Source organism: Mus musculus, chromosome 4, assembly GCF_000001635.26.
Source record: "Mus musculus strain C57BL/6J chromosome 4, GRCm38.p6 C57BL/6J".
Taxonomy (NCBI): domain Eukaryota; kingdom Metazoa; phylum Chordata; class Mammalia; order Rodentia; family Muridae; genus Mus; species Mus musculus.
The window spans coordinates 54,590,195-54,662,283 of record NC_000070.6 but is presented as its reverse complement, the minus strand read 5'-3'; the positions used below and the strand labels follow the sequence as shown (position 1 = coordinate 54,662,283).

Here is a 72,089-nt window from a genome sequence, read left to right as displayed (position 1 = left end):
TTGTCAAACCAGAATTCCAAAGGCAGCTTGCTCATCAACTCCTCAGCTTGGTTATTCTGGTGGGAGTCAGGGAGGTAGTGAAGATTTTATCTCTCCCTCTGAGTCCTCAGTACTATTCACAATGGATAGTTGTGGGTTCTTTCAGGTTTCTTATTAAAAATAGGACCGTATTTGCTGTTAACCAATCCAGAAATTGAATGCCAGAAACTACTTTTTTTTTTCTTTCCATTTTTTATTAGGTATTTACCTCATTTACATTTCCAATGCTATACCAAAAGTCCCCCATACCCACCCACCCCCACTCCCCTACCCGCCCACTCCCCCTTTTTGGCCCTGGCGTTCCCCTGTTCTGGGGCATATATAGTTTGTGTGTCCAATGGGCCTCTCTTTCCAGTGATGGCCGACTAGGCCATCTTTTGATACATATGCAGCTAGAGTCAAGAGCTCCGGGGTACTGGTTAGTTCATAATGTTGATCCACCTATAGGGTTGCAGATCCCTTTAGCTCCTTGGGTACTTTCTCTAGCTCCTCCATTGGGAGCCCTGTGATCCATCCATTAGCTGACTGTGGGTATCCACTTCTGTGTTTGCTAGGCCCCGGCATAGTCTCACAAGAGACAGCTACATCTGGGTCCTTTCGATAAAATCTTGCTAGTGTATGCAATGGTGTCAGCGTTTGGATGCTGATTATGGGGTGGATCCCTGGATATGGCAGTCTCTACATGGTCCATCCTTTCATCTCAGCTCCAAACTTTGTCTCTGTAACTCCTTCCAAGGGTGTTTTGTTCCCACTTCTAAGGAGGGGCATAGTGTCCACACTTCAGTCTTCATTTTTCTTGAGTTTCATGTGTTTAGGAAATTGTATCTTATATCTTGGGTATCCTAGGATTTGGGCTAATATCCACTTATCAGTGAGTACATATTGTGTGAGTTCCTTTGTGAATGTGTTACCTCACTCAGGATGATGCCCTCCAGGTCCATCCATTTGGCTAGGAATTTCATAAATTCATTCTTTTTAATAGCTGAGTAGTACTCCATTGTGTAGATGTACCACATTTTCTGTATCCATTCCTCTGTTGAGGGGCATCTGGGTTCTTTCCAGCTTCTGGCTATTATAAATAAGGCTGCTATGAACATAGTGGAGCATGTGTCCTTCTTACCAGTTGGGGCATCTTCTGGATATATGCCCAGGAGAGGTATTGCTGGATCCTCCGGTAGTACTATGTCCAATTTTCTGAGGAACCGCCAGACGGATTTCCAGAGTGGTTGTACAAGCCTGCAATCCCACCAACAATGGAGGAGTGTTCCTCTTTCTCCACATCCTCGCCAGCATCTGCTGTCACCTGAATTTTTGATCTTAGCCATTCTGACTGGTGTGAGGTGGAATCTCAGGGTTGTTTTGATTTGCATTTCCCTGATGATTAAGGATGTTGAACATTTTTTCAAGTGCTTCTCTGCCATTCGGTATTCCTCAGGTGAGAATTCTTTGTTCAGTTCTGAGCCCCATTTTTTAATGGGGTTGTTTGATTTTCTGAAGTCCACCTTCTTGAGTTCTTTATATATGTTGGATATTAGTCCCCTCTCTGATTTAGGATAGGTAAAGATCCTTTCCCAATCTGTTGGTGGTCTCTTTGTCTTATTGACGGTGTCTTTTGCCTTGCAGAAACTTTGGAGTTTCATTAGGTCCCATTTGTCAATTCTCGATCTTACAGCACAAGCCATTGCTGATCTGTTCAGGAAATTTTCCCCTGTGCCCATATCTTCAAGGCTTTTCCCCACTTTCTCCTCTATAAGTTTCAGTGTCTCTGGTTTTATGTGAAGTTCTTTGATACATTTAGATTTGACCTTAGTACAAGGAGATAAGTATGGATCGATTCGCATTCTTCTACACGATAACAACCAGTTGTGCCAGCACCATTTGTTGAAAATTCTGTCTTTCTTCCACTGGATGGTTTTAGCTCCCTTGTCGAAGATCAAGTGACCATAGGTGTGTGGGTTCATTTCTGGGTCTTCAATTCTATTCCATTGGTCTACTTGTCTGTCTCTATACCAGTACCATGCAGTTTTTACCACAGTTGCTCTGTAGTAAAGCTTTAGGTCAGGCATGGTGATTCCACCAGAGGTTCTTTTATCCTTGAGAAGAGTTTTTGCTATCCTAGGTTTTTTGTTATTCCAGATGAATTTGCAAATTGCTCCTTCTAATTCGTTGAAGAATTGAGTTGGAATTTTGATGGGGATTGCATTGAATCTGTAGATTGCTTTTGGCAAGATAGCCATTTTTACAATATTGATCCTGCCAATCCATGAGCATGGGAGATCTTTCCATCTTCTGAGATCTTCTTTAATTTCTTTCTTCAGAGACTTGAAGTTCTTATCATACAGATCTTTCACTTCCTTAGTTAGAGTCACGCCGAGATATTTTATATTATTTGTGACTATTGAGAAGGGTGTTGTTTCCCTAATTTCTTTCTCAGCCTGTTTATTCTTTGTGTAGAGAAAGGCCATTGACTTGTTTGAGTTAATTTTATATCCAGCTACTTCACCGAAGCTGTTTATCATGTTTAGGAGTTCTCTGGTGGAATTTTTAGGGTCACTTATATATACTATCATATCATCTGCAAAAAGTGATATTTTGACTTCCTCCTTTCCAATTTGTATCCCCTTGATCTCCTTTTGTTGTCGAATTGCTCTGGCTAATACTTCAAGTACTATGTTGAAGAGGTAGGGAGAAAGTGGGCAGCCTTGTCTAGTCCCTGATTTTAGTGGGATTGCTTCCAGCTTCTCTCCATTTACTTTGATGTTGGCTACTGGTTTGCTGTAGATTGCTTTTATCATGTTTGGGTATGGGCCTTGAATTCCTGATCTTTCCAGAACTTTTATCATGAATGGGTGTTGGATCTTGTCAAATGCTTTTTCTGCATCCAACGAGATGATCATGTGGTTTTTGTCTTTGAGTTTGTTTATATAGTGGATTACATTGATGGATTTTCGTATATTAAACCATCCCTGCATCCCTGGAATAAAACCTACTTGGTCAGGATGGATGATTGCTTTAATGTGTTCTTGGATTCGGTTAGCGAGAATTTTATTGAGGATTTTTGCATCGATATTCATAAGAGAAATTGGTCTGAAGTTCTCTATCTTTGTTGGATCTTTCTGTGGTTTAGGTATCAGAGTAATAGTGGCTTCATAAAATGAGTTGGGTAGAGTACCTTCTACTTCTATCTTGTGAAAAAGTTTGTGCAGAACTGGAATTAGATCTTCTTTGAAGGTCTGATAGAACTCTGCACTAAACCCGTCTGGTCCTGGGCTTTTTTTTGGCTGGGAGACTATTTATAACTGCTTCTATTTCTTTAGGGGATATGGGACTGTTTAGAAGGTCAACTTGATCCTGATTCAACTTTGGTACCTGGTATCTGTCCAGAAATTTGTCCATTTCGTCCAGGTTTTCCAGTTTTGTTGAGTATAGCCTTTTGTAGAAGGATCTGATGGTGTTTTGGATTTCTTCAGGATCTGTTGTTATGTCTCCCTTTTCAGTTCTGATTTTGTTAATTAGGATTTTGTCTCTGTGCCCTCTAGTGAGTCTAGCTAAGGGTTTATCTATCTTGTTGATTTTCTCAAAGAACCAACTCCTCGTTTGGTTAATTCTTTGAATAGTTCTTCTTGTTTCCACTTGGTTGATTTCACCCCTGAGTTTGATTATTTCCTGCCGTCTACTCCTCTTGGGTGAATTTGCTTCCTTTTTTTCTAGGGCTTTTAGATGTGTTGTCAAGCTGCTAGTATGTGCTCTCTCCCGTTTCTTCATGGAGGCACTCAGAGCTATGAGTTTCCCTCTTAGAAATGCTTTCATTGTGTCCCAAAGGTTTGGGTACGTTGTGGCTTCATTTTCATTAAACTCTAAAAAGTCTTTAATTTCTTTCTTTATTCCTTCCTTGACCAAGGTATCATTGAGAAGAGTGTTGTTCAGTTTCCACGTGAGTGTTGGCTTTCTGTTATTTTTTTTGTTATTGAAGATCAGCCTTAGTGCATGGTGATCTGATAGGATACATGGGACAATTTCAATATTTTTGAATCTGTTGAGGCCTGTTTTGTGACCTATTATGTGGTCAATTTTGGAGAAGGTACCATGAGGTGCTGAGAAGAAGGTATATCCTTTTGTTTTAGGATAAAATGTTGTGTAGATATCTGTCAGATCCATTTGTTTCATCACTTCTGTTAGTTTCAGTGTGTCCCTGTTTAGTTTCTGTTTCCATGATCTGTCCATTGGTGAAAGTGGTGTGTTGAAGTCTCCCACTATTATTGTGTGAGGTGCAATGTGTGCTTTGAGCTTTACTAAAGTTTCTTTAATGAATGTGGCTGCCCTTGTATTTGGCGCATAGATATTCAGAATTGAGAGTTCCTCTTGGAGGATTTTACCTTTGATGAGAACAAAGTGCCCCTCCTTGTCTTTTTTGATGACTTTGGGTTGGAAGTCAATCTTATCAGATATTAGGATGGCTACTCCAGCTTGTTTCTTCATACCATTTGCTTGGAAAATTGTTTTCCAGCCTTTTATTCTGAGGTAGTGTCTATCTTTTTCTCTGAGATGTGTCTCCTGTAAACAGCAAAATGTTGGGTCTTGTTTGTGTAGCCAGTTTGTTAGTCTATGTCTTTTTATTGGGGAGTTGAAACCATTGATGTTAAGAGATATTAAGGAAAAGTAATTGTTGCTTCCTGTTATTTTTGTTGTTAAAGTTGGCATTCTGTTCTTGTGGCTGTCTTCTTTTAGGTTTGTTGAGGGATTACCTTCTTGTTTTTTCTAGGGCATTGTTCCCGTTCTTGTATTGGTTTTTTTCTGTTATTAACCTTTGAAGGGCTGGATTTGTGGTGAGATAATGTGTGAATTTGGTTTTGTCGTGGAATACTTTGGTTTCTCCATCTATGGTAATTGAGAGTTTGGCTGGGTATAGTAGCCTGGGCTGGAATTTGTGTTCTCTTAGTGTCTGTATAACATCTGTCCAGGCTCTTCTGGCTTTCATAGTCTCTGGTGAAAAATCTGGTGTAATTCTGATAGGCTTGCCTTTGTATGTTACTTGACCTTTTTCCCTTACCGCTTTTAGTATTCTATCTTTATTTAGTGCATTTGTTGTTCTGATTATTATGTGTCGGGAGGAATTTCTTTTCTGGTCCAGTCTATTTGGAGTTCTGTAGGCTTCTTGTATGTTCATAGGTATCTCTTTCTTTATATTTGGGAAGTTTTCTTCAATAATTTTGTTGAAGATGTTTGCTGGTCCTTTGAGTTGAAAATCTTCATTCTCATCCACTCCTATTATCCGTAGGTTTGGTCTTCTCATTGTGTCCTGGATTTCCTGGATATTTTGAGTTAGGATCTTTTTGCATTTTCCATTTTCTTTGATTGTTGTGCCGATGTTCTCTATGGAATCTTCTGCACCTGAGATTCTCTCTTCCATCTCTTGTATTCTGTTGCTGATGCTCAAATCTATGGTTCCAGATTTCTTTCCTAGGGTTTCTATCTCCAGTGTTGCCTCACTTTGAGTTTTCTTTATTGTTTCTACTTCCCTTTTTAGGTCTAGTATGGTTTTGTTCATTTCCATCACCTGTTTGTATGTTTTTTCCTCTTTTTCTGTAAGGAGTTCTACCTGTTTGATTGTGTTTTCCTGTTTTTCTTTAAGGACTTGTAACTCTTTAGCAGTGTTCTCCTGTATTTCTTTAAGTGATTTATTAAAGTCCTTCTTGATGTCCTCTACCATCATCATGAGATATGCTTTTAAATCTAGGTCTAGGTTTTCGGGTGTGTTGGGGTGCCCTGGACTGGGCGAAGTGGGAGTGCTGGGTTCTGATGATGGTGAGTGGTCTTGGTTCCTGTTAGTAGGATTCCTACGTTTACCTTTCGCCATCTGGTAATCTCTGGAGTTAGTAGTTATAGTTGACTCTGTTTAGAGATTGTTCTTCTGGTGATTCTGTTACCTTCTCTCAGCAGACCTGGGAGACAGATTCTCTCCTCTGAGTTTCAGTGCTCAGAGCACTCTCTGCTGGCAAGCTCTCTTACAGGGAAGGTGCGCAGATATCTTGTTTTTGGACCTCCTCCTGGTCGAAGAAGAAGGCCCAAAACAGGGCCTCTCTCAGAAGCTGTGTTGCTTTGGCAGTTCCCAGAAGCTGTCAGCTTCTGTGGTGCAGACTCTCACCTGTGCAGACTAAAATCCTAAGTTCCAGGGAGTCCTGGAACCAAGATGGTGACCGCTGCTCCTGAGGCTGAGGCCGTCTCCCGAGCCAGGCGGACACCTGTCCTCTGGTCCGGACGGTGGCCGGCTGTCTGCGGCCCGCCCAGGCTGCTGCCTCAGCGGCTCTGTGCTTCCGCCTGTCCCAGAAGCTGACCGGTTCTCTGGCGCACCCTCTAACCTGTTCAGACTAATTTCCTAAGTTCTGCTGAGTCCAGGAACCAAGATGGCGACCGCTGCTGCTGAGGCTGAGGCCGCCTCCCAAGCCAGGCGGACACCTGTCCTCTGGTCCGGATGGTGGCCGGTTGTCTGCGGCCCGCCCAGGCTGCTGCCTCAGCGGCTCTGTGCTTCCGCCTGTCCCAGAAGCTGTCCGGTTCTCTGGTGCACCCTCTAACCTGTTCAGACTAATTTCCTAGGTCCCGCGGAGTCCCGGGACCCAGATGGCGACTGCTGCTGCTGAGGCTGAGGCTGCCTCCCAAGCCAGGCGGACACCTGTCCTCTGGTCCGGATGGTGGCCGGTTGTCTGTGGCCCGCCCAGGCTGCTGCCTCAGCGGCTCTGTGCTTCCGCCCGTCCCAGAAGCTGTCCGGTTCTCTGGCGCACCCTCTAACCTGTTCAGACTAATTTCCTAAGTTCTGCTGAGTCCCGGAACCAAGAGAAACTACTTTTTTCTTTGACTTTTATCTTCTCTAGTTGTTGAAATGCAAGAACAGGTATGGCTGCTTTTAAATCTGGAAGATAACAAATGAACGGGAGTCTTTCATACTCGAACATAAACACACAAATAAAAGAAAGGATGAATTGCAAAAAAAAAATCTATATTTTAGAGTGCTTGTTCTCTGAGTCAGACTGTCATGTAACCTTGAATTTGCTATGTAGACAAGGATGCCTTCCTGATCCCTCTTACTCTACCTCCTGAGTCTGAGAATACAGTCGTGAACTACCACACTCAGTTTACAGGTGCTGAGGATAGAACCCAGAGTCTCATGTATACAATCACTCTACCAAATGTGCCACACCTCCACTCCAAAACCCAGTTTTTAATTCACTGCTCCAGGTGCTAGAGCAGGAGATTCCACTCTTGTAGAGTCTCTTCGTTTAGAGACTATCTTGTCCATCAGACAAGCACACAGGTTGTGAGCAACCCGCCCCAGACAGAGAAGCAACCGTTTGTCTCATGCTAACCCACTGAAGCCATCTGACACAGAAGCTCCCCAAACCCCGCCCATCAATATCACTGAGATGTCAGTACTTCTCAATCGACAGTGCTTCCAGAGTTAACACTATTCCTTGCATTTAGTGTCTACTTGATCACAGGCCCTCAATTCTCTGAGCTGCTCTTTAAAAGCTGCAGGTTTGGGGCAGGCTGAAGAGTCATTTAGAGATTTTTTGTTTGTTTGTTTTGGCTTGTCCTCATGATATTGGAGCTGATGTCACTACCTTTACATGGTGTTTGACTAAGACATGGTCTTCATATTCAATCATGAGACAATTTTACCAGTGTCTGTAACTAGCCAAGGCACAGTAGGGATTCAAACTGCCGCGATTGAATGGCTAAACTGCTTCTCAGACTTGACACTGGAAAATTATCTCTTTGAGTAGACTGAAAGCTTCCTCAGTTTTCTCCCACAGTGGTGGGAGGGCTGTTCTAATATCGCCACTCGTACCAACAGCAACTTGGAGAAGGAGGTTAGACTCCATCTAAGTCAGCAGCCCATGGGATAATTGTTCAAATCTCTTCAGCTTGTAGTGGGCACTGTCTTTCCTCTGAGGCACATTTCACAGGATGCTGGCTGCAGTCATGACCCAGGTTAAACATAGACTGTGGCCTCATAGCTTGCTATTGCTCAATTCGTTCATTATATACTCATCAAAAAATTGACCGAACTCCTACAGGGTGACAAGTAGTGTTCTAGAAACTGGGAAGATAGGTGTGAACAATGCAGGCATTGCTGTCATCTCTATGAGGTGTCCACTTGGGAAGGAAACTGGCATTCGAAAACAAACCTGTAGACAGACAAAGAATATTGCCTTTAAACCTCAGAATGGCCACTCAGCGAGGGAGGTCCCCAGCATCTCGTGTAAGAAGGCAACAGGCACCAAAAGGCCAGTGGGTGCATGGCATGTTTTGAATTCAGGAAGAGAGGTGAGGCAGGGCTTTTCCAGCCCCACCACTTCAGGGAAATTTTACTGGGGCCCAGCATGCAACATCAAGACCCAGTTTCTCTCTCCCTGTTAGGGTTAAGAGGACCAAGCAAGTCCATAGAAGAAAAGTGTTTATAACAGTACCCTACACATTGGCTTCATTAGAAAACACCCTCCTAGCTGCAGTGCAGAAGTTCATAGAAAACAAGTGATTGTGAAACTGAGTAATAAAATAACAGGCTAAGTGTTTTAGTAGCTTCTGAATCTCAAGGACTAGCTTTCTTCTGCAGAAGGACTCTAGATGGGTTTGGAACACAGGAGTTTGCTGTGGAGGTGAAGACATGGGGGGGGTGAGGAAATAGCTTGTACCACGCCTGAAAGAGCAGAGCGCATGCAGGGGCTTGGGGGCGGAGTGGGGACCATAATTGCTTCTTCTGGTTAGAATATTAGTGCCCTAGAGGAGGGGTGAGAGATGAGCTGGCTTAGCTCACAGAATAATCCCCTTTTCTATGGCTGTCAGGAGCTCTGGGAGGCGATGAGCCAGAGAGAAGCTCTGAGGGACACAGGCCCAGACGTGGTGGGCCACTTGGACCTCCATCATCGAGAGGTGAAACCCCAATGTGTGCCAAATTGCCTCTTCAGGCTCCAGCCTTTCCTTACCATGGACCGTTTGCCTGTCTGGAATGAGATAATCTGTCAGACACCAGCTGCTGAGAATTCTTCCCTCATGGGCACATTTATTATTATGTTACAATGCGCATGGGGAATCTTAACCATCACTAGAGTGAAAATGATTAAAATGTGAGGTTTTTGTGTGCGCGTGTGTGTTTTGTTTTGTGCGTGCAAAATTCTGCATCCTTTCCTTCTGCCACAGACAGCATCACTGGTCATGCACTGTGTTGGGGGGTAAGCTAGGGGGGTAGTCCTTGTCATAATTAACAAAACAACCAGCCAGAGAATCCCAGGGTCTCCAGGCGGGGAAGGGAGAGACTGTATGGAGCCTTTGTGATCAGCCCAGGAGTTCAGCAGCCAGGGATGCTGGGCTGTGTCTCTGCAAAGTGCACGGGATGGGCTGGCTGACTGTGAGAGCCGCACCATGTCTAATTATGTACCAGGAGGCAAGAAAAGGTGTAGGTCTGTCTTTCCAGTTCAGAGGGAGAAAAAAAATATGTGGTGTCTCGCGTCTAAGAAACGAACAGGCTGACCTTTTCAGAGCGTCTGAAAGAAAAAACCAGATGTATTTCTCAAGAGTCAGTGTGACTGAAGGCTTGCATTGTGCTCTCACATAAAGGGAGAGCTAACCAGAAGCCAGCAGCTGATGATCTGAAGCCAGGCTGTGCTATTGTCCGGCACACAAATGTTCTACAAGGACCCAGACCACCATGCAGTTCTCTGTGCAGAGACTATGGAGTTTGGGGGAGAAGGCGGGGGTAGGGGGAGGCATACAGGCTTTTCTTTTCCTCTTTTGCTTTCTTCCCTTCTTAAAACCTTTTCCTTCCAATCCCTCCACAGTTGCTCACATTCAACTGCTAGCAATTATTCCCCTTGACCCTCCTTGCTCTCCAAACAGGGGTGTGGGCCTCTGAAGGTTTCCCCCTCTTTGTACCTGACAATCCCATGTTACAGGCAGGCTCTCCAGGAGGAGATGAGGTCCCAGCTCCCTGGGGACCTTCACCAGGGATTGGAGTGGCTGTGATTTATTCTCTACAGAGCAAAGTCAAAGCTAGGCAACCGTATGCCGGGAGGCAGGCAAGGAAGATCCCCTCCTGCTCATCAAGGGCAGCTCTTCTATTGTCCTTGGGGAGGCCCAGGGCAAAGGCTTGTAGTGTGGAGGGGGAAGGGAAAGCAAGAGAAAGATGAAAGAGAAGAGGCAGCCTGCAAGACCCTTCCCTTTTTCTGCTCACTTGCTTTAGGTTCTCTCCTGAAGCTTTCACACATCTTGTCTCCCCCACTTTCTGTAGTGATTAGAGGTAGACACTTGACTTACCTGTCTCTTGGCTTCCCATTGTCTCAGTGTTATCTTTGCACCAAGTGGGTTCCTAGTGAACAGCTGCTGGCAAGAATTAAGCCTTTCAGATTATTGGCTGGATTCCTACTTGTCAACAAAGAGGAGCTCCTCCTAATAGCCACCTCTTTGGCTAATGTAAAGTGGCCCCTGCCTCAGGGACTTGATCACTTACTTAATTTGGGAGGAATTTCCTTATTTGGGGGAATTTTCTATAGACAATCAATAAGCTCCTTTCACTAGCCAGTAGGCAAAAGCAAGCAAGCAAGCAAGCAAGCAAGCAAGCAAGCAAGCAAGCAAGCAAGCAAGCAAGCAAGCAAGCAAGCAAGCAAGCAACCAAGCAACCAAGCAAACAAACAACAATCCAAATCGCCTAACAAGATGAAATCGTAGCTCTCCATCCTTTTAAGAGGTCTGACTACCTTTTTTTTTTAAAAGTCCACTTGGAACTCACTCAACCATATTCTAGAGTCTATATCTTATCACTTCTACAATCACCATCAGAAATCCTAGTACCCAATGGCCAGACATAGGGCCACTTCAGTCTCTAACCTTAGGGACTGCCCCTGGACCTCTGTAACCTGTAGTATAAGACAGAGCCCTCACTTTTGTAACTTTTTCTACTGGAGATGATTCTGATTTTATATATATCTGGAATCTTGTCTCTCTCTACTAAATGACTATAGAGTTCATGTGATATCCACAATAACTGTAACCACTACTCATACTTATGTAAGTTTTTGGTATTGTTTTTAAAAGATTTGCATTATAATCTTAATCGATTTTTTTTCCTACTGTGAAATGCACTGTTAGTACCTTTCAATTCAATAAACACTTTTTTGAATGAAGCGAAGAAATGAATGCTGTATTTGTTCTAAGAGTACATCCAACAAATTAAAGCAAAATATTAGAAAAAGAAGTTCCTAGAAAACAATCATGTCAAAAACTTTGTCTTTTCAAAAAATATGAGTGAATCTGGCTTTAGGCAATAATTTTCAAAGACTGTGAATCTTTTCGGACATATTTTTATTTAACATGTATCAGAGGGACTAGAGAGATGGCTCTCTGGTAAAGAACATTTGCTGCTCTTTCAGTGAACCTGAATTTGGTTCCCAGTTCAAGAACTCCTGTAATTCCAGTCACAGGAGATCCAATAAACTCTTCTGGCACCCATTAGTACCCATACACACATATACGCATAAATAAAAATAAATCTCAAAATGTATCATGAAATAAGCTCTTTTGGAAAGATTATTAAATTTGGTCAATTTTGGGGGGTTATTATTAGATCTCTTGTTAGAGAATCAATCTACCGAGTGATTGATTAATTGATAATTTATTGACTGAGGACTTATGAGACAGGATCTCACTGTAGCTGCCATTTAATCTAGGCTAGCCTGGAACTGATTATGTAGTGCAAGTTGCTCTTAACCTCATTGTGACCCTCCTGCCATAATGGTCTTAGTGCTGGGATTGCAAATAGGAGCTACCATACCTAGATAGAAAGTTTTGCATATTGGAAATAATCACCTCCTTCATCCAAGATAATGACCACTGTATGTAGGCCATATGTAGCACCCTTAAAGGTTTTCCCCCCACAAACAGAGTCATATAACTATACACCAACTTTATTTGTCATGAGTGATGCTACATTTAAGATTTATCTTAAGGAATCTCAGATGCTTTGAAGTCAATGTTCCTATTTAACAGCTAAGAAGACTGAGGTACAAGAAGATGATGTTGGTTGCTCATAGTGGAAAACTCATTGACATCCCCATATCTGATGTGTTCCCTCAGGCACATTATCACATTATCATTTTGAAACATAGCCTGGGGTGAAGGGGGTTGAGTCTGATATGTTAGGACATACCCTAATCACAGACGTCAATTTCATACTTATATACACTAATTTAATCTTTTTAAAAATATTTTTATTAGGTATTTTCCTCATTTACATTTCCAATGCTATTCCAAGAGTCCCCCATACCCTCCCCCCTACTCCCCTACTCACCCACTCCCACTTCTTGGCCCTGGCATTCCCCTGTATTGGGGCATATAAAGTTTGCAAGTCCAATGGGCCTCTCTTTCCAGTGATGGCCGACTAGGCCATCTTTTGATACATATGCAGCTAGAGTCAAGAGCTCCGGTGTACTGGTTAGTTCATAATGTTGTTCCACCTATAGGGTTGCAGATCCCTTTAGCTCCTTGGGTACTTTCTCTAGCTCCTCCATTGGGGGCCCTGTGATCCATCCAATAGCTGAGTGTGAGCATCCACTTCTGTGTTTGCTAGGCCCAGGCATAGTCTCACAAGAGACAGCTCTATCTGGGTCCTTTCAGCAGAATCTTGCTAGTGTGTGCATTGGTGTCAGCGTTTGGAAGCTGATTATGGGATGGATCCCCGGATATGGCAGTCTCTAGATGGTCCATCCTTTCGTCTCAGCTCCAAACTTTGTCTCTGTAACTCCTTCCATAGGTGTTTTGTTCCCAGTTCTAAGAAGGGGCAAAGTGTCTGATAGAAAGTCTTCTCTGTGCCCGGCACGGCTTGGAAATTGGGGAGGGAAGAAGGAAACAAATGGAGAAATCATGGGGTTAATGACTTTAAAATAATCTCATTGCCAAAAACTGGAGATAGTAGCTATTTATGGCTAACCAGATTTAAATTATTGAAAGTTGGAGAAACAAAATGGAAAATCCAGGTCATCGATTCCTTTTCTAATTCGAAGTCCCCAGATCCATGAGTTTCAGGTGTTTTGGTTAATGGCTGGGTGAGAGGATGAACAGGGAGAGAGACAGGGCCCTTTGTGCAGGGTGGCAAGGGTGTGTGCTCTCTGAAGGAAGAGAGAGAAATAGCTGGTTTCATGAACACTTGCAGATGAACACACCAGATGGATGAGAACACTGGACAAGGATAAGAGGTGGGGGCATGGGTCTCAGAAAAGGCAGTGGCTTCTCGGGTTGGAAGGGCAGTCACTGTAGGGGCGGGGGAGAGTGGAGGGGGTGGAGTCAGGAAGGATGCCTAGGTAGATGCAGGTGATGTTAAATGGGCAGTGAAAGGGGTGCACCTATAGGGCTGAGCACCAGGAGGGCTAAGAGTTCTCTTCTCTCTTTCCCTCCACTCTTCTGTCTTCTTGCCTGCCCTCCCCTCCCTCTCACATCTTATCGTCTGTCACTGCTCCCCTCCCCTCCCCTCCTCTTTTCTCTCCCCTTTCCTCACCTCTTCTATTTTCATGTCCCCCCTCTCTTCTCTGCCCCCTTTCCTCTTCCCTTCCCTCCTCCCTCCTCCTTTTTCTTCCTCTTCCCTTGCTTTCTTTCTCCTTTCCCCACTTTTCCTTTCTTCTCTCTTTTTCCTTCACACCCTTTGCCTTATAACCCATGTTTCTGACACTCAAGGAAGTAGCACACAGCACAGGGTTTGCAGCAGGCAGTGTCCTACTCAGTCCAGGGCTGAGATTTCAGGAATGCGGAGCCAGTAGCTTGGGTCTTTGCCAAGTCTTGGGAGAGAGACAGCTCCTCCAAGCCAGGCCTAGAGTTGACTGTCTATAGGGTAAAGGTGACGTCGAGATAGTTTTCTTTGAAGTTCATAGCATGTTTATTGAGTATGTCCTGTGCATGGGTAGTTTGATAGGAATGAGGAATTTTCAAGACTTTGAAATTTCTATCCCGAAACTAGAAAAGTCTTGGTTAAACTTGGATTACCTTGTTAGCCTAGGTAACTATATTGATAGACACCATGCCTGCCTTTAAGATGTCATAGCCTGATGGACAAGACAAAGAATATGAAATTCTAAGTGCTTTGATTGAGGGACTACAGTTGCTTTGGCATGATGACAACTTACCAGGCTGAAGCACAAAAAGCATGTTCAAGGAAGGCTTCCTGGAGGAAGGGGCCATCTGGTCTGATTCTTAATGATAATGAAGGGTATCAACAAAGTGACTCCAATTCTAATGCCCCACCCCCCAGCTTTCTGTAGAAATTCATGATGTGCATCTGTTGTGATATCCACTGTGTTGTGTATGTTATACACCAGTCATCAGAGAAATGGACAACCACCTGATGCCAGAGTCCTCACCAGTACCAACATGCTGCCTGGCCAATGCCCACCCTTCAGAAAGGAGGGGAGCGAGCACACAGCTGTACTTGGGAGTACCAATATTTGGACAAGGGGAGCTGTTGATCACTTCCGGAGTTCTTCCTGGAAGAGGAACAGGAGAGTGTGGGCAAGACTGCTTCGTCATCTGAATTCATGGGGCAGAGGAGTCTAAAAGGCTGTTTTTTCAAAGGCAGGCTATGTCTTGCTCACTGAGTGTGTCTCACAATCTCTTCTCAGAAGCAGATGTTAAAACCCGCAGCACAGTTATTTAGAATTTCAAAGGTTTCTTCTTCAGGGGGTGGGACACAAAAGACACCATGGTTATTCACATAATGCTGGGGTGGTGGGAAAGGAGTGTACCATTAACAAGGTGCTCTGCAAGCCTCTATGGGGGAAAGCCAAGAGCTATTCTGCGAGCATAAAGAAGGAGCCTCATTATGGTGGCTTTAAAAAGAGATTATTATCATTATTTCTCTTTAAAATTCATTCCTGCATTCCACCTAAGTTGGGAGAGCTTACGAAGAGGGGGGAATATTTTTTTAAAGTACTTTACCGATCACTGAGAATCACAAAACAGCCAACGTTCAGCACACACACACACACACACACACACACACACACACACACACACACACACACACACACACCTTTCTCTCTCAGTATTTAGAAAAATATGCAACACCTAAATCAAGAGAGCCTTTCTTTTCCTAAGGTAGAGACCTCTCAACCCTGCTCTGTGTGGTTTGAAATGGATCCCGAATCCTAGCCAATGGTTTGAAGGATCAAACAAGAGGAGAGTCTCATCCACTGTGCTCCTTGTCCCAACGTTATCTTACATGGCTTCGCCTGTCTTCTCTGTCCTTTGTTTTGGAATTACATGAGGCAAATGCCAGCAATCTAAGTTGGAAAACCAGGAGCCCAAGCTGCAGGAACAGCCAGCAGACAACAGTGTCTCTGAATTGCTATTGTTTCTATTTTCGGAGCCCATTGAGTGATTAGTTTGGGTAACGCTAACATTGCGCGTTACCTTGCTCAGGCTGAAAATGTCTTTCAATAAGAAGGCAACACCGAGGCCATGTGATACAATCCTGTAGACAGAGCCAAGTGGAATACATCAAAGAGAGCCTTGATGCAGATGTTTCATGCAGAAGAAAATTAGGTCAGAGACCACTTCAATTTCAGCTTCTGCCAGCCTCGTTTGAGAGCTTCCAGTGAATTCGTAATGAATAGCTTCTAGGGCACTTTTCTCTCATTCAGTCACAGGCTGCCACAGCCAGATGAGCGTTCCATGTGGAATCTTCTCTCATTATTTAAAACTGCTACTTTGTGTTCTGAAATTCCAGAACCCTTCCAATGCACTACCACTATGGGCCCCGAAACAAAAGACAAAAAAAAAATACAGAAAACCATTAGTTTCTATCACATTCCTGCACACACCAGCTTTCTCTCTCCATCCATCATCTCCATACATGTTTTTAAATACATCCCCAAAGCCCCCTTTTCATCTGCCTATGCAAGTGCATGAACTGCCGGCTGAGGGAGATTGGAGATGTCGGGCTGTTTTAATCTTACTCAACTCTGAAGAAGCTGAGTGGCCTCTACATGACCAGAACGCTTTGTTGGCTTCTCACAGGGAGATGTGCATGCGTGCGTGAGTGCGGTGTGCATGTATAAAAAAAGGCTTTTTTTTTTTCTGAAAAGAGACGAGAAGGGCAGTGCGACCTCCAGAAGAGTGGATGATGCATCTTTTCCCTCAGCCCCGTCTCACACGTTATTTATTATAGCGGAGGCTGAGAATCTAGGGCACTCTGGTCGCCTCCTCTTTCATATATTCTCACCGCCTACCCTTGTCGGGGCTCACACTGACAAATCCTCGTTGATTGGAGTGGGGCTAAGACGAGTGGATCTCTTCAATTCTTGCCAGGAGAAGAATCATTGGGTTTGAAATGAATCTAGGGGAGATGGTTCAGGAAGGCCTGCACAGGAGGTCGCATGGGCTCCTCCAAGCTGGGGATGCCCCTTTCCCATGGGAAATGGAATGAAGCGGCAGCCCCAGCCCCAGAGCCCACTGGCACCAGTTCTTTGTGCTTGCTACAGGGCAAAGCACAGGGCATTTGGGAACAGGTTTTCTCCAACAGGAGGTTTTTAAGGGAGCAGCAGGCCATCTCAGGAAAGCTCTAGAAGGTCTGCTTGTGCTTCTGTCCATCTTGGGAAGCCATCACCAAGATATTATCTCTCTTGGCTTGTTATGGAAGCCTGTATACAGCCTATAAAGATACCAGCATCCCAGCTTTTTTCCCACCCTCTCCAATCCCCCCTTCTCTGTTAGCCAGTTCCTGCAATTCTCTTTATCCTTCTTTCATTCTCTCTCTGTTTTCTCTCTGCTTCTTGTCTCTGTTTCTTTGTCTGTCTGTCTCTGTCTGTCAAACATACATATTAAATTTCGGAGAAGAGCAGATTCTGGAGAGACAGTGGCAGTGGAGTAGAGCAATGACCTGACAAAGAGGTAGCTAGATATTAAGTGTGAGCTTGGATGAACAGCTAACTCTACTCTCTAAGTTCAGTGTCCTCATCTGGAAAAAACTGAGGAGTGATTCTGAGTCCCTCACAGCTTGGACAGCAACACAATGAATAATCATCTCATGTGACAGGTAATCAATGTCACCCAGGGTCTGACTCTGGGTTGTACTAACAGAAAAACCCACTATGATACTAGCCTACACCTTGCTCATAGGATGAACATCAAGGGATATGGATACACCTCTGTATCAATAGAAGAATCTGATTCCTTCTCCAAACACTGCCCTGGGGAGATAGCTCAACATAGAAAAAAAGGTAACGTTGGCTTTCGAGTCAGATGTATTTGAATGTGACCTGGCTGTGAGATCTCAGACCTGTTACTTAACCTCTTTGGCCCCATATCTCCATAATCACATGGAGAAAATATTTATTATGAAAAGCAGATAGATGGAAGCATATGAGACCAAAGAGCTTATTGCAGTGTATATGGAAGCTACTCAACAATACAGTGTGCTCTTCTTGTTGCTACCAAAACAATAAAGGCACGCAGGCATACGTGCCAGAGACTTAAGGGAGGAAACCAATTCTCACACTATTTAAATTGACTGAGGACAATATTCTAACACACACACACACACACACTCATGTATACACACTCACACACTATTCAGTTTCTAAAGGCAGTGGCAACTGATCTTCTGATAACACACTGAAAGGCTTAGTAAAGTTGTGGGCCCATACGTGCTAAGCAAGTGCTACTTCTTGTCATGTTTCTTTACTAGGAGCTTAGTTTATTGAATAGCACACTGTCTCAATCCAGCCTCCTCTCTAAAGGGCCTGTGTTTCAGAGGCAACATGGTGGTAGAGGGAAATCTATGTAAGCGGGGGTCCACACCCACTGACTTGCTGTAATGTTCTCAATCACAAAACCATAGGACTTTAGAGCACGGAAGGGTAAACCTGCAGCAGAGAAGCCACATGACTTGATTACCTCTGTATCCCTACCTGTCACGGAGCTGAGTTCCAGCTTCAGGCCATCCACATGGAAATGCTTAACATGATCTAGGTACTCACCACCTACCACTGTCCCTTTCTCCAGCACCTGGAAATCCACCTCAGAACAGTGGTGACAAACGCCCACTGACATACAGTTCTCCTCAGAACTTTGGCAGAGGGCCACCAACATACAATAACTTCAGAGTTATCTCCCAACAAATGGATTCCTGTCAAAGCAGGGGCTTTGCTCCCTAGAATGGGACTTGGTTCCTACAGAGGCACAGATGACACAGTGGCTCTAGAAAGGAAGTCCGTGGACCCATCATGCTGAGCAGGTATGACTGAGCTTAAGTTGAGAGTCCAGTCCACACTGTCTAGAGTGAATCACTGTAGATCAAGTCCTGCCTGTGTGAACTGGACATGGCCATGGATTTACAAAAGGCAGAAAGGACAAAGGAAAGAAAGGTTTTCTTTGGTCCTCTTTTGTGCTCATTCGCTCATCCATTACTACTTACTTATTCATCCATACAATTACTTATCCTTTATCAAACACTTTTCTTTTTTGGTTTTAGAGAAAGAAGGCTTCTAATTTTTTTTCAGTAAAAGAGAGTATAGAGGTAGAGACCTAAGTCATTTACAACTCAATATGGCCAATGCTATCATAGCAACATATCATGGAAACATGGACACTCAGTTTCATGTTGTAATATCTAGGTGCAATCGAGTCTTTGTAATACTTTGGGTTAGATCAGAGAAATGATATGCCTGATAAATGTATATAAATACATACATATTTGTGCACACATAAGTATTTAGGGATTTGGCCATACATTCATGTGGAGTCGACTTGACAGTCTATAAACTGTTGTTGTCTTTGCTATGACTTGTAGGTTTTGTTTTTTTTTTAAAGAACCAAATAGTAGATAATTAAGGCTTTTGAAGGTTTATAGTGTCAACCACACAGAAGCAGCCCTAAATAATTCATAAACATATGCTACAAATGTATTTCAATAAAACTTTTTAAAAAACTAGCAAGAGGAACAGATTTCCTGGGGGAGGGTTTAGTGTGTCAATCTCTGGCCATCTTTGCCACTGATTCTGGAGTCAGTAGGACAGGCAAATGGATAAGGAAGATTTGTGTGAAATGCAGGGCAAAAAGCAGGCCAATTGGAGCTCATAGGGATGAACATGATGGGAAGTTGCTTCAGTCTTGTTTCCTTCAAGCCTTCAGCTTCAAGGTTGCTCAAGCACTGCAGATAAAATGTTATCTTTCATTGCAAAGCTAATGCCTAAGTAACCGAGGAGCTGGGAAAAATAGAAGGTGGATACCATGGAAGCTGAAGTTGCTGCGGGTCAGGATGCTCTACCTCAGGCCAAGGTGGTTGGTGAATTAGAGACAACAGACTATGACCAAAGAGCCCTTGGTGCTCATCCTTGGTTTTTTCAGCATAAAGCAAATATGGTTTATGATTGTCTCCATCTTCCATAATCTATGTCAAGGTCTCTGATCACCCTATGTAGGAAATGGCGTTCTGGGAAGCACAATTCTAGCTGAACCAGGTCTACAAGTGGGGAAGATTAAAGAAGTCAGTTCCACCGGCATTGAGTCATCAGTAAGCCTAGGTGAAGGGTTATCTGGTGGAAGATACTCAGAATCCACGGGCAGCAGGAATTGAATGAGATCACTTTTCAAATGACTCCAGCATAATGTCTAAAGGGAAAACGAAATAGCGGGCTCTTTTGCTTGCCAAATATTTGAAGAATTTATGTTCCTGTTTTCTTTCCCACTAATTGACTACTTCCTTCAGAATCCAGATGTCAGCAGAATGGTGATCCCTGTGACAGTCTTGGCTGCCAATCCTCTCTGCAGGTTTAGCACCAACACTCAGAAAGCAAACCTACCTTTGTGGCAAGATGGCTGATCTGTCTATGTAGCCACTGTCACCCAATGAGCATATTTGCATTCAGTAGTACTTCAGCAGGTAATTCCCATATAAAATTTTATTTGGACGCACAGCACTGAATTCTTCTCCCTTTCTTAGTGAATTGTTCCTTCTTTCAATTTGTCTTTATTAGCACTGCCAGGTTTTACTGGAGCCCGGGGCAGAAGAGCTTACTTCCAATTCACCCTCCTTTCAATTTCTTCATGCGCGTTGATCCAAACTCCTTAACAGGTCCATCCATCCACTGTCTCTCCACGTAGCCAGTTTTCTATCTTTTTATCTATCTGTTTGCTCATCCACCCACTCATTCCATCTCTTTCAGTGCTCTTGTGCCAACTGCTTAAGTGGCCAGAAGGCCCAGTAAGTTATTTTTCATGAAACATTTAATGAAAGGGTACGGGTGGTATTACTTTTTCCCTGTTGCTGCAACAAAATACATGGAAGAAACAACTTCAAGGAAAAAGGGCTTCTTTTAGCTTGTGGTTTAAGGGAAGGCCCACCGTGGGAAGGCAGACATGGTGGTTAGAGCTCTGGAGCTGCAGGAGCTGCACCTTGTCTTATTACATCTCAGGGAATAGAAAGAGGGGAGGACTTGGTTGGAACTGGGACTTAACTTGTGAGGCCTGCTCTAGTGATGGATTTCGTCCAGTCAGGCCCTGTCTTCTAACGTTTCCACTGCTTCCCAGTCAGTGCTGCTAACTGCGGTCAGGTGGTCCAACATAAGCTGGTTGGAGACATTTGGCATGTAAACCATAAGAGATGTGGAATATCATGAGCATGGATTTTTATTCTGCTCATGGCTGATGTTATTGATTCTTGGAGCCCGCTATGGAAGCGCTGATACCACATCTGGGGATTTCTGTGAACACGAGTCCAAATAAGGTCTATGAAGTACACAGGACAAAGCACCCAAATGCTAATTCTGTCTCCTCTCCCTCTTTATATATTTTCATGTATCTTCATACGTTAACCCATGAAATAGTTCTCTCACTCCCTGGCTTTGGGGGAGCCATTTCTTTTTCTATAACTGAGCCTTCCTTACCATTTAGTTTCACCACTATTTTGACACTGGATCTTGGTTCACAGGAACTGTTCTCCATAAATTATCTTCTGATTTTTTTCCATGAATAAAAGTGAACTAACTTCTTGAACCAACTCGTTTCATAGCCGAAGTTTTCTTTCTTCCAATAACCTTGCCTGACTCTGCCAACATGTAAACTTTTAGCAGTTTGAATGACTAGAAACTTCTATTTTTAGGTATGGATGGGAACTGCATTTTTTCTAGCATATTGTTGTGGGTTGCATACCTTCAGACCATGTCGTGAAGGTGCTATTCTCCTTACAGTCTAGGAGAAGCATACCAAGCTTGCTTGAATAGGAAGGCTCAGAGGGAAAGCTTAAACCAGATGTATCTGACTCCAAACATCCCGCTCTTTACTTAGGTCCTATCTACTCTATAACAGTCATGAATTTTAGAAAGCTTTTTCATTAATTAATCATTTTTGTGTGTGTATGTATACACGTGTCTGAGGTGAATGGGTTCCCTCAAAGGGCAAAAGAGGATCCCCTGGAGCTGGAGTCACTTGTTAGATACCAAATGTGTGTGCCCGTGGCTCAGCTCAGATCTACCGGGAGAGCAGCAAGTGCTCTTACTCTCTGAGCCATCTCTCCACCCCCAATTTTATTTTTGAAATAAATTAAAAATCATGATAGGTCCTATTAAGGAATTAGATTAAAAGACAAAGATGATGTTTTATTTCGTTGTGTATTGCTTTAAATGTCCCAGTGTAATAATTTAAAATTACTAATGGAATGAACACACAGTAAGTGATCAATTAAAAGATATTAAAAAACACAAAGAAAAACCTGGTACGGTGGTTTTCTGAGAGTTCTAGGTTTGGTCTACACAGTGAGAACAGGTCACAAAAATAAGCACACAAACAAAAAGCACAAATACCACTGTAGTGCTTGGAACGAGAATGACCTCCGTAGGCTCTTATATTGGAATGTTCTGGTCCCAGTTGGTGGAATTGTTTAAGAAGGATTAGGAGGTGTGGCTTTGTTGGAGAAGGGGCATCATGGGGATGGGCTTTGAGGTTTTAAAACCTCATACCAGGCATATCTCATATATTCTCTCTCTCTCTTTCTCTCTCTCTCATTCTCTCTCTCTCTCTTTCTCTCTCTCTCTCTCTCTCTCTCTCTCTCTCTCTCTCTCTCTCTCTCTCTCTCTCTCTCTCTCTCTCTCTCTCTCTCTCTCTCTCTCTCCCTCTCTCTCGATGTAAGCCCTTAGCTACTGCTCCGGCCCACCTGCTGCCATGCTACCCCTCATAGTAATTATGAACTCTGCCTCTGGAATGTAAGCAAACAGGCAATTAAATGCTTCCTTTCATAGGGTGCCTTGGTCATGTTCTTCACAGCAATAGAGCAGTAACTAAGACAATCACCTTATCCTGCTTTCTTGGAACGTTCCTCTCCAATTTCAAATGTGGTAAGTAACTATAAATCCTTCAAATATCGGATCGCCAGGGAAAGGTTGATTTTTAGCTTCCAGTTAACTTTAGTGAAGAAGTCTGCAATAAAAAAAGAATGATTGTTATTATTATTACTAGCTTAAATTCTGATTATGTAAAAGACTCCAGACATTTTAAGGTCCTAGGCTATTTCATGAAAATCCTTGGCCTGATCCTCATGGCCAGCAGGCAGCCAGCCCACTTATTTATCGTTCCATGGCTTTAGTAACCCTGCAAAAGTTAAATTTGTTTTATTTATAGGTTGGAAGGGCCTTCACCCATGAGGAGTGCTGAATAAATAGACTTTTACCATTATTCTCCATAGAGGTTGGGAAGGAACCGCTCATGAGGAAAGCCCGCAGGGTACAGATTGTCAGAATGAAGTATGGCCCTTTGTTCAGAATCAGAAGAGTTAAGCACTCAACCCACAAAATATCAGATGAAGCTCACTTTACCAAACAGCGGAGACGAGGCCAGAAGAAGAAATACCAGAGACACAGAAAATGCCCAGGGAGGAACCTCTCTAGCTTAGATCAAGACCAGTTCACTGGGCATGGTCTAGGTCATATTTTTCAACCCAAGGATTCAGGAAGTATGGTCCTTCATTTCACAGAGAATTACAACTTAAAAAATAAAAAATATAATAGCACGCAATAGTATGGGCAAGGCAAAACAATTTGATGCTCGAAAGGTGTCTCTACTGGTTCATACTTGAGAGAAAGAAGAATATGGTTTTGGGGTTTGAATTAGAGGAGTTTGGGGGTCAGTATCTTATCTCTAAATCATATTATGAATTATGCTATCAGATCAGATTTTAAATCTGCTTCACTCTGGAGAAAACCAACATGATTAATCTCTCTAATAAAACCCCGAATTGTATGACACCCTTTAAAATAGAGCATGCTGTTAATCTACCAGATTGTTAACTTACCATAAGCTTTGAGGTCTTTTCCAAGAGAGAGATTTTTTTTTGGGGGGGGAGGGGAGGTTTCGAGACAGGGTTTCTCTGTATAACCTTGGCTGTCCCGGAACTCACTTTGTAGACCAGGCTGGTCTCTAACTCAGAAATCCACCTGCCTCTGCCTCCCGAGTGCTGAGATTAAAGGCGTGCACCACCATGCCTGGCTGAGAGAAACTTTTTGTTGTTGCTCTCTGTATCCAAATTTGCCTGGTGTCCCTTCTGATTAATGTCATTTACTCCCTCTGAGAGATGCCTGAGGCTGAAGGCAGAGGCAGGGTATGGGGAGAAGGCAGAGTCAGGGTATGGGGACAGAACAAACCTTCTTGGCTCTCATGAGGATCAAGGGTACACCTTAGCCTTTTACTCTAGTGTGCTAAGCACTGAGCTCTCTGCAGGTACCTGTCCTGCAAATAAGTGCTAGCCACTCCATGAAAGGGAAGGTAGGTTTCTCAGATGTCCTGCTAAAAACACTGTGTCTTTAAGATAAGTGAGGTTTCATTCAAAGCAGGGGGTGGAACCTTCTCAAGAGAAGCCTTGCCCAGTCATTAACTATTCATGGAAGCTATCAGGTTTCTAGGACTGCTTTTAGTCCCTCTGCTGTGCAACTGTCTCACCCTCAGATAGCTCTAATCTTCAATCTATCTTCAATTTATTTTTATTACACTCAATTTTTTTAATTGTGAAGATTCTATCTAGTTTGGTTTGATACCTCCTGACCTTGGCTCATCCCTGCTTTAGCGGTAGAAGTATCAGTATCAGATATGCACAGGAATCTGACCTCTGTTCCCGAATCCCACCCCCAGTTTTGGCTTGGTCCTTAGTGGGGAAAATCTGATAACTGAAAGAGGTTCTACTCTGTGCCACAAAACCAAGGACAAACTAAGGGATCACAGAGCCTTCCTCACTGAAGTCAGGGAAGTATTTTGGGTGAAGAAATTCATCATCATTAGTAACTAAGCAACAAGAGGTTAGTCCGTCCTAACTTTAACTCTTGAATAAATGGCTACACTCGTTCCATTTGGAGCCCCAGTTGTGCCTAGATTCTTAGAGAAGCTACTGATGCCAATGTCCATCAATCAATATGATGTAAGGGAATATGAAATGCTTTGGCTGACTTGAGTTTGAATCTTAGTTCTTGTTTTTCACTGTAACCAGGTTAGAGGTTAACTTTTTGAGTCTCAGTTTCCTTCTCAATAAAATAGAAACAATGATGTTGATTTATTTTCCATCTTGGTGAAGATCAAATGAGATGATGAACATAAAATACAGGCTACTGCATATGAAGTTCAATAAATTAGGTTAATTGCTATTCATTATATTCACTCTTACTATTCCTGTCAAGATAAGCTTAATGTCTAGATTCTGGTAAAAACAGAAACGTAGAAGCAGCTAATTTCTTGAGCAATGTGCTTTGGGCTTCCTCATGTACTACTAGGCTGGCTGCTCACTGCTGTTAAGTCACCCACTGGCTTCCTGCCTGAACTTTTAATCTTGTCCCCATCTCAATTTAAAGAGGGTGAGAAAGCAGAGACATCAATCGTTTCCTTGTCAAGGACAACAGCCCTTTCCTTCTTCTTTAATTCTCTCCTGGGGCCCCATCCACCCAGTGCCAAGGGAGTGGGCTGCTGCTGCATACCAATCACCCCATGGTGGGGAGGCTTTGTTCCTTCCTGGGAGCCAGGAGCAATCTCAGTGCGTCTATGTCAGGCTGGGGTGGGCCCAAGCAAGTCCTCCCACCCCTCATGGGGTTAAGCTCTTCTCTGCTCTGCAGTTGTCCTGGATAGTGATGTAACCATGAAGATGGCAGTTACCCAAGGTACTGGGACACAGACTTTATTGATTTGTTCTTCTAATGCATTAGGAGGAAACAGGAAACCCCAGGAAGGTCACAAATGACAATTGTGCATTGACTGGTACAGACATTTGGTCCATTCAGGAAAGCACGACTCAAGAGGCCAGGCTATCAGAGAGGAAGGGGCACCATAGATATAGGAGTCAAAACCTAAAGACAATGAGCACTGGCTGAACCAGAAGGGACCAGAAGAGAATCAAGAACCTAAGACTCAAGCTCAAATATGAATTTGTTCCTTGTATACAAATGTTAAAAAACCAGTGAATGTTGCTTAACAGCTGGGTAGAGGAGCAACACAAGGGTCCTATGATTCCGGCAGATCTTTGTTTCCTTGGTTCTTTCCACAGCCTTGAGACGTTCTCCCACCCCATTCACTACATCTGCTCCCATGATCTTTTGAGCCAAGCGTGTCACAGAGCAGTCAATGGACTGTGCCCAGGTTTCGTTTGTGACACTTGTAATTACGACCATTGTGAACAGCACAGTCCTGGGTCTGTCTTTCCTTCCATTCTGTGCCCGAGATGCTGAGTTTCTGCTGTGCACCAGACTCCTCTTCCCTGATGATTACAAAGGTGACATTATTTGAGAGCTCTGGTCATTTTAACGTCAACCAATTCTCATTTTCTGGTGAACAATTCTTCCAGTGTTCTCTCTCTACATTTATATATAATCCTTTGTCTTCTAAGAGATGAAACTATCTACAAAGCCAAGTGTTTTCACCTGCCTGTCCTTGAACTAATTCAACAGAATTCTGGAGAGGCTACCAGAGTCCTCCTGAACCCCTTGAGTCTGTAAAGTCAGATCATTAATCTAGAACTCAGTAGAATATTTCATCTTTAAAACAGAAACATTGCCATTTTTATTATTAGGTAAAATAATAAATACCTAAAAAGAAAATCACAGACTATCAGAGAGAAATGGCTTTTCAAACTATCGTTTCATTTGAACTTCTATGAGTTTTATGCTGATTTTTGGCTTCTAGAACTGTTTGGGGCAGCCATCTAAAGCTCCATCTTAGTAGTGGGAGAAGAAATAGACAAATGAGATATCCAGCTGCAGACCCAAAGCAGGGCTAATGCAGGAGCTGTGTGGTACTCAATAAACAAGACCAGGAATCTAGGGTACTCAGATTTTAGCACAGGAAAGCAGCATGTCTCGACTCTGCAAGCTACCCTCTCTCTAACTTAGGCACAGGGATTAAATTGTGTGGCTCATTGACATTGTATACTTAAAAAGGATTCTTAACTAATGGGACAGGCTATGAAGATTAAGCAGCAAACGGATTTTAGAGAGTCAAGTACATAGTATATGCTCAATAAAGAGACCCCACTGATTTCTGACTAGTGATTTGGTTTGAGTTGTGGACTGACAGTGTTGTGGGAAACTTAGCATCCCTTAGCATCCTTACCATTCAGCATTTTCTTTTAGATGCTGATATGCCAATTTTTCAGACATGAAAAGTGAAGACGCAAGGATTAAATAACATTACTTAGGCCATCCTAACCATGGCTGAGCCCAATGCCCCTCTTGGACTTCAGTATTTTGGAGTTTCCCTCTCTCACCCTGTTATTGTAAGCAGATTTTAGAATGAGAAATCAGCAGTGTGACTTTAATAAGCTGAAAAAAATCACTGAACTGTAGAGTCTCTGGGGAAATCGAGGTTGGGAAGTGGAGGTAGAAATGTGCTAAAATAATGGATTCCAGGATCGATGCAGTGAGCGGTGCTGAGGACGAGGCGGAGATTAGTGGGATTTGTAAAGTTGTTATTAGTGTTTGCCAAAGGTGTTTGCCGTTGCCCATGTTCTTTCTGGGAATGTTGTCTTTTGAATATAAGATTACATAAAAACATCCTTCCTTCTGTCTCCCAGAACATGTATTAATCTCTACACTGTGAATCATGCCATAGCTGGAGAGTACTGGGACAGTGGACACAAGGCAAGATGTCACCCTCGGTGATTAAGTGATAGATGAAAGGAGTTGGGTCTGAAAGTAAAACTTGGGACAAATCTTGAATGAGCTTTGAGCAACATAAAAGAGCCTTGACTTCCGTGTATGAAGTTATTCAGGGAAGGGTGCTATGACCGTTGCCATTTTAGTCACTCACCTTGGACCTGATATGACCTGAACATTTATGACAACTGTTTATAGCAACTATGAACACAAGGAGATCCAACCATGTGATGAGACATTGTTGCCTATGTGCATCTGAGCTTCTCCCTGAGGAGACTGTCTTTTGCTTTATTTTCAAAGTGACTAGGGTAAAATACCACTGGAAATGGTGAGAAAAGATGAGAGTTAAAAGAGGATCCATGCACATTGGTGGAAATAGGTGAAAGATGAAGCTAAGCAGCACTGTAGAGATGGAGCCAGCAGTCATACAGGTTAGTGAGGAGCTAGGAAGGGTAATAGGAGTTGACAACCATGTGAGGAGAGAGGAATGAGGGGGAGGAGAGAGAGAGAGAATGATAAAGAGAGAGAGAGAGAGAGAGAGAGAGAGAGAAAGAGAGAGAGAGAGAGAGAGAAAGAGAGAGAAAGAGAGAGAAAGAGAGAGATTGAGATTCAATGTCCTTTGATTTCTTAGCCTGAGAAATGAATTGGTTAAAAAGGAAGTGAATGTAGGAGAGACTATATAAGCTTGGTGCGGATTGGCAAAGAGTGTACTACTGCTATGGATGCTCCCTGTTATTTGATTGTGGTGTTAGAATTTCCTTCATGAAGCCCAGAACATATATCAGGAAGTGCAACATGACTAATTTTTATTCTAGACTAATGAGGAAGCATATGATGACTTGAAAGCTATCTCTCAAATACTATAAGGATATTTTAAAATCATATTTGGATTTATACCCGACATTGAAGACTATAGTCCTTCCTTTCATTCCAACCCTTCCGCTTGTCTGTAGTCTTCAGAGACAAAGGTAAAAATTCACCATGTCTTAGACTATGTTTATCATTGCTAGATATTGAAATAAATATAGTGTGAAGAATGAACATATTCCACACTAGAGAAACAATGTAACTACTGCCTGAATCTTCCCTTTTTATAAAGACAGTCTGTTTCATGAACATAGACTCAAAGTTGTCTCAATGCCTTAGCTATAAGAATATTAATCTCTAAGAATAAGATTTTGAGTAAATACTGTAGACAAGCCTTATCTCTTTGCAAATATGATCTATTCTAGGTGATTAATATGTCTTCATTACATCGACCCCTGTGAAGTAGGACTGTCATCCTGCTGTGCCAATAAAGGAAATAGAGACAGAGAAGCTAAGTGATAAATGTGCTCAGTGTGCTGAAGTAAGGAGGCCCAGCTCACCTCTATCCTCACATCAGGCCTGGCATTTTCTGGCCTAATCCAAACCTCTGTCTATTTGTCATTCATGTGTGGTGTGCCTGTCCCCACCACACTGTCCTTGCACTCAGCTTTCATCCAAGAATCTTCTACTCTGATGTCAATCTCCATCACGTTCTGCCTTCCTGTCTTCTATCAATCTTACAGCTGGTTTCCCCTCTCTCTTATTCAAGACAACCCCAGGAAGAGCTTAAACTTTCTATCTGCCCTGATACCTTTCCTTACTTTTGTTGATATCTATGCTTCCTGTCCAGCTGAGAAAATTGTTTTCTAAAGATAAATTTATGTATCTATACATGTATTATCCATTTATCAACTTAGCCATCCCCTAATGTTGCATCATAGAAGTTGTTCATGCTTGTACTACTAATTCTTTGTGTGAGCAATGCAGGCCATCTCCTTTCTCTGGGAATGGGTGCCTGTAGTTGTATATCTTCCCTTTGATTGTTCCCATTTCCATATAGTTCCTCTCTGCCCATTACTTCCATAAACAGGCAGGCATCTTGTTCTACTTCTCATCTATGAAAATGAAAATTAGGCCTCAGCCTCAGCAGCAGCAGTCGCCATCTGGGTTCCGGGACTCAGCAGAACTTAGGAAATTAGTCTGAACAGGTTAGAGGGTGCGCCAGAGAACCAGACAGCTTCTGGGACAGGCGGAAGCACAGAGCCGCTGAGGCAGCACCCTTGGGGGGCCGCAGACAGCCGGCCACCGTCCGGACCAGAGGACAGGTGTCCGCCTGGCTTGGGAGACGGCCTCAGCCTCGGCAGCAGCGGTCGCCATCTTGGTTCCGGGACTCCGCGGGACCTAGGAAATTAGTCTGAACAGGTTAGAGGGTGCTCCAGAGAACCGGACAGCTTCTGGGACAGGCGGAAGCACAGAGCCGCTGAGGCAGTACCCTTTGCAGGCTGCAGACAGCCAGCCACCGTCCGGACCAGAGGACAGGTGTCCGCCTGGCTCGGGAGACGGCCTCAGCCTCAGGAGCAGCGGTCGCCATCTTGGTTCCAGGACTCCCTGGAGCTTAGGAATTTAGTCTGCACAGGTGAGAGTCTGCACCACAGAAGCTGACAGCTTCTGGGAACTGCCAAAGCAACACAGCTTCTGAGAGAGGCCCTGTTTTGGGCCTTCTTCTTCGACCAGGAGGAGGTCCAAAAACAAGATATCTGCGCACCTTCCCTGTAAGAGAGCTTGCCAGCATAGAGTGCTCTGAGCACTGAAACTCAGAGGAGAGAATCTGTCTCCCAGGTCTGCTGAGAGACGGTAACAGAATCACCAGAAGAACAATCTCTAAACAGAGTCAACTATAACTACTAACTCCAGAGATTACCAGATGGCGAAAGGTAAACGTAGGAATCCTACTAACAGGAACCAAGACCACTCACCATCATCAGAACCCAGCACTCCCACTTCGCCCAGTCCAGGGCACCCCAACACACCCGAAAACCTAGACCTAGATTTAAAAGCATATCTCATGATGATGGTAGAGGACATCAAGAAGGACTTTAATAAATCACTTAAAGAAATACAGGAGAACACTGCTAAAGAGTTACAAGTCCTTAAAGAAAAACAGGAAAACACAATCAAACAGGTAGAACTCCTTACAGAAAAAGAGGAAAAAACATACAAACAGGTGATGGAAATGAACAAAACCATACTAGACCTAAAAAGGCAAGTAGACACAATAAAGAAAACTCAAAGTGAGGCAACACTGGAGATAGAAACCCTAGGAAAGAAATCTGGAACCATAGATTTGAGCATCAGCAACAGAATACAAGAGATGGAAGAGAGAATCTCAGGTGCAGAAGATTCCATAGAGAACATCGGCACAACAATCAAAGAACATGGAAAATGCAAAAAGATCCTAACTCAAAATATCCAGGAAATCTAGGACACAATGAGAAGACCAAACCTACGGATAATAGGAGTGGATGAGAATGAAGATTTTCAACTCAAAGGACCAGCAAACATCTTCAACAAAATTATTGAAGAAAACTTCCCAAATATGAAGAAAGAGATACCTATGAACATACAAGAAGCCTACAGAACTCCAAATAGACTGGACCAGAAAAGAAATTCCTCCCGACACATAATAATCAGAACAACAAATGCACTAAATAAAGATAGAATACTAAAAGCGGTAAGGGAAAAAGGTCAAGTAACATACAAAGGCAAGCCTATCAGAATTACACCAGATTTTTCACCAGAGACTATGAAAGCCAGAAGAGCCTGGACAGATATTATACAGACACTAAGAGAACACAAATTCCAGCCCAGGCTACTATACCCAGCCAAACTCTCAATTACCATAGATGGAGAAACCAAAGTATTCCACGACAAAACCAAATTCACACATTATCTCTCCACGAATCCAGCCCTTCAAAGAATAATAACAGAAAAAAACCAATACAAGAACGGGAACAATGCCCTAGAAAAAACAAGAAGGTAATCCCTCAACAAACCTAAAAGAAGACAGCCACAAGAACAGAATGCCAACTTTAACAACAAAAATAACAGGAAGCAACAATTACTTTTCCTTAATATCTCTTAACATCAATGGTCTCAACTCCCCAATAAAAAGACATAGACTAACAAACTGGCTACACAAACAAGACCCAACATTTTGCTGTTTACAGGAGACACATCTCAGAGAAAAAGATAGACACTACCTCAGAATAAAAGGCTGGAAAATTTTTTGGAAAATTTTCCAAGCAAATGGTATGAAGAAACAAGCTGGAGTAGCCATCCTAATATCTGATAAGATTGACTTCCAACCCAAAGTCATCAAAAAAGACAAGGAGGGGCACTTTGTTCTCATCAAAGGTAAAATCCTCCAAGAGGAACTCTCAATTCTGAATATCTATGTGCCAAATACAAGGGCAGCCACATTCATTAAAGAAACTTTAGTAAAGCTCAAAGCACACATTGCACCTCACACAATAATAGTGGGAGACTTCAACACACCACTTTCACCAATGGACAGATCATGGAAACAGAAACTAAACAGGGACACACTGAAACTAACAGAAGTGATGAAACAAATGGATCTGACAGATATCTACACAACATTTTATCCTAAAACAAAAGGATATACCTTCTTCTCAGCACCTCATGGTACCTTCTCCAAAATTGACCACATAATAGGTCACAAAACAGGCCTCAACAGATTCAAAAATATTGAAATTGTCCCATGTATCCTATCAGATCACCATGCACTAAGGCTGATCTTCAATAACAAAAAAATAACGGAAAGCCAACATTCACGTGGAAACTGAATAACACTCTTCTCAATGATACCTTGGTCAAGGAAGGAATAAAGAAAGAAATTAAAGACTTTTTAGAGTTTAATGAAAATGAAGCCACAACGTACCCAAACCTATGGGACACAATGAAAGCATTTCTAAGAGGGAAACTCATAGCTCTGAGTGCCTCCAAGAAGAAACGGGAGACAGCACATACTAGCAGCTTGACAACACATCTAAAAGCTCTAGAAAAAAAGGAAGCAAATTCACCCAAGAGGAGTAGACAGCAGGAAATAATCAAACTCAGGGGTGAAATCAACCAAGTGGAAACAAGAAGAACTATTCAAAGAATTAACCAAACGAGGAGTTGGTTCTTTGAGAAAATCAACAAGATAGATAAACCCTTAGCTAGACTCACTAAAGGGCACAGGGACAAAATCCTAATTAACAAAATCAGAACTGAAAAGGGAGACATAACAACAGATCCTGAAGAAATCCAAAACACCATCAGATCCTTCTACAAAAGGCTATACTCAACAAAACTGGAAAACCTGGACGAAATGGACAAATTTCTGGACAGATACCAGGTACCAAAGTTGAATCAGGATCAAGTTGACCATCTAAACAGTCCCATATCCCCTAAAGAAATAGAAGCAGTTATAAATAGTCTCCCAGCCAAAAAAAGCCCAGGACCAGACGGGTTTAGTGCAGAGTTCTATCAGACCTTCAAAGAAGATCTAATTCCAGTTCTGCACAAACTTTTTCACAAGATAGAAGTAGAAGTTACTCTACCCAACTCATTTTATGAAGCCACTATTACTCTGATACCTAAACCACAGAAAGATCCAACAAAGATAGAGAACTTCAGACCAATTTCTCTTATGAATATTGATGCAAAAATCCTCAATAAAATTCTTGCTAACCGAATCCAAGAACACATTAAAGCAATCATCCATCCTGAGCAAGTAGGTTTTATTCCAGGGATGCAGGGATGGTTTAATATACGAAAATCCATCAATGTAATCCATTATATAAACAAACTCAAAGACAAAAACCACATGATCATCTCGTTAGATGCAGAAAAAGCATTTGACAATATCCAACACCCATTCATGATAAAAGTTCTGGAAAGATCAGGAATTCAAGGCCCATACCTAAACATGATAAAAGCAATCTACAGCAAACCAGTAGCCAACATCAAAGTAAATGGAGAGAAGCTGGAAGCAATCCCACTAAAATCAGGGACTAGACAAGGCTGCCCACTTTCTCCCTACCTTTTCAACATAGTACTTGAAGTATTAGCCAGAGCAATTCGACAACAAAAGGAGATCAAGGGGATACAAATTGGAAAGGAGGAAGTCAAAATATCACTTTTTGCAGATGATATGATAGTATATATAAGTGACCCTAAAAATTCCACCAGAGAACTCCTAAACCTGATAAACAGCTTCGGTGAAGTAGCTGGATATAAAATTAACTCAAGAGAGTCAATGGCCTTTCTCTACACAAAGAATAAACAGGCTGAGAAAGAAATTAGGGAAACAACACCCTTCTCAATAGTCACAATTAATATAAAATATCTCGGCGTGACTCTAACTAAGGAAGTGAAAGATCTGTATGATAAAAACTTCAAGTCTCTGAAGAAAGAAGTTAAAGAAGATCTCAGAAGATGGAAAGATCTCCCATGCTCATGGATTGGCAGGATCAACATTGTAAAAATGGCTATCTTGCCAAAAGCAATCTACAGATTCAATGCAATCCCCATCAAAATTCCAACTCAATTCTTCAACGAATTAGAAGGAGCAATTTGCAAATTCATCTGGAATAACAAAAAACCTAGGATAGCAAAAACTCTTCTCAAGGATAAAAGAACCTCTGGTGGAATCACCATGCCTGACCTAAAGCTTTACTACAGAGCAACTGTGGTAAAAACTGCATGGTACTGGTATAGAGACAGACAAGTAGACCAATGGAATAGAATTGAAGACCCAGAAATGAACCCACACACCTATGGTCACTTGATCTTCGACAAGGGAGCTAAAACCATCCAGTGGAAGAAAGACAGCATTTTCAACAATTGGTGCTGGCACAACTGGTTGTTATCATGTAGAAGAATGCGAATCGATCCATACTTATCTCCTTGTACTAAGGTCAAATCTAAATGGATCAAAGAACTTCACATAAAACCAGAGACACTCAAACTTATAGAGGAGAAAGTGGGGAAAAGCCTTGAAGATATGGGCACAGGGGAAAAATTCCTGAACAGAACAGCAATGGCTTGTGCTGTAAGACCGAGAATTGACAAATGGGACCTAATGAAACTCCCAAGTTTCTGCAAGGCAAAAGACACCGTCAATAAGACAAAAAGACCACCAACAGATTGGGAAAGGATCTTTACCTCTCCTAAATCAGATAGGGGACTAATATCCAACATATATAAAGAACTCAAGAAGGTGGACTTCAGAAAAGCAAATAACCCCATTAAAAAATGGGGCTCAGAACTGAACAAAGAATTCTCACCTGAGGAATACCGAATGGCAGAGAAGCACCTGAAAAAATGTTCAACATCCTTAATCATCAGGGAAATGCAAATCAAAACAACCCTGAGATTCCACCTCACACCAGTCAGAATGGCTAAGATCAAAAATTCAGGTGACAGCAGATGCTGGCGAGGATGTGGAGAAAGAGGAACACTCCTCCATTATTGGTGGGATTGCAGGCTTGTACAACCACTCTGGAAATCCGTCTGGCGGTTCCTCAGAAAATTGGACATAGTACTACCAGAGGATCCAGCAATACCTCTCCTGGGCATATATCCAGAAGATGCCCCAACTGGTAAGAAGGACACATGCTCCACTATGTTCATAGCAGCCTTATTTATAATAGCCAGAAACTGGAAAGAACCCAGATGTCCCTCAACAGAGGAATGGATACAGAAAATGTGGTACATCTACACAATGGAGTACTACTCAGCTATTAAAAAGAATGAATTTATGAAATTCCTAGCCAAATGGATGGACCTGGAGGGCATCATCCTGAGTGAGGTTACACATTCACAAAGGAACTCACACAATATGTACTCACTGATAAGTGGATATTAGCCCAAAACCTAGGATACCCAAGATATAAGATACAATTTCCTAAACACATGAAACTCAAGAAGAATGAAGACTGAAGTGTGGACACTATGCCCCTCCTTAGAAGTGGGAACAAAACACCCTTGGAAGGAGTTACAGAGACAAAGTTTGGAGCTGAGATGAAAGGATGGACCATGTAGAGACTGCCATATCCAGGGATCCACCCCATAATCAGCATCCAAACGCTGACACCATTGCATACACTAGCAAGATTTTATCGAAAGGACCCAGATGTAGCTGTCTCTTGTGAGACTATGCCGGGGCCTAGCAAACACACAAGTGGATGCTCACAGTCAGCTAATGGATGGATCACAGGGCTCCCAATGGAGGAGCTAGAGAAAGTACCCAAGGAGCTAAAGGGATCTGCAACCCTATAGGTGGATCAACATTATGAACTAACCAGTACCCCGGAGCTCTTGACTCTAGCTGCATATGTATCAAAAGATGGCCTAGTCGGCCATCACTGGAAAGAGAGGCCCATTGGACACACAAACTTTATATGCCCCAGAACAGGGGAACGCCAGGGCCAAAAAGGGGGAGTGGGCGGGTAGGGGAGTGTGGGTGGGTGGGTATGGGGGACTTTTGGTATAGCATTGGAAATGTAAATGAGCTAAATACCTAATTAAAAAAAAAAGAAAATGAAAATTACTCCAACCCATCCATGTCCTCATTTAGTTCTCATTCTCTGATGTTTCCTTCTTTACACAAAAGTTTAGACAAGAGTTACTTCTTCACATTTGGCTCTTTGCACTTACAACTTTTTTCTATCTCCATCTCTATGTCTACCCTACTCTCATCTCTGTTTCCATCACCATCTCTATCTTCATCTCCACATCACCTATCTATCTATCTATCTATCTATCTATCTATCTATCTATCTATCTATCTATCTATCTATCTATCTATCTATCTATCTATCCATCCATCCATCCATCCATCCATCCATCCATCCATCCATCCATCCATCCATCCATCCATCCATCCATCCATCTATCTATCTATCTATCTATCTATCTATCTATCTATCTATCTATCTATCTATCTATCTATCTATCTATTCATCTATCTATCTATCTATCTATCTATCTATCCATCCATCCATCCATCTATCTATCTACCCATCTATCTAATCTATCATCTATCTCAGTACTGCTTGCCTGTTGCTGGGGAAATCTCAGAAACTCTACTCTTCCTCATCATTGCTCTAGCGTCTTTCTCATCTTGAATATTAGAGAATGCTTTCCTCCACTATATATTCATTCTTCACAGCTTATGCCTCTCAAGACCCTGATCTCAGCTGGGTTAAGTTGCTTCTTCACTGTTTCCTCATCTCCACCATCATTCATTAATGAAAAACACAGCCAACTCTCCAATTTCTATCTCTTCTCCGAATGTTTCCTGGCGATGTCAGACACCAACTGCTCAGAAGCATCTTGACTGTGCATTATTTCTCTTCTGCTTACTCATGGTTAAATCATGCCCCTCTTCTCCCCCTACAGTACACTGATTCTTTTCCAAAGCTAAAACTCACACTTTTCTTCTCATTTCCTATACCTAAACAGTGGGGTTTCTCCACCTTTGATTTAATCTCATCACCTTCACCATTTAGCCCCTGAGCCATTGTTCTCTCTTCCCTGATCACAAATGTCTGTCAGCTCCTTCCTCTTATTTTTTCTGTCTTCCAGGTCAGCTCTCTAGTCATTAGTGAGTGTTCTTGTTAAGATGTATTGTGTTTCCACCCCTTTAAATCTCTACAGCTGCTTCCCATCTTATCACAAATAATTCCTGTCTTTTCAAGGTTTACCAGGCACTGACTGATCTAGTCACTGTGTGACTTTCTATTTCTGTGCTTAGGAAGTTCCCCTTGTAGTCAACCCTGATCCATCTGCCCTGGCTTTGCTTGTTAGTGTGTGTTTTGTTTTCTCTCCTGCAGTACACCACACTTATTGCTGCCCCTGCCTCTTTGCACTTCTTCCAGCCCCAGCTTTTGCCATTCAGAGTATAGAACATTTTCAAAAGCACAGAACTTCAGAGTTAGAAGCACCGGGGTTCTTCCAGTAGAGAAAAGTGGAGTGTAGAGAGCTGAGGGTCTTACCCAGTTCCGTACAGGAAGTGGCAGCGCTGAGAACTCTCCCCCATCACCAATTTTCTTCCATTTGAAATACTTAGAGGAGCTAATTACTCTGTGTATTCTTATGGTTTTGATTCTCAATGGCTCTAATGAGATTGAAACAATGGGCCAACCTTTCCTGTCAGAATTAGAAGCTCTGGACTTCTTTTTACACCTTCCTCGGGGTACAAAATTCCCAACGGTGAGGTAGGTCAGAGAAAAGAAGATGGAGATGAAGAGGTGATGACATTTTAAGGACAAAAAATAAATGTGGGCCCTTTTCTGAGGTCCCTTGCCTCTCCCTGTGTTGACTCAGTTGTCCTGCAGCTCTATGGGGACCATTGCACAGACAAAAACACCGAGCTCGCAACTCCTGGCGATGCTTTTCTAAAATGCAGAGCTAGTGACTATTCTTATGCTTCAAATCCTTCAGTGGATTAGCAGGAGCATAAATGCCAGTCTCCTTGAGACGGCGCTCCATAGCCCTGCATCATCCTTGCTTTCATCCTTAGCTTCACCCACTGAATCTCCATCCACTTCCTTTACCATAGAGACAGCCACTGCTTGGCAGCCACACACATGTCCTGTTTGCCATCATTCATCTCATGAGTGCTCTCACATTTCTGTTCTTTGTAACACGGAGCAGGTGATGCCGTGTCTGCGCACCCTGCGTGGACTTTTCTAGGCAGTCATTTGCTTAGCTAGTATCTTGGGCATCTTGCACATGCCCCAATTAGAGAGTTTCCCGTTGTCAGAAGAGCTGTTTATTGTTGCCCTACTCACTACTCTGCTGGATTGCAAGCCCTTGATGGACAAGAATTGTGTTTCATTCTTTTTGTTCTCCCCGGAACGCAGTTCAGAAGCAGGCACGTGGTGGTAACTGAAAAGGTGTTGGATGGATAAGGAAGGAGTGGATGTGACTGGCATGCTGGCAAGGGGCGAGAGCAGCCTCCCCAAAGAATATTTTAATGGATTCTCATCTGCCACCGCCTCAACCACGCCTCTTCCAGTCCGACTGATATTTCACAGACTTTACAATAATCTCTCCCCAGGGTTCAGGAGACCAATTACTCTTGCCAGGCTCCTTCTGGCGCGCACTGCCCCTGGCTCTCTAAAGGGCCCCTTGAGCCGTCTATGAGGTCCCAAACATAAGCACATGCTAAGGGATTTCACAGCCATTTGTTTGTCACAGTGCACTCACTCTGGTTGCTACACACAATCATTTCTGAATTTTGAGGGTTTGTTTTTAATAGGTATTTTAAGATAGATGGCGTATATCACTTAGAACTCTTTGCAATTTATCGTAGCAAATTATGTCTTTGCTTTAAAAACTAATTTGGATTTTAAAAGTCAATGGGTAAAAAGAGAAAAATTTAAGTTCACAACGCAGTGGTGGGGTGGGTAGCAAAACCCGTGACAAGCTACCCAAATGAGCAATGACTGGGGAATAGCTGATTTCATTCATTTAATCATTCGGTCGTGTCCTCAGATGTTTATGGCACCTGACATCCCAGATCCTACTTAGTGTCAGAGTGGCTTAGGTGATGAGTACTTTGTCTTGGACCCTCTTCTTTAAATTTTAGAATGTTTCCCCAGGCACTTTGCACATGCTGGATTCCAGGAACAATCTGTTAGCAGTCACAGGGATCGGGATTGACATGGTGGGGTGAGAATGGTGTGATTTTTTTTTCTGAATAAAGGAGAATCAGTATGCATATATGTGTTTATGTGTGCATATATGTGAGTGTGGGCTGGACTTATGGTTTTGTTTCTAAAGAACAGAACATGCCAGAAGACACAACTCTCTCTCTCTCTCTCTCTCTCTCTCTCTCTCTCTCTCTCTCTCTCTCTCTCTCTCTCTGACATATAGTCATATATACATGCACATACAGACAAGAGTTAGAATTCTTAAGCCAAATTATATGGGAAGTAAATAGATTGGAAAAATTGCCTGTCTTTCAACAAGGAAGAGAACCAACATTGGTACCTATCATAATTACAATTTGTGCTTCCTCTCTACCTATCTGACCTCCTATTTTTCTCCACAAAATGAGAGGATTGGATTGGATTAGCAGCAGTCAGTAGATTGTGGTGCTTGAGGACTTAATGTTGGAGGGTTTTGGAGCGAAAAATTCTGATAGAAAATCCTGGTTGAGTAGGAAAATGTTTTGAATAATTAGTCATGTCTAGGATGCATTTGGGAGGAGAGATTGAATAATTAAGTATGCCTGGTGCAACACTAAGGGGGAAGAAGGATTTCATAGTTGCTTTTCTATGGATGTGGAGAAATAACATCACCAAGGCAACACAAAGAAGAAAGGATTTATTGGGGCTTACAGTTTCAGAAGGTGAATCCATGGTTACCATGACAGGGAATATGGCAGGAGGCAGGCAAACTTGGTGCTGCAGCAGCTGAGAGCTTACACCCATAAGCATGAGGCAGGGGTTTGGGGGGAGGAAGAGGGAAACAAAGAGAAACAGAAAGAGACAAAGAGAGAGACAAAAAGAGTCAGAGAGAGACAGACAGAGAGACAGACAGAGAACTGGAAATGGTATGGGCTTTTGAAACTACTCTATCCCCATGCCCAGTGATATACCTCCAACAGGGCCACACCTCCTAATCTAATCCTTCCCAAACAGTTCCACCAGCCAGGAAGATAAACATTCCCATATATGAGCCAATGAGGGCCATTCTCATTTGAACCACCACAGAGGGGAACATTATTGACATACTGGCCTACTGTTGCCACACTGGATCACTTGAAAGAGACTTTCAAAGTCTGATATTGTGTGACACTTCACAACTCAACCACATTTTCCTAATGTAGAGTTTGTAAATATGGCACAGATGGCTGAGTGGTAATGGTGGGGATGGACATCTTCTATTCTACCACACAGGGCATATGGTAGGTAGCCTCTCAGATGTGCCCCTTCCCACCACGATTCTTTTGTTTGTTTGTTTGTTTTTGTTTTTTTGAAACAAGGTTTCTCTGTGTGGTCCTGGCTGTCCTGGAACTCACTCTGTAGACCAGGCTGGCCTTGAACTCAGAAATCCACCTGCCTCTGCCTCCCAAGTGCTGGGATTACAGGCATGCACCACCACGATACTTTTTCTATTCATGCCTCTGGTGTGATTCTCTCCCTTGACTGTGGATCATATTTATCTTTTTACTTCTGACATATAAAACATAGAGAAGCAATGGGATGTTATTTCCAAAGTTATCTTATACAAAAGTATAACACTCCTTTCCCCAGCTCCTTCCCCTTTCTCTCTCTCTCTCTTTTTCTCTCTCTCTCTATCCCCTTGCTTTAAATCATTCAAGAGAAAACTACTGTAGAAGGCAATAAAAATGTCACAGGCTACAGTGACATGAGACCTTCCAATGGCTGTGCAAGTGAGCTTGGACATGGCTTCTCATCCAGATGATTCTTACGTCAGCTGAGGTCTTGATTGAACCAACTGGTGAGGTGTTAAATCAGAAATGTCTGGCAAATGCAACTTGGATATCTGACACACCGAAACTGGGAGCTAGCAGGTGTTTGAAGTTGCTCAGATTTGGGGCCTTGGTGTGTGACTGTTAAGTGAAAATGAAAACAAATACAGAAATCTGGGTTTGACCATCACTAAGGTGAGTCCTGACCAATGGCATGTAGGACTGAAACCCACACTTTGTATGTGAAGGGTTACCTCAAGCCCTTATTGGCTTATGGCTGCTCCAACATCTTCTTGACATACAGATATCTGGGGATCAAGGACACACTCTATGGTGAGTTCTAAACTTCCATTCCAGTTTCCAATTGGATATTGCCAAAAATGTATGTCTGATTCACATCTACCTGGATGACATCTGTATAATTCTTCCTGGCCCAATATCTACCTTTGTCTCATTTTAGGCTAAAACTACAAATGTAATCATTCTATACTCACCACCACCCCTCACTGTATCTTATCTCTGGGATCCATACCACTGTATTTCTAGTCTCTTATACTTGACTAGGGCAATAGTTTCCTAACCATTTTCGGATTTGTCCCCAGATGTCTGTCTGTGCTGTGTCCATTTCAATTCCTGCCCCTTTATCATTAAATGCTGAATTTTTAATGTTGAAAAGCATATGTAAAATTACCACTGCCCTTTACCTCATCATCTTAAAACCAGCTTTAACTTTGGACAGCCTCCCAGTCTCTGTCTGTATGCAAGAACGCATTTTATTTGTTGGCCAGACATTTTTTTACACATATTTGGTGTTTAGTATTTTATTAAATAACAAACATTTTCCCAAATTAAAATATCATCTCTGGAGTTCTCCCTTTGAATGACTACTTGTTATCCCATGAGGAGGATTGACACGATGATTTTAAGAAGTATTTTTTATTCTCTCGACATTTGTCCCTTGTATTAGGTAACATGGGTTTGATCTTCTGAGCAAAAGCTGTTTGTCGCACTTTAGTTATCTTACACCAGGGAGTTTTCTAGACTAGAATCCCTAGATCAACCACCCTGAGAGACATTTAGGTGCTTCATAAGTCTTCCAGGGCCTGTTTCCCCTTTCATTCTCCATTTCCCTTTCTGAGGCCCAGTCTTTCTCTGTAGCACATGCTGGCCACCAACTCCCACGGATCTTCTCCCCTCGGTCTTCTGACTGTTGGGATTATAGATGTGAGTCTCTGTGCCCAGCTTCTGCTGACTATCTGAGAGGGTTAAATATGGGGCTCTTGATGCCCAAAATACAAAACCAATGTGTTTTGTTAAAAATTACACAAGTGGAGTGTGTGTGTATGTGTGTGTGTCTACATACATACATACATACATACACACACACATATATATATATGGTTAAAGATGTGGTGGTAAGGTATATAATAACAGCTTTCAAAGTTAATATGGCAACTGGCAAGATGAAAGCATTTAGAGAAAAAGGAAGAGTAGGGACAATTTAATTCCGGTCAGATTCTAGGGCAGAATGCATTTTCTCTGTTCTAATAATTAAGCAAACTATGCTCTTCTGCTATAGCCACCCAGAATTCAGCAGCCTACTAATTTCCATGCCAACTTTGTGTGCCTTGCCTGGCTCTCAGTGTGTTCTTCCTCAGTGGGTAAGCAGTTGACTGAGCAGGGAATACAGCTCTGTCTTTGTATATACTGCGCCATTTAGAAATACTCTGATTCTTTGACTCAAGATTTTTTTTTCTTTTTGAAACAAGGTCTCACTATATAGTCTTGAATCTCCAGAAACAAACAGAGATCCTCCTGCCTCTGCTCTCCACGTGCTGGGATTAAAGCCATGGGTCATGATGTCTGGCTGTCTCAGGCCTTTTACTACTGCCAATAGCTTTAACTTACTTTTGTTTTTAAAACACTTCTTTCTAAAGATTTCTCCTTCTCCCTTTCTTCACGTCCCTCTTCCCCCAAGTTCTTCCTTCCTCTTCTGTTTATGCTGAGCTCTGTAAATTGAGCTACTGCCAATAGAGAAACCTGAAGTAAAGACCATAGCTAGCATCTGTCTCTCAGGCCTGCTGCTCATCTTGAAGCAGCAACATGATCATGGATAGGACAACTTTTTATTCCTTGCTTTCCTCGTCTACAAAATGGGGCTATTACTGTTTTTTTGTACACAAAATAGATGATATTTATACAAGTCTATATATTTTCAGAAATTAGGGCAGTGTTAGCACATGGTCTGTACTTAGCAACAGCCAAACAAATGACCAAACACTTCCCAGTGATTTCCCAAGAAGTAATCCCTAGAAGTCAAATTGCTGAGACAGGATTACAGAATCTTCTCTGCTCTTTCCATAAATGAATTCCACAAACTTGTACTGATTTCAATGGGGCACATGTGCTAACTGTAAGGCCTCCACCTCACTCAGTGCTGAGAGGCAGGATAGAAGGTGAATGCATGCTTGTGAGCTGGTGTTGCCCTGGCACTGAGAAGCTGGGCTCACCTCTAAGAGCTTGCTAGCAGCCAGATTCACCAAGATGCTATGAAGACTTCCCTATAGCGGTATCAAACAACAAGCTCATCCTGGGGAGAAGTCAAGGAGAAATGTGATTGCCTGGGAATATGGACTGCTCTGTCAGTAAGATTCCTAGGAACATGAAGAGAGACCTACTTAAGTGATTCTGTGCGTATGTCATAGCCTGGAATTTGTAGAATAAAAGGGCTATCATGCCATAACCAGGCAGGGTTTCTGACAGAAGGCTTTCATGGAAGGACCAAGGAGGGACGGAGAACACAGAACAGACCAAGTCATTACCTCCCTGGTGCTTTCTGACCCACATTCACAGAAGCCTGGTCGTCTTTCTTTTTCTGTGAAGGACATTAATAGCTCCGTTCTTTTTAGTAGACAGAAGTTCCAGGTATCTGAAGACCTTAAGAATCACTGATGTGCGAGACTGCAAGGAATTCAACACATGCTGACAAAACCCAACTTCCCCCAGAGGAACCCACCCACCAGCTCCTCATTGCTTCTAATTTAGCAGTGTTTGAAGGGTTCTTATGATTACCTAGTATGTTAGACAGGCTACTGCCTGGTGCTCCTACTGGCAGTGATGGAAACCAAGTTTAGGATGCAATACCAATGAAGAAAAGAATGGGGAACTAATATTGATGGAATATGTCAATGCAATAGGACTTCCCTAAATTCTTCACACATCTCTGTGTGGCGGTTATCATTGTCTTCATTGTACATTGCATGAGTTAACTGTTGTACCCATAGTCACCCAACAGGGATTTAAATACCATTCTACACTCTAAGAGCTGAGATGGGGTTTTTTGTTTGGTTGTTTGGTTGTTTTGTTTTCTCTAAAGTAGGTAAAGTGGATGAGAATACAATCACGGAAAGTCAAAGAAAGAGTAATGACAATGCCTATAATCTTGATATTTAGGAAACGGAGATTGGAGATTTAGATTTTTAAGGACTTGCTTAGCTTCATGAAGAGTTTAAAGCAGGCTGTCCAGGACTCTGTCTCAAAAAAAGTGGTACAGCTGTAAAGAAAATTGAAATTAAGAAAAAAAGAAGTAGGGAAGTGGATGGAACTAGAAAATACCATTTTGATTGAATTAATCGGTCCTAGAGAGACAAATACCTCATGATCTCTCTTCTCTGTGACTCGTAACTCTAAATCCTCAGGTATGAGCAGATAACCTGGAATAACCACAGAAACCAGGAAAGTAAGTAGGGGACGGGGGTAGGGAAAGAACAAAGAGGGGAAAGAGGGGCACTCATGATTTGAAGGGGGGAAATGGGGAAAAGTGTGTGTGTGTGTGTGTGTGTGTGTGTGTGTGTGTGTGTGTGTGTGTGTGTCTTTACTTAGGGGAAGGACAGATGCCAATATAGAAGGAAAAAAGGGAGTGAAGAGGATAAAATAACAATAAGATGTCTGACAACCTTAAGAAATCACAATATTATCTTATCTAAAATTACATATAAGTCTGTGTATACACATAAAACTACAGTTTAAATTAACATTTCCCATCTGGGCTGACAATGCTGTCTACAAGAGCCAGACATAGACAAAACCCCCAATACCAGACATGAGAGCTCCTTTTGGGTTGATGGTCAGTGTTGTCTGAGAGACTCCTAAAGCATCATAGCCATTGCTATTGCCCTTGGTTACCTCCCTGAGGTTGAAAGTAAGTCTCCATTGCTGAAGGTGCTATGTGCTTTGGACACAGGGCCTGAGGACCTGCAATTGAACTGACCTGAAAGCCTCTTTGCTGGGGCTTAACTTTCATGATAAGAGAAGCTGGCATGTAAGCTCCCAAAGGAAGGAAGTAACCAACAGTTCTACCTCGCTATATGACACCTGTGAGCTATGACAACAACCAGAATAGCACAGTAAACAACAGGTCTCTAATTGGACTTACAGTCCACTCAACAATAGGGAAGTTTGGACTAGTACTAGAAACCTAGCCAACTACCCAGGGTTGGAGGTGATGGATCTTGGATGGAAACCTACAACTATCACTTTACTAAATGAGCAAAATTCCAAATTACATTCTCAATAATTTTCCTTATACCCACAGATAACTAGAGTTCTCCTCAGAGAGACTTTTATTTGCAATAGATAGGAACCACTGCAGAAACACAGCCAATCAAAATGTAGATAAGTGATTGGATGATAGCCAGTCCCAATTGATACATCTACAATATTGTCCCTAAGTGTTGTTGTCCCTAAGCACCTAAGGCTCAAGGAACATTAAAGCAAAGGAGGCAGAAAGATTTTAAGAGCCAGAAAAATAGGAAGTCTGCTGTGAGATTGAATCTCCTAGAAATGTCCAGAATCTACACCTATGAAGTCTTATCAACATGGCTGCCTAAACAAGACCTGAAAAAGGAAGTCACAAATAGACCTAACAACATGGAAGGTGGAAAGATCACAGGATTCCAACCCCAGACAGAAAACTATAGACAACTAAGGAATGCAGAGAGAAGGAGAAATAGGACTCCCCCCCCTCTACCCCAGGGAAGAGCAGACCAAATTGATTATGCAATACCTTGTGCTCAGTCCTGAAATTATACACTTACAAGTAACATTATATGAACAGTTTGTATTTATATATTTAGAAACACACACAACAATTAAAAAGAGATCTGAATTTGAGATTGAGCAAGGGATAGTACATGTGATGAATTGGAGAGAGGAGAGGAGAGAAAGAAAATGATATAATTATATTTTAATTTCACAAACTAAGACCAAATAACTAAAAAAAAAACCCAAAAGATAGAAAGAACATGAGAGAGAGAGAGAGAGAGAGAGAGAGAGAGAGAGAGAGAGAGAAAGGAGGAGGAGGAGGAGGAAGAGGAGGAGGAGGAGGGAGAAGAGTGGAGAGTCACAGAAAGGGAGAGAGGCAGGGAAAGGGAGGGGAAGATGGGGGAGGGGGGAAAAGGAAGAGGGAGATGGAGAGAGCAAGTGTCTTCACCCAGCCATCTGATGTCTTGGATCCTACAGATTTCTCAGCCAACTAACTGTCCTCTGTTGCCTTGTGTCTGAGCAGTCAGGCAGCCCTGTTGGCCTCACCCACAGAGAGCAAACTTGTGGCTGCCCAGCTTGTCAGTACTCAGCAAGTTTGCTGACCTGATTAGCCTATGATAATTATCTAATGCAGCTACATGTGGGGGCAGGGAGGACTAAACAGACAGCCCTGTTGGCTGTGTCTCCACAGTTCAAATTCCACAGAACATTCCTCTCGAGTTCTGGAGACAGAAGCTAAAAATCATCTTCACAGAGTCCTCTCCCTGTTTGTCTTGTCCTCTCTCCTGCCCTCTGTCATGTACCTGCTGGGGGTCACTAACTTCTGTGTATAAAGAGATGCAGAGAGAGGAAGGAAAGGCTAGCTACTTGTTTCTAGGACAAGCTGAGCCAGGTGATACATATTTCATACAAGTGCTTTGCAAGGCAGGAGTCAAGTCTCCAAGAAGGATAGAGTTTTTCTCCAAGAAGTATAGAGGTTTTGAAAGAGCATTTCTTTGGGATAAACTCCTGAAGAGACTGTCCTAAAATGGCTTTCAGAGGAAAGAGCAGAAGGTTGGCTTTTGTCTAACATGGCAACATATCTAAGACCAGGCATTGGTGTGCCATGTCTCTTTTCTTCCTATAGCCTTCATGCGTGTGGATTTTACCATTGTCTTCAGCTTCCTTAACCTTGAGCAGGTAGACTGATGCAAATTTTCATTTTCTCCAGTTGATGCTGCCAAAGCATTATGGACAAAACTTCTTCTGTCTGTAATTTCTCTGGGATGAACTCCTATTTCTAAAGGATCTGCCATTTTTTGATGTGTGTGACTGATCTCCAGAAGGTCTGTGGTAAGTTTTGTGTCCAGAATACCGTGGAGGTGCAAAGCTAGCTGAACTGAATGCTGCATTCCATTTGCTAATTCTGTTGGGTTTGTTTGTTTGTCAACTGGGGACTTGTAGATTTATTATTAACCTGGGCAGTGTCGGTGTGATTGTGGCAAATCAGTCATAGATATCCTGAGGCTGGTCTCTCGAGGGACTGTGGAAAACCGAGTGACCTCAGAAGTAGATTTGGACAGAGGGAGACCATTGACATTAACACCTTTGCAAGAGAGGAGACAAAAGTACAGCTGGGTAAAGGGAGAAGCCATGTTGTTCTTTCTGCCCACACATTCTACAAGAGATTTATAAAAATAGATGGTGCCTATAGAGAGTTTCCTCATGCTGGATTGAGAAGCACAGTCATTTATATACTTCCAGTCAGCCACTGAATGGGCATGTAGGACCTTGTTACAGGTTCTACCCAGCTCACAGAGATGTAGGCTCTCTGTCCACAGAAATCTCCTCAGGCAGTGGTTCGTGCTTTACTCATGAAGGGAGACCTGGACAGCAGGTTGTCTCATCCAGGGATGTAAAAAGCTGGAGGACAAACTCACTGAACTCAGGTACAATTTGTTCTTGTTTTTAATCCCCACAAAATAGTGTCTTAATTTCTCATCCAAGTTTAGTTCTGGATAGTGGCGCTTCAGGTGCTGGCCCCCTCCACTGTGGCTCTGCAAACAGAGGAAGAGAAAGTCAGCAGGCCGGGTGTGCAGAGTTTAATGGGGAGAGACCAATGAGGAACACATAGTGTCGAAGAGACCCTCAGACTTAAGATGGTGTCTTGTCATTGTTGTGAAGAGACACGATGATCCGATATTATTATATTATATATTTACATACACACATATAATTATATTATAAAGGCAAACATTTAATTGGAGTTGGCTTATAGCTTCAAAGATTTAGTCCATTACTATCATGGGGGCATGCAGTCAGACAGTGAGGTAGCTGGGAGTTCTACGTCTGAATCAGCATACAGTAGGAAGAGAGAAAGGGTCTGTCTTGAGCATTTGAAACTCAGAGAGATACACTTCTGCCAGCAAGGCCAAACCTACCCCAACAAGGGCACACCTCCTACTCTGTAAGTAGCTTCAATACATAATAAGCAAGCATTTAAGTATATGGGCCTATGAGGGCCATTTTTATTCAAACCAGTACAGATGGGGAGCTTCCAACTCTCTCAGAAAGGCTTAGCCTAATATTAGAAGAATACACAGGGAAGCCAGGAGGAAGGCCACTGTCACCATCTCCTCTAATTCTCCCACTCACATACATTTTTCCAGGTCTTGAGCCATAATGAGCTGTGCACATACTTTACAGCCTGGAGCCTGTTCCTACCGGGTGCTTTGCCTAAAAGCTCTTCTCACCCAGATGCCCAGACCTCATTTCTTCTTCAAAGCCTATGGAGACCCTCCACCCCCCATCCTGTTTCCAACTTCCCTCTAGTGTCCAGGTGGAGGTCCCTCAAAGGCAGATTCCTCTCCTGGGTGTCCCTTTCAACAGCAATTAGCATCCTTGCCTGCCTCTGCCTTTATGGAATCCCTTGCCTTCTCCACTGAACCGTGCACTTGGACTCCCTGTGACTTCTTTCTCAAGGCCTGACTCCCAGCAGGGGAGGGTGTTGCTGGGTGATTGAACTCCAGTCAACTCATTGAAATCTAATCCGTGAGCATCATTGTTGGAGCTCAGGAGCTTCTCAATACATACATACATACATACATACATACATACATACATACATACATACATACATACATATATACATATATACACATTGAATGAATTTAAATATTCAAGTTACATTTTCAGCAAGTGTCTCTTCATAAAATCATTTGTGACGGGGAAAGGTATTCATCTTCTATTCCAAATGGTTTCCTCTTCTGCCAGCTTTTCTTAAGATCATGCTCCAATCTCACCAACTCCACCTACCAAGGGGCAGGCCAAAGTCTGTCTCCTTAACACAGAGTCTTTTTTTTTTCTCCTTGTTCAGAAACCAAACCTGCTTTGCTATCTGAGATGAATAACCCCAGCTAAAATAGAACCCACTGAACCTTCTAGCCAAGGAGGCGGCTGGCAGAGATGGAGGCTGGGGGATGGGCCGAAACACATTTGGAAGCATAAAATTTCCCAGGGTCAGGGCGTTTCATTAGGAGACTTCTAGATGTGTTTTTCTCTCTAAAGACTCAAATGAAAGTCCAGAGAATTTACCAACTACAGTGAAACATTCTAGTGCATTAAAATCCTTTATCACTAGGAGCCCTGGTGCCCATTAAATTATAAACAATTTTGTGTGTTGATCTAACAAATGCCTGGGTTTTTTGTGTTGTTTTTTGGTTCATTCTATTTCATTTTTAATTAAAATCATTGCATCGATTTGTTTTTAAAATAATAGAGAAGACGCTGACTTTGTAGGTTGAGAAATAAATTATCATTTGAAGGATTAGAGTGGCTCCTCTTTTGATTTTAATAAAGATTAGAAGAAGAAAAAGACGCACAAAGGAATGAATGCAGCTCCCCCAATATAATGAGTTAGGCTGCTGCCCCCTTGATCAAACAAAAGAACAAATGCATTAAACAAAGAGTGTAGATGTGACATACCATCTCTGCTCTTGCAAAGGATTTTCGAGGGGATTTGGAAAGTTGTAGCTTGTCCGTGTTCTGTTATTTCTGAGTATATGAAAGCCAGTACTCTGTTAGCTTATGTATTGTTTTTGTGTGTGCTTTGCTTCCTGGTAATAGAGTCTTTCTTTAAGAAAAGCAAATGGGAGATAGCCTGGTCCTGGTTAATCTGTTCCCCCTTTCACACACAGACCATTGTCTGGATGTGCTTCCCAAGAGACACAGTCATTATGTCCTTGGCCCCCTCTCCCAAGTCGCCAGCCTGTACAAAAGGAACAGTACATCTTGGGAAGAGCCTGCTGGATTTCCATTTGACACTGGAGCTGTTTGGCTTTGTGAAAACCTCAATGCAAATTGTGCCCGTTCCCAAGGAGCAACAAAACAGAAAACGAAGCAAGAAGCAGATTTGGTTGTGGCTTGTTGGTGTTCCTCTGGGCACCCTCCACTCCAAAGGGGTTGAGTTTGAGGGTTCCTGCTGTCTTTGTGGGTGACTGTTGAGCTCTGAGTAACTTCAGTCCCCATGGAGCTGCTGAGAGGAGGCTGCACCCTCAGAATAGGAACTTCTGGATCTGTCCCTTTGTCTCTATAACAACTGAGACTCTGCACCAGAAAGCAGAGAAGTCCACATCCCTGTCTGTTAGCATGCTCTAGGAGTTTCAGCTGGACCTGTATGATGGCTGCCTTTACTGAACTGATGTTTGATTTCTTCTTTTTTATTGGATTCATGCCCCCCCCCATTTTAAACAGGGTTTCAACTAAACAAATACATTCAAATAGTTCTGGTAGCCTCAGATGTGCCTCTCCTCCTCCATTTTTTTCCTCTTTAATGAATGAAAATGGAGGCTTCTTAGGAGTGATTTCTGCTTGCTGTCTCTTTGTCTCCCAACTTATGCTTGCCTCTCAAATGAGTACAGTGTGGGTACTTCCCTTTGTTCCATGTATGACTTTACAGAGGTCACTGGCTCCCGCCACACTCAACACTGTGACCTCATTTGCTTATTTATTATCTCTTCGTTCAGACCATGAACACTTCTAGGATGGAGGTCAGATTTGACTCATCTTTATTCATGGAGTTGTGATGCTTAGGAACGTTGACTAAATGAATATATTCCAGAATGGCTGCATTGTCATAGCATCTCCTAAGTTATGGGGAGAAGGGTGGGAGTAACAGTTTCTAAATACCTGTCCTTGTACCAGGCACAGTACTGGGAACAATCACAGATGCATACTCATACATCCTCAAGGCATCATGAGCAGAGGTAGTCGAGGCTCTAGGATACAAGTAATTTATTCTGTATGACACAGCTAGGAAATAGAAGACAGTTATCGAGACGGCTATCAAGGTATATCTAAAGGCGTTTCCATTCCTTTAGGCTAGGTAGGATTTTGGTTAAAATGTTCCAGGAATGGACAGTCTTTTATACAAATGAAGGATTCACCCAAGCTGAGAGTAGGATTTCCAAGCGCTTAGAGACTGGGGAAAAATCTTCGAGACTGACTCTCTTTCCTTAGCTGGTCATGGATTTCTCCATTAGACAGATAATAGCAGCAACTTTTTATTAGTAGTATTAGTATTATGGGAACTGGGCAGTGGTGGTGCACACCTTTAATCCCGGCACTCTATGGGCAAAAGCAGGAGGATCCCTGAGTTGGAGGCCAGCAAGGTCTACAGAATGAGTTCCAGGACAGCCAGAGCCTCTGCCTCCCAAGTGCTGGGACCAAAGGTGTGCACCACCACTGCCCAGCTCCTTTTGATAGATAGATAGATAGATAGATAGATAGATAGATAGATAGATAGATAGATAGATAGATGATAGATAAAAAGGTTGCTGTTGTTATTTCTCTATTGAAGACACCCACAATTAGCTAAGAAAAAAGAGTCAGTCTTGCAGATTTCTCCCCAGTCTCTAAGCCCATGGACAGAGAAATCCTGTCTCAAAAAAAACAAAAACAAACAAAACCCAAAAAACAACAAAAAATTTAAGCCAATGACTTGTGCTAAATTTGTGAATTTATCACATTCATTTGGCCCTCAAAAGACTCCTACAGAGAGGTAATATTACTAGCCCAGTTTTAAGGGTCAGACACCCAGGCACAGATAGCTCAGGTTACCTCTTTGGGGGGTCACATGACTGTTAACTAGTTCAGCCCAGATTCAAACCCAGGCAGGCCTCATTCTACCATCCAATATTTTAATCACCAGGTTACATCAGAATTTGATTGTGTTTCCTTTTCTGAACATCCATTTCAGGGCTCGCATTGGTCACTCTTGCGATTTAACTAAGACACAGAGATACCTGTATAGTTTAAAGCTGTTGGCCTTTCCCTGGGACAGTCTCTCAGCTAGCTACTGGCTTGACTCATGAAGTTCTTGCTGCCTGCTCTGTCGTGCCTCCCTCTGCCCCGTCCTGCAGCAGCTGTTGACTGCTTCTGCATCTCTGCTTGCATCTTTGCCTGCCACAGTCCCTGTCCCAGCCATGGCTGCCAGCTCTTTATTATTCAAAAAGCCACAATCCTTACTCAACTAGTAGGCTGGGGAAGGTCACCTTCCCAAAAGCAGTTTGCCTTTCTTTTAAAGGCAGGTGAGGAAGTGACATTTACATGTCCTGTTAGACGGGTGTTGCTGGCTCCAAATAATGATTGAAACCCAAGTACACACTTTCCCACACCTAGAAAATACAATATTTGTGGTTCACCCCAACATCTCTCTCTATTTACCAGGTAGTGGGATGTCTTGCATTCAAAGAGGGTTCTCTTTTTATTACTAGCTATTTTCTTCCTGAGGGGACAACTTACATTTCACATATATTCCTCCCACCACATGAATTCCCCAAATGAAGCAATATATTCTAGAGATCATCCATTGTCTTCACAGAACATCAGACCACCGAAATACCAGTCTTTGTGATTCACATCACACAGTTTGATTTATGTTGTTCCTCCTGGGTCTTTTCCTAGTGAAGGAATGGGGCATTTTCCTAAGTTTATTTAATGGTGGTATTTTTTTTGTCATAAGTTCAGGCAGACTTTAAATGTATCCGTTATTCATTTCACCCCATTAGATTCACCTAAGCCAGCGCTTACATATGTGCATGCTTTCTCTAGGTTGACTCACAGCTCCGCTTGGCACTAACAGGTATTCGGGAGCTCAGTGGCATGGAGAACTCTGAATTTAGACTCTGGCTGTCATGTAATAAGTTATTTGTGCTTAGACAATCACCACTCACTGCTCTTGCCTCAGGCTTTCTACCTGTAAATTAAGGTTAGTGGGAGAAACTCCAGGGAACTCTGAAAAGGTTTTTTTTTTTTTTGAAAGACTTTAAACATAATATCTTGTGACCATGACAATCATAAATATTTTAGTCATTGTTGATTGAGCCAATGTCCAAGTCAGGTGTTAATATACATCTTAACTGGTTTGCTTTGTGTGTATATTTTGCAGTGTGTATGTGTGTGCATCACTTGCATGCAGTGCCTATAGCCACCACAAGAGGATGTCAGATTCCCTACAGCTGGTGTTACAGAAAACTGTGAACCACTATGGAGGTGCTAGGAATGGAATCTGGGTCCTCTGTAAGAGCTCCAAGCTCTCTTGGCCTCTAAGCCATTTCTCCTAATGCCAATTTTTAATAAAATATGTTTATTTATTCTCTGAGAATTTTATACATGCATACAATGAATTTCAATTGCATTCACCCACACTTCCCCTACCAACTCTTTCTAGATATCCTTCCATGTTTACCTCCCAACATCATGTTCCTTAAAAATAAAAAACCTACTGAGTCTGACTACTACTGCCTATAACTTATGTGTCTAGGACATAGCCAATCTCCTACAGACCAGACTTTTGAAGAAAACAGACTCTTCCTCCCTTAGTGGCCATTTGCTGTCAATAGTCTCTCAGCTAGTTTTTTCAATATCTTTTTGTTTTTGTTTTTTACAGCTCTTATTATACTACTAAACAACTTGATATGATTTCATGATTCCTGTGGAATTGGTAACCATCATGTTTCTGGGTTTTTGTTTTGTTTTGTTTTGTTTGTTTGTTTGTTTTCATGTCCATAGTTCACCTTGCATGAGTCTTTAATGTGAGAATCGTACTCATATTTGATCTAAGTGATCACTTTAGACCCACACTTGAATGTTGACCAGTTTGCTCTTGCATAAATTCTTACTATTCTTGGTATTGTGAGACAGAGTTTCGCTTTGTAGCTTGGGTTGTCCTGGAATTCACTTTGTAGATCAGGTTGGTCTTGAAAGCACAGACATCAGCCTGCTTCTGCCTCCCAAGTGCAGGAATTAAAGATGTATGCCACCACCACCAGACTGCTATTACATACGTCTTAAAAACCGTACTTTTACTCTCTGTATACACATTACATTACATTACTAAACATAATCATTCCCTACAAGTTATTCCTAAAAGTTATTTACATTTTTTTCTTAGAAAGTCTCTGTGTGTGTGTGTGTGTGTATCTATAAAACAGGAAGCAATTATTCTTTGAAATGCTCCTACTAAACTTTTGTATTTGTATAACTATTTTACTAGTTCTGTTGCCTCCACAGGTGATATTAACATATCACCTATTGTATAACTTTCCGGAAATATAACCTGGGCTGGGTTTGAGAGAGGCCTGATGACTTTCAGCCCTCTTCTGTTTTGCTCTAGTCAGTAGCAAACTCATCTTTACTTTCCAGGCTTCCTGTAGGTTACTGGTCCTCAGTCAGAAATATTATAGAATAAATGAAATATTATAGAATATAGAATAATAGAATAAAGGATTTCTGAGCCAGAATCCATTCAGACTTCACCATGATAACATGTACCTCTCAGAGCCCTGCAACCCAGCCATTTGGCTAATCATCTAAGCCGTGTTAGCTAGCATTTTTTCTATCTTTCTGGATTCTTCTATGACAGGTTAGATCACTAACATCTGCCTGAGTCTTCCAGATTTAGAGAACATCTGGACTTACCAAAGGCACATTCTGACATTAGATACCTGTCTAATCCTTCAAACCTTCCATAATCCTCTGGCCTATAGTTTGAACTGTGGGTCAAATATTGTCATGAAAGAGAGTTGTAAGATATATTTGTGAAAGGGTCCATCCGGCCTTCTATGAGGAATAAATATTCTCTCAATAGTAAGGCAATGTAAGCTTACACGGCTGATTAAAATTAGATTTTAGCTTAATGGGTCAAGCAATAAAAGTTAGTGGTTTTTAAAGAAGGACTTTGGATCGGAACTGACTGGATTTGATTCTCAGATATTTCAATTGTGTATGTGTGTGTATCTGTATCTGTCTGTATGTTTGTTTGTGTGTGTGTATGAGAGAGAGAGAGAGAGGCCTTCTTACTTCTGTTGTTTTGCTATAGGAATTATATGTCATAATATGCATTTGTGATGCTGTCTTGTACATACGAAACAGTTCATAAGTGCTGGTGGTTATTTTTAATTCTATGCACAGATAATTGTGCTATCTATTTTGTACAATTCTTTCCACTCTGCCCAAAGTCCCACTCTCTTTCCACGATGTCAGCTGGTTTCAACTCATGACTTTTAATCAATCATTGAGTTCACAAGGCTTTCCTTCAGTTATAGACTGTTGAATTTTTAAATTTTAATGACTATATTTTCATTTCTAGAAGTTCTAGCTTATTCTTTTTAAGTATCTACCTTCTTCCAATGTCTTACTTTTTACAGCTCTTTTTATACTATTAAACAACTTAATATGCTTCCATGATTCCTATGAAATTGCTAACTCATCATGATCCTATTTTTTCATGTTGCTAGTTCACCTTGCATGAGTCTTTAATGTGAGAATTGTGCTCACATTTGACCTAAAATATTTTCACACATGAGTGATGGTATTTGCTTCTTTTAGCCATTCCAGGTATATTAGAAGCCTAAAAATCTATTTTATATAATGTTTCAGTTTCTAACCTGTGGTAAGATAAGGGTATTTTAAAATTAGAGCTGAAGTTCAACACAAGTACAAATTATTGGATGTATACTTCAGGACATTAATATCTTACCTGCAACCCAAACTAAGAGAATTGAGTTTCATGCTAGTGAGGATGTGTAGTAAGAGGAACATTCATACATGACTTGTAGGAGTGCCAAGTCATACAGCCACTATGGAAATCAGTCAGTGTGGTGGTTCCTCAGGAAGATGGCAATTGATATGACTCACGTTCCAGCTATACTACTCTTGGTCATATACCCAAAGGATGCTTCATCCTACCAACCAGAGACTCAACAATGTTCATTGCTGTTCTCTTCATAATAACCAGAAATTGTAAACAACCTACATGTCTCCCCTCAACAGAATAAATAAGGAAAATGTGATAATTTACACAATAGAGTATTAATGAGCAGTTAAAAATATGACATCATGATATTTGTAAGCAAATAGAACTAGAAAAAAATATCCCCAGTGAGGTATCCCAGAAGAAAAATATGGTATATATCTGCTTATATGTGAGTATTATCTGTTAAGTCAGTGGTAACCAAGCTACAATCCATAGAACCACAGAGGTTAGGTATAAAGTAAGGAACAGAGGGAACAAATCGATCTCCTTAGGAATGGGAAGTGAAGTAGACAGATACAGAAGGCAGGTGGTGCTGCAAAAGGAGCATCACTTGCGGAGGAGGGAGAGGGTTTTGTGGGAGAGGATTCAGGGAGAGCGCTGAAATTAAGGAGCATTTGAGGGGTAACATGGCAAGAGCTTCTTACATATACACATATATGATGACAGTTTAAATGAAAGCACAGAATACTAGGGATATAGAATCTCAACTGCCCATCTCTTATCACTCAGTGAAGCTTCCAGGGCCAGGACAGAGCTACATTTAATTGACTTATTGGTCAAAGAGCCCCCCTAGAAGTTCCCAAACAATCTAGGCTGCTGCCAAGACTAAAATTTGCTCTCCACAAACTAAAGCAGGGTCCCATTGCTGAAGACAGCATTTATATTGACCATGAAGATGTTCGCCTACAGAAAGCCTTTACCCCTACATTCCAACGTCTGGGTACAGGAAGATACTCTGCATACCATCAAAAGAGAAACATAAATATCAAGCCAGCCACAAACCCTTTATCGACAATGGTGTACTTCGTGCAAGATATGCTAGGGTAAAGATGGCACAAAACTTGTGGGATTAACCAACCAATAACTGAGTTGACTGAAGGTCCACTCCACCCAAGCTATAATTCATATCGGATACTGCTTGGCTGACCAAAAACCCCAGACAAGATAGCCCAGTGACTTAGGAAAAAAGTCAAATAATACTGTTCTAAAATTTTCTGATAAAATAACTCCTAAAATATTCTGCTCTACTCAGAGATCAGTGCCTTCTTTAGCTATCAGCAGAGAAGCCTCCTCCTGAAGCAGGTGGGAACAGATACAGAGACCTATAGTTAGATATTACACAGAGAGACCTTGGAACACTCAGCCTTAAATGGGATGTCTCCATTAAATCCTTCCCTTAGAGCTCACGAAACCCCATGGAAAAGAAGATGGAGGGAAGGAGGACACCAAGAAAAGAGGACACTCTAAATCAACACGAGCAAAGCTCATACGAACTCCGAGACCGAGGCAGCATGCAGTGGGCCTGCATGGGAGTGCACCAGATTCTTGCATATGCATCATGCTGCCAGTTTAGAATTTTTATGTGATTCCTGAGTGTGTCAACAAGTGGGTCTTTGATTCTTGTGCCTTTTCTTGGACTCTTTCCCTTCTATTAATTTGTCTTGTCCAACTCCAAAGTGATAGATTTTGCTATGTCTTAATATATATTATTTTGTTATGTTAAAAAAAGAATAAATGTACATATATATATATGAATGAAAACCTAGCCCTTAGAGTAAAGGTTAACAACTGAACTGTCACCTAAACCTGGTGGAGAGGAAAAAATTAGTTTTCTCTAATACAGTGACAATGAATATATCAACCACTCCGGACCAGGCCTCATGTTCAAGAGTTGCTGACCAATATCTAATGGATTCCTCATTTTTTGTATGTGCTTTTATTTGGCTACAGTTTGGTGGTTTTGTTTGTTTTATATTTTTGAATATTGTTATATTCTTGTTTTTACTGTTTTATTGGTTTTGTTGTTTGGTTGTTTTTTGTTTGTTTGTTTGTTTTGAGAAAGAACATAAGAAGATTGGGTGGGTAGGAAGTAGGGAGGATCCAGAAGGACTTGGGAGAGGGGAAACATGATTAAAATATATTTAATTTAAACTTTGTTTTAAATAATAAAAATAAAGTAATTGGGAGGGTGAGAGAGAGAGAGAGAGAGAGAGAGAGAGAGAGAGAGAGAGCACTGGACTTACTCATTGTGTCCCCAAGAATGGACAGATTGTTTCTGGTTTTATCTTTTTATTGTGCAGGTTCTTCTTCATAGACATGGTCTTATGCAAATTATATATAAGTTATAAGGTTTCCCCAATGTGAGCAAGCCCAAGACACATTTTCTATCAAAGAGGGACATTACAACCCAAGATTTGAGGTTACTGAGTGAGCACTCCTGCCCTTTTACACCTTGCTTTTGAGCCTCATTCTGGACCTCTGACTTCTGCCCTCTGACTTCTGGGGAGTTCACTTGTGTGTGAACTCAGATAGCCACCTAAAGGGATGTTTGTTTGGTGTGATTTGTGGAACATATCTTTTTCAGGGTATCTACTGTGTATAATTCTAAGACCACTAGTCTCACAAGAGAAGATTTTCTCCCATTGCTTGCTAAAGATAAACCTATTCTTAATGTATCATTTAGTATGCAAGTTTCTGCTGTAAGGATGGTACTCAAGGGAGCTGACTGGCCCTAGGTTTATTCTTTTACAACATAGAGGTCTCCTCCAAGCCACTATGATTTAACTATTTCCTGCCTACTGGGCTTGAGTAATCCTTAAAGTGGTCTCTGTCATTTTAACTGAAATTACGAGGCTATAGGCAATATCAAAAATGGTTTCCATTTCCCTCAATTTGTATGTTCCTGCACTTGGCAACCGTTCTCTCAAGAGAGAAAAAAAGAGATGCATCTGACTATTATCAGTGATTCTTACTCATATGACAATGGCTTGGAGAATAAGGTTTTGAAGACAAAAATACTTGTATTGGCTGGGTCATGTGAATTGTGGAAGGAGTGCTGCCTTTACAGCTTTAGGTAATAATGACAGTCCATTCCTCTTTGAGAAATGATTTCTCATTTCCATTGCTTAAGCCTACTTGGTCTAATGAAAAACTGGAATTATTAGCCAGACTGGGACCTGAACCCAACACACACACACACACACACACACACACACACACACACACACACACACACACACACACACACACACACACACACATTACTGCTCTTCTTTACCAGATTTTTAGTTTTTTAAATGAGCTTCAGATCTTCTCAATAAAGACCATCAGGCCCATGTAATCCAGACAGTCTCTCTCTTTGGCCTGGGAGACAGACGTGTCTGTTTTGTTTCATGTCACCTCATTCTGCAGTAAATTGTGGCTTCTGGGGCATCGGGGCAGCATAATTAGTATGCTACTCTTTAAGAGCTTAAGCATCAAGATGGAAAGAACAAAGTGTTTTCTGATTGACAAAGGGACACAGGTTTTTTGTTTTTGTTTGTTTGTTTTGTTTGGCTTTTTACTAAAGATATACAAGTCATGAAGGAAAAAAAATATTGGTTTTGGATTCAGTCAGAAATGAATGAACCTCTACCCCAGTTGTGTAACCCACTAACAGTGTGACGTTTGCCAAGCTTGTAAACTTCTGAGCCTCAAAATATATGAATTAGAATCCGTTTGCAAGCATGGGAAGGCCCTATGTGTAAAAGGCCTGCTTTGGGGATGACATGATTCAGTGGAGAAGATTTTTAGAGATTTTCAAATGTAGGTTGAAGATTGGGCTGTGCTGTTTTCTTTTCCTGAAAACGTGGCCATTACCACCTACCTTGTAGAGCTGCTCTGAGATTCAAGTTCAAGAGAAAAACAGTCTTCCTGAAACACTAGGCCCATGATTGGTTCTAGTTAACACAGTACTTGGATCAGTGCACAGTGCCAAACCCTTGCTCCTTAAGAGAGTCGGGAATTTGACTCAGTGTCTTGGAGAAGCTCCATGCTTGCAATCGACACTTGCATAATGAAGGCCATTTTAAAGATGGAGTGGCTTCACTATCAGAGGAAAATTATTCAGGTTTTACCTAAGTGACGTGGCTCCTTCATTCTCTTTTCTATGGGTTTCTTAACAGAGAGGTTATTGGAAGCACGGAATGGCTGCAGGCCAGCACACCGCTTCCTGGCTGCCACATGGGCCTCCCAAGGAGACTTCCATCTTACCAGTCCTGGAATTGTGACAACAGGGCTCAGGCAAGAGGCTACTGGATGAACCTAGCCATAGATTCCCGGGAGACCCCTGGAATTTTCTGGAGACAGACTGGGCTCTGTCAGCAGGCCACAGCCTGGAGAAGAGAGAACACGAGTGGACGGCAGGCTGGAACTCTGGGCCTACTCCCTCCCTGAGGCTTGCGGTTTTAAAGCTTTAATCGCTGAGATCAGAGCCATTCTGTCTTGTTAGAGTGCCAAAATGGGCCACCCCAGGCTAGTGCAGGCAATGGCAGCTCCTTCCAGAGGCCTTCTGCCAGGCTTGAGATGAGCCATGGCTGCCAGGGTCCAGCCGGGACTCTGTGTTTCCCTTCCTATTAAATCCTCCCTGTGCTCACAAGGCCTCTCTACGTTCTCATCCCTTCAGCCCTGACTTCTTTAAAGGCTTCAGTGTTTCCTCAAATTAAGGGACCCAGCTGCTCCAGTCTCTTTGTTCAGTGTCTTCAGGATGACCTTTCAGATAATTCGTCCCCATTCGCGGGGGCTGAGCCTAGCTGGTATTTAGACTCAGAGCTTCCTTGGCTAATCGGAATTTATTATCCTCTTTGTTAGGGCACTGTGAGGTTCCTTTTCTCCACGGAGGGCTGTCTTCTGGGTGAGTGATACATGGGCTGACTCTGGCTGTCTAATCCTGGCAAGCCCAGTTTCCAGCTTGTGTCTCCATGGGCCCCAGAGACTTTGTACGTGTCTGTGCATGCCTGCTTGCTTGGCCATGGAAAATGAAAGCTTTCAAGGACTCCGCACCATTCTGGGTTAAAGGAATCTGAAAGAACATGGAATCAACTTTCTGACGGTTCTCAGAGCACTTAACCTATCTAGTTGGCTTTACTATAGTTGCTTAATTATCTGGGTAGAGCAGATAAAAACTTGTTCAGTGAATGCTTTATTGTAGTCGAAAATATAATACTTACCATTTTAATTATTTGTAATTAAGTGTACCAGTCAATGGCATTAAGTACATGCATACCGCACGACCCATATAAAAAACAAGTTGTTGTTCAAATTGAAACTCTATACTTATTAAACATTAACTCTTCCACTTATCTTCTCCCACTAAGACAAATGACAGTCTACTCTCTGTCTCTATGAAGGTGATTATTGCAGGAACTCCATATAAGTGGCTTTATAGAGTTTTTGTCCCACTGCGACAAACTTACTGTCTTTAGCTCCATGTTTTCAAGGTTCACCATTTTTCACATGAATCAGAACGTCCTTCCTTAATGAGATGGAGCGGTAGCCCCATTGCACAGATACATCATTCTGTGTATCCAGTTACCACTCCATTCAGTTGGGTTGGTTCTGCCTTTTGACTACTGGGAAGATTCTACGTATGAGAATTTGTATATAAACATGAGCTTGGGATCCTCCCTCCTTTCAGATCTCTAAGGTTGTTTCCAGAAGTGTCATTACCAGATCACATGGAAATTCTGTTTGTTTGTTTTATAGATACTACATGTTTTCCCACAGTAACTGCACCATTGTGCACTCCCATCAGCAAGTTTCTCTCTACCTTTAGTGACACTTGTTTTCTGTTGTATTTTTCTAATGGCCATAATAAAGGGTATGAAATGATGTGTTCCTAAAGTTCCAGAGGATCCAACACCTCTTCGAATCTCTGTGAACTCCTACATGAATATGGTACACAGACGTGCACTCAAGAACATACACATAAAATAAAATAAACAATTGTTTAAAAAAATAAGAACTACTGAAGCTGGTCATATGTTAAATTGATACACTGTACTAATGTCTGTCATTGAATTTCCTTTTCTTGTATTTTGTTTTATCTTATTATTTTTGTGTATATAGTGGGGTTTTTTTCCCTACATACATATCTGTGCACCACATGCAGGCAGTGCCCCTGGAAAACAGAAGAAGGTGTCAGATCCCTGTAGGACTGGATTAATTAATAGTTCTGAGCTGCCACATGGGTGGAGGGAATTTAACCTAGAACTCTGGAAGAACAGCCATTGTTGATAACTTTTGAGCCACTGTTCTAGCCCCCATTGAATTTTCAAAACAATGTGTGTGATTTCTTTTTTTACCTTTATGTGATACAGGGGAAACAAAGAGTAAGAAAAAAAAAACAGGATAACTGCTAAAAAATTAAACAACTGTAAATTACCAGAAGTTAGATTTGAAGTTCGCCTTGTCTCTGTTCTTCCTAGCACATAAATCACTTTCTAGTCACCTAGATGTATCTTAGAGGTGAACTTTCCCCATCCCAGCTCCCACTTGTACACTACTAACTCTAGAATACTAAAAAAAAAAAAAAAAAAAAAACAAAGTCAAACATAGATATGAAACCTTAGCGGTTGAAAAGTTCCTTGGAGGAACTTCACATAAAATCAGAGACACTAAAACTTATAGAGGAGAAAGTGGGGAAAAGCCTTGAAGATATGGGCACAGGGGAAAAATTCCTGAATAGAACAGCAATGGCTTGTGCTGTAAGATCGAGAATTGACAAATGGGACCTCATGAAACTCCAAAGCTTCTGCAAGGCAAAAGACACCGTCAATAAGACAAAAAGACCACCAACAGATTGGGAAAGGATCTTTACCTACCCTAAATCAGATAGGGGACTAATATCCAACATATATAAAGAACTCAAGAAGGTGGACTTCAGAAAATCAAATAACCCCATTAAAAAATGGGGCTCAGAACTGAACAAAGAATTCTCACCTGAGGAATACCGAATGGCAGAGAAGCACCTGAAAAAATGTTCAACATCCTTAATCATCAGGGAAATGCAAATCAAAACAACCCTGAGATTCCACCTCACACCAGTCAGAATGGCTAAGATTAATAATTCAGGTGACAGCAGATGCTGGCGAGGATGTGGAGAAAGAGGAACACTCCTCCATTGTTGGTGGGATTGCAGGCTTGTACAACCACTCTGGAAATCAGTCTGGCGGTTTCTCAGAAAATTGGACATAGTACTACCGGAGGATCCAGCAATACCTCTCCTGGGCATATATCCAGAAGATGCCCCAACTGGTAAGAAGGACACATGCTCCACTATGTTCATAGCAGCCTTATTTATAATAGCCAGAAGTTGGAAAGAACCCAGATGTCCCTCAACACAGGAATGGATACAGAAAATGTGGTACATCTACACAATGGAGTACTACTCAGCTATTAAAAAGAATGAATTTATGAAATTCCTAGGCAAATGGATGGACCTGGAGGACATCATCCTGAGTGAGGTAACACATTCACAAAGGAACTCACACAATATGTACTCACTGATAAGTGGATATTAGCCCAAAACCTAGGATACCCAAGATGTAAGATACAATTTGCTAAACACATGAAACTCAAGAAGAATGAAGACTGAAGTGTGGACACTATGCCCCTCCTTAGAAGTGGGAACAAAACACCCATGGAAGGAGTTACAGAGACAAAGTTTGGAGCTGAGACGAAAGGATGGACCATGTAGAGACTGCCATATCCAGGGATCCACCCCATCATCAGCTTCCAAACGCTGACACCATTGCATACACTAGCAAGATTTTATCGAAAGGACCCAGATGTAGCTGTCTCTTGTGAGACTATGCCGGGGCCTAGCAAACACAGAAGTGGATGCTCACAGTCAGCTAATGGATGGATCACAGGGCTCCCAATGGAGGAGCTAGAGAATGTAACCAAGGAGCTAAAGGGATCTGCAACCCTATAGGTGGAACAACATTATGAACTAACCAGTATCCCAGAGCTCTTGACTCTAGCTGCATATGTATCAAAAGATGGCCTAGTCGGCCATCACTGGAAAGAGAGGCCCAATGGACACTCAAACTGTATATGCCCCAGTACAGGGGAACGCCAGGGCAAAAAAAAAATGGGAATGGGTGGGTAGGGAAGTGGGGGGGAGGGTATGGGGGACTTTTGGGATAGCATTGGAAATGTAATTGAGGAAAATACGTAATAAAAAATATTAAAAATAAAAAAGAAAAGTTCCTTGGAAAAATCTCATGTAGACATAGAAGCATAGAAGTCCTGAAAAGGCAGTTACCTGAGAAACACTCAAGGCTTTCTAGAGCCTGTATTCAACATGGAACATGTCCACTGCATCCTGAGACCACAGATCAGGTAAGACATACATTCTTTCATCAGGGAATGTACTATGTAGGGGAACAGATAGCTTTGTATGTAATTATAGTTCAAGATATGATGGCTTGTGATGGAAAAAGTGGGCACAGTTCAGAGACTTCTGACCAGGGAGTAAGGTTAGGACTTCGGGCTTATACCTGGTGTACGTGATAAGCTCCATTCTTACTGAGTGAACAATGGGATTCAGTAGAGCTACAATGTGATCTTTAGTCCTAGAGGGGAGGTGGTGGAGGAAAGGGGGATATCCTGTGTGTTGGAACTGACATGTGAAGTCATGTAGGAGAGACAAAGCATGCCCTAAATGAAGTGATGTAAATCTTTCAGTACATTTGCTGAGTGGCATGGTAAGGAGTGTTCAAAACAGGCTTGGAAACACAGATACAGACGAGCCATACTCAGAGCTCTGCTTTCCTTATCAAGTGTTTGGATTGGTCTTGTAGTTGATGGGTATAGATCTTTAGTTTGGATATCAGAATGATTTGCTCAAATCTTTGTTTCAGCAAATTCTTTTGATACAGCCAATGACGGATGAATTAATACTATAGCAAAATGGAGACTTGTTACCAAGACTAACTGTAAAGGTAGCAAAAAATATATATACTTTACATGGTTATTTTCTTGCCATTTGCCAACACAATATAAAACATGGTGTGCATTATTCACTTAGTTTCCACTATGCCTCTTTAAAATGAATTATTATTCCATGTTACAAATGAGAAAAAGTAAGGTTACCCATGAAAAAAAATCTTGTAAAAAGTCACATTGCACTCATAGTAGAACTTATGTTTTAACCAGAGCTGTATTTCAACTAAAACAATACGACTTGTCAAGGATAAAAAAGTTACTGATAAGTGAGTTGTTTAGACAGTCAAGAGAGCTTTTGTGAGTGACTAGACTTAGGAAATGAGCAGAAGTAGGTTTCAATAAAGGCTTTCATGGGTCCAAATACCTTCTGCTGAGGAAGTGAGGTATCCCAGAGCATGGGAGAGAAAAGAGAGTGAGTGGGGTCTGTTCTGAATAAGTTGTGTAGAATTCATATATTGATCAAAGAAATATTTTGAATATTAAAATTTCCATCTATTATCACGTATGATAAAATGTTCATTGATACCAGCCAGTGAACTCTTAGTATATATAAAATATCATATATAACCGAATTAGACAACATAAGTGTTTGAGGTAAATTCTCTCTTGTGATGGTGGAACCCAATGGTTCTCAGTCTTCTTGATGCTACCACCCTTAAGTACATTTCTCATCTTATGGTGATCCCAATAGTAATATCACTTATGGAACTGCTTCCTAAGTTTAATTTTGCTACTGTTATTATCATAATGTAAATATTCATGTTTTCCAATGGTTCCAGTGGTCTCCAAAGTGGTTGGGACCCACAGCTTGGGAACTACTGGTATAAATGAATGATTTAAAAGTTTTGGAACAGCTAATATTATAATATAGTCAAAGACTTCAAAATTAAAATTGCATTCATGATGAAATATTTTTTAAAACATGCAGGATATTCTGCTATCTTTTACACAGTCTACATTCTATCATGTCAGAAGGTATATTTTATTAATTTTGTTTGTCCAAAATTCTTGATCAGTTTCATTTTTGGGTACTTACTCTTACCTTTGTTACTTAATTCCCTAGTTATAGTTTACCAATTACAGTCACTCAACTTTCTCTATAATGAGCCTTATGAAGCCAATCACTATGGAGTCTTTGGAGGGAGCCATTGATGATGGAGTCTCTTCTTGCCATTTAATTGCTTTAAAACTTCCAATGTCTCTGTGTTGCACATTGAACACTAAAGACCTTGGGCATCTTCTTACATTGTCACTGACAAGGAGATACATTTATGATGCTAAAAGCAAGTCTGCCATTCCAGAGCACCATGGGTTTTATGCATAATGCCCAATGTATCAACATGCTTTTAATCTTTTATTGAAAATACTTATTCTTCCAGATTGTCTTTATCCTCTGAAAATCTCACTCCAGGCCCAAGCCAAGGTGACTTCTTTCTCTGTGCTAATAATATGTAGATTTATAAAAATATGTCCCAAGTGTCTGTTTTGTGTCACAAAATATGAGCTTCTTGGAAGTAAGGTCTTAATCTACCATTCCCATAGCTCCTCGGGTTCCCTTACAACATGAAAAATGCAAGGAATGCTCCAACAGTTGTAATACAGCTAAATGAATGAATATATTCATTTCAAAAATTAAGTAAGCAAATACATCTCTTTTAATTATGTGTTCTAAACATAACAGATACTATGTGAGTGTTGGCTATTATTATTTTCTGTATAACTTCAGTCTGGCCTGTAACTTTTAAATTTTTTTTAAAATCTTATTTTTAATGATGGTTCTTAAATGCTTTAACCTTCCTTGTAACCCACCATCCACCAGAGGTAGTGGAAAAGAAAGGATAAGGGGAATTGGACCTGGTTAGAAAAGTTCTTTGGAACAACTCCTATCTGAGCCACTTGGAATTCAGCAGGACAGTTCACAGGTTAGCAGGCAGCAACCTTGAGCCACTGAAAAACACTTCACGGATACACCAGCAGTCCAGCTTGGTAGAGTCAGGTTAACAACAGCAGTAACTCGACCTAACAGAAACAGCCTTGGCTTGAGCAGGAGGGACCCGGAGGGACACCAGGAGACGTTCTCAGTTGTGTTTCTCTCAGAGAAGCAAAGATCAGTGAAGACCCGAGATCCACAGCATTGCACAGCTGGCAGTACCAGTAAGCCAATCTCTGTCTCTGTCACTCCATAGAGTCCTATTTATACTCTCTAAATATCACGTGTCCTCCACGTGCCTTGCCTCCGAACATGCATTCAATCAGCCCAAGTCCTTGGAAACAGCAATAAACTGCAGTACACCACCAGAAGTTTTTTGGTGTGTTTCTTTCTATGACATTCCAACAAATGGAGCTCAAGTATGCGATGCAAGGTAAACCAATACATGTTTGTCGTTAGGAAAGAATCCTTCACACACGTCCTTTCACATGCTTGCTTTAGCAAAACATCCTCTCTCCTGTGTCTGCTTCAGCAAAATGATCCTTCATGAGCCTGCCTTAGCTTTTCACTCCAGTGTCCACTTTAACGAAACATTCCTTCACATGTGTATCCCAGCAAAACACCATCCAACCAACTTCCTGAAGAAGCTTAGGGGTCCGCTTGCCTAGCCTTTCTTTTCTAGTCAGCTTTGTCATTCACGTAACTTAGACAAATATTGTTTTGTTTATTTGGCTGGTTTTTGTTTGATTTTCGAAACAGGGTCTTACTTTGTGGCCATGGTTGGCCTAAATCTCTAAATGTAGCCAAGACTGGATTCAAATCCTCAGAGTTTACTTCCCAAGTGCTAGAATTAGAGATTTGTGCCACCATCTGTGGCTCTGAAACATGTAAGAATTCCTTACTTTTCCTAACACTTCATATAAGCACTTAGCCTACTTGCACAGTTGCTAAGGATTTTGAAGCCCACATTCAGAACATCTGCTTCCCCCCGAGTGGCAGAACTCTCTGACTCACTCCACTGTGCACTACATCTGTCTAGCATTGACATACACGCTTCGGTCTGCCATCAACATTCTCAATTCTTGCCTCTCTAACCTTCTCAGTGATGTCTTCAATTTCTCATGAATCGATTTTTTAATAAAAACTTTCTTTTTCTTTGAAATCTATGTGCCTTTTTATTTTATTTTATTTTATTAAATATTTTCTTTATTTACATTTCAAATGCTATCCTGAAAATTCCCTATACCTTCCCCCTGCCCTGCTCCACTACCCACCCACTTCTACTTCTTGGCCCTGGCGTTCCCCTGTACTGGGGCATATAAAGATGGCAAGACCTAGGGGCCTCTCTTCCCAATGATGGTTGATTAGGCCATCTTCTGCTACATATGCAGCTAGAGACATGAGCTCTGGGGGGGTGGGGTACTGGATAGTTCATATTGTTGTTCTATCTATAGGGTTGCAGAACCCTTCAGCTCCTTGGTTACTTTCTCTAGCTCCTCCATTGGGGGCCCTGTGTTCCATCCTATAGATGACTGTGAGCATCCACTTCTGTATTTGCCAGGCATTGGCATAGCCTCATACGAGGCAGCTATATCAGGGTCCCTCCAGCAAAATCTTGCTGGCATATGCAATATTGTCTGGGTTTCGTGGCTGATTATGGGATGGATCCCCTGGTGGGATAGTCTCTGGATGCTCCATCCTTTCGTCTTAGCTCCAAACTTTGTCTCTCTAACTCCTTTCATGGGTATTTTGTTCCCTATTCTAAGGAGGAATAAAGTATCCACACACTGGTCTTCCTTCTTGATTTTCTTGTGTTTTGCAAATTGTATCTTGGGTATTCTAAGTTCTGGGCTAATATCCACTTATCAGTGAGTGCATATCAAGTGACTTCTCTTGTGATTGGGTTACCTCACTAAGGATGATATCCTCCAGATCCATCCATTTGCCTAAGAACTTCATAAATTCATTGTTTTTAATAGCTGAGTAGCACTCCATTGTGTAAATGTACCACATTTTCTGTATTCATTCCTCTGTTGAGGGGCATCTGGGTTCTTTCCAGCTTCTGGCTATTATAAATAAGGCTTCTATGAACATAATGGAGCGTGTGTTCTTATTACCAGTTGGAACATCTTCTGGATATATGCCCAGGAGAGGTATTGTGGGATCCTCTGGTAGTACTATGTCCAATTTTCTGAGGAACCGCCAGACTGACTTCCAGAGTGGTTGTACGAGCTTGCAATCCTACCAGCAATGGAGGAGTGTTCCTCTTTCTCCATATTCTCGCCAGTATCTGCTGTCACCTGAATTTTTGATCTTAGCCATTCTGACTAGTGTGAAGTGGAATCTCAAGGTTGTTTTGATTTGCATTTCCCTGATGATTAAGGATGTTGAACATTTCTTCAGGTGCTTCTCAGCCATTCAGTATTCCTCAGTTGAGAATTCTTTGTTTAGCTCTGCACCCCATTTTTATTGGGTTATTTGAATATCTGGATTCCAGCTTTTTGAGCTCTTTGTATATATTGGATATTAGTCCCCTATGAGATTTAGGATTGGTAAAAATCCTTTCCCAATCTGTTGGTGGCCTTTTTGTCTTATTGACAGTGTCTTTTGCTTTACAGAAGCTTTGCAATTTTATGAGGTCCCATTTGTCAATTCTTGATCTTACAGCACAAACCATTGATGTTCTGTTTAGGAATTTTTTCTTCTGTGCCCATATCTTCGAGGCTTTTCCCCACTTTCTCCTCTATAAATTTCAGTGTCTCTGGTTTTATGTGGAGGTCTTTGATCCACTTAGACTTAGTACAAGGAGATAAGAATGGATCAATTTGCATTCTTCTACATGATAACCACCAGTTGTGCCTGCACCATTTGTTGAAAATGCTGTCATTTTCCCACTGGATGGTTTTAGCTCCCTTGTCAAAGATCAAGTGACCATAGGTGTGTGGATTCATTTCTGGGTCTTCAATTCTATTCCATTGGTTTACCTGTCTGTCGTTGTACCAGTACCATGCATTTTTTTTATCACAATTGCTCTGTAGTACAGCTTAGGGTCAGGCATGGTTCTTTTATCATTGAGAATAGTTTTTGCTATCCTAGGTTTTTATTAATGAATCTATTTTTTTAAAAAGCTGTCTTTGTGTTTTTTACTTTAAGTCTATGAGTGTTCTGCCTGCATGTCCGGATGTGCATCACATGCATACCTACCTGACCTTGGAAGGTATCAGACCCTCTGGGACTGGAGTTGCAGGCAGCTGTGAACCAGCATGTGGGTGCTGGGAAATTAAACCCCACTACTCTGCAAGAGCAACAAGTGCTGCTCTTAACTGTTGAGCCATCTCTCCAGCCCCATGAATCTGTTTCTCTGCAATCATACTAACCTTTATTGCAAGGCTGCTGCATTCCTTTGGTATGGATTTATCTTTTCTGATTTGGTCCCAAGGAAATAAGTAAAACAGAGGGACACCCCTCTGCTGCTGAACAATGAAGTTTGGGTTTTTTGTTTTTTGTTTTTTGTTTTTCTGTGATGCTGAATAATTGTTGATAAATCCATACTGCACTGACAGGAGCTTCTTCAGCCATTCCACGGGTTGTGGACCAGTTGGCAGTAGTCTATGCGCATGGCAGGGAGAACTATGTAAATATCAACAATAATTATGCTTCCTGTATGCAAATTTCAAGAGATATTTTCAGAAATTAATCTTCCAAATTGCTTTTGTACAATTCAGAAAAATCAGAAGATGCATTTAAATAACTGTGGGAAAATTGAAAAACAGTCTCTCCTCATTTAAATCATATAGTTAAGGTAGTGTCGTAAACAAAAGATTGTAGCTGTCTTTGACACAGCAGCCGTGCTGTCAAAATAGAATCCAAGCGATTGTGCGGGCTGTACTTTGTTTGTAGACAGCTTGCCGAGGATGGCATTGTTTGTATTATTTTGCTTGATTTAAAACACCATCATTAGTATTCTTCGAAAGTTATTAGTAGTGAAAGAAGTAATATGACTCTGATTGCTTGTCTACACAGTCTTTAAAGGTGTCTGTGGGCCAGGGTCTGAGTTAAGTTGGAGGGAGTATAGTGGTGAAACCTTTTGGGCTTAGACCACCATCTCAGTACGGGCCACAGTTTATATAGTTTAACCATAATAGGTCGTGCATTTCTTTCATCATTTTGGTCCCATCTCGATTCTTTCCTTTGGCAATAATTATTTCGTTTACATATGTAAAGCACTTGGTATCTTCTGCTTTCATGTGGTTTAAGTAATCAAATTATGGCCTGAGGCTTTAAATGCTAAAAGAAACCCCAGGTCCCTATCCGGTGATTTCCTTCAAGGCTTGCAATGGAGTTTTTGGAGAAGATGCAGAATGGCTGGATAAAGGATGGAAAAAGTAGACAAGTTCTGCTCACAGGAAGCTGATATCTCAGGTTTCTGGGACAAGAAGTGAATGAGTAATGTTTATATTGAAATACTGTAGCTGTGATCTGCAGACATCCTGAGGAACAGGTGTGTGTGTGTGTGTGTGTGTGTGTGTGTGTGTGTGTGTGTGTGTGTGTGTGTGTCCTTCCTCCTGTAGAAGCCCTTGAGTTTTATTTTGGGGCTAAGTTTTTCACAGAGAAATAGGTGGTAGAGATATCTGTTGTGGAAATGGGCCAAGATTTTTGACCTTAACTTAGTTCTGCCTGACTGTATCATCTTGTTGGTCTCCTATGTAATGGGGAGAATGACACCAATCACTAAAAGATTTTTAAGAGGATTTAGCTAATTTTTAGCAGGGAAGGTAGTAGAGGTGGTTCAGGCTACAGGCACAGAAACAAGAGGAATAAGGACACATCTAGATGCTGCTCTGGTGGCCAGCTTGTCTGAAAATCTTAGGGCTCTTCAATAGATACCCTGGAGCAGTGACCACAATGTGCTTAGACTGTGTTGTGTCCTTGAATTTGTGACTTAACTATTTGATCTTGAAATGCTCTGTTCCTAATGGGGAAAAAAACCCCAAAAAGTCAAAAAACAAAAACACCCATCTTACCCCAAGTGGTGGGAGGCAAGAAGACAGAAATGCCATCTGCATATGAAGTCTTTGTGTCCCTCTTCTGACAGCCATGCAAGTGGTAGGTTCTTATCACTTCCCATCCTGGGATGCCTTCTGAGTGAAAATACGCACTTCCTTTCAAGTCAGCTGACATGGTCTTTTTAAAGAACCCACCTCTATTCTAGAACAACACATTCAATGCATCCTCATTCCTTTTATTACGATGCTATTAGTCAATATAGTGTTCTAATAGGTTATATTTAGAGCAACTTTAGAACTTTCCCTACAGATTAATTAGTTATATGACATTTTCACTGTATGATTTGTGCTCATTTTGACTGACGACCTGAGTTTTGTGTTCCTGTGTCAAACAACGCATTGTGTCTTTCTACATTTTTTGAGTGCTAGTTGATGTCTCCCCTCTTGCTTCCTGTGGATACAGTTAGGATTCTGTGAGTGGAACACAGTGATGGCAGGAAGAAAGGCAAACAGCAATGCTAAAGAAAGGAGACAGCTG

At 41.9% G+C, this 72,089-nt stretch overlaps 1 annotated feature.

Annotated features, from left to right (window-relative positions):
- Nucleotides 47,548-51,058: an enhancer, noted in NCBI's record as "VISTA enhancer mm814". NCBI's record gives its function as "enhancer in: neural tube[8/14] | forebrain[12/14]" and the evidence as "EXISTENCE:transgenic organism evidence [ECO:0001131][PMID:17130149]".